The 61,668-nt window shown below is 38.6% G+C and overlaps 3 protein-coding genes across 7 annotated transcripts; 2 read left to right on the forward strand and 1 right to left on the reverse strand.

Annotated features, from left to right (window-relative positions):
• Positions 1 to 41,731: 41,731 nt before the first annotated feature.
• LOC149250563 (uncharacterized) lies at positions 41,732 to 45,847 on the reverse strand. Its single transcript, XM_089453695.1, has 3 exons — positions 45,418 to 45,847; positions 44,066 to 45,123; positions 41,732 to 43,948 (listed from the first exon to the last, which is right to left on the reverse strand). The coding sequence occupies exons 1-3, from the start codon at positions 45,845 to 45,847 to the stop codon at positions 41,732 to 41,734; spliced, it is 3,705 nt and encodes a 1,234-aa protein (XP_089309821.1).
• A 3,007-nt stretch (positions 45,848 to 48,854) lies between these two features.
• Positions 48,855 to 52,545, forward strand: LOC149250564 (uncharacterized). Of its 5 annotated transcripts, none has more exons than XM_089459141.1 (5): positions 48,855 to 49,740; positions 49,853 to 50,213; positions 51,131 to 51,196; positions 51,359 to 51,491; positions 52,409 to 52,545. In XM_089459141.1, exons 2-5 carry the CDS (start codon positions 50,130 to 50,132, stop codon positions 52,432 to 52,434), a joined length of 309 nt encoding a protein of 102 aa, XP_089315267.1. In that variant the 5' UTR covers positions 48,855 to 49,740; positions 49,853 to 50,129; the 3' UTR covers positions 52,435 to 52,545. The 5 variants fall into 5 exon arrangements, with proteins under 5 accessions (XP_089315267.1, XP_089315266.1, XP_089315265.1 ...); XM_089459140.1 differs by lacking the exon at positions 52,409 to 52,545 and having other exon boundaries at positions 49,853 to 49,918; positions 50,081 to 50,213; positions 51,359 to 52,402; XM_089459139.1 differs by lacking the exon at positions 52,409 to 52,545 and having other exon boundaries at positions 49,853 to 49,918; positions 50,109 to 50,213; positions 51,359 to 52,402.
• Positions 52,435 to 55,812, forward strand: LOC149250565 (uncharacterized; the record flags this gene model as incomplete). Its single annotated transcript, XM_089453696.1, has 4 exons — positions 52,435 to 52,474; positions 52,665 to 52,769; positions 53,943 to 54,047; positions 54,917 to 55,812. Coding segments are annotated over 4 exons (903 nt in total), but the record flags the coding sequence as incomplete, so codon positions are not given.
• Between the last annotated feature and the right edge of the window lie 5,856 nt (positions 55,813 to 61,668).

Consider the following 61,668-nt stretch of genomic DNA (forward strand, 5'->3'; position numbering starts at 1 on the left):
AATCAGTAAGCAAACCAGAGTTCACTTCATGGAAAAGGAAGGGTCAGCTATTAAGCCTCTTGAACTTGTCCATACTGATTTATGTGGACCAACAAGGAAAAAACCACCTCGTGGAGAAGAATACTTTATTTTGTTCATTGATGATTTTTCCAGAATGTGTTGGATAGGTCTTCTAAAGCATAAAGATGAAGCATTTGAAAAGTTCCAAGCCTTCAAAGCTTTGGTTGAAAATGAATCAGATCGAAAAATCAAATGCCTCAGATCTGATCGAGGAGGGGAATTTATATCGAATGAAATATTTTACTTTTGTGAACAACATGGAATAAAAATGGAATTCTCCACTGCAAGAACACCTCAGCAAAATGGTGTAGTAGAAAGGATGAATAGAACAGTTCAACAAATGGCTCGAGCCATGCTAGATGAATCTGGAACTCTTGTAACTTTCTGGGGTGAAGCTACATTCGCTGCTGTGAATATTATCAACAAAGCAAATGTTTAGGTAAATAGCACTAAAATTCCACATGAACTATGGTATGGTAAGACTCCTACTGTAAAATACTTTAAAGTTTTTGGAAGTAAATGTTTTATCAAAAGGACTGATGAAAAACTTGGTAAGTTTGAACCCAGAGCAGATGAAGGGATTCTTCTTGGTTATTCTTCTAGAAGTAAAGGATATAAATGTTATAATAAAAGACTTGGGAAAATTGTTGAAAGCATTGATGTTGTAGTTGATGAAGCATGCATAAATCCAAAACAGAGAAAATCAACAAAATATTATGACAATGAGGAAGATGGAAAATTACTTTCCCACATCAAATCAAAATTATATTGAAGAAGAAACCAATGAAGCACCAGAAGAAGGTATAATGGCAGAAGAAAATACTTCGTCTAGGTATGTTCAGAAAAATCATCCAGAAACTCAAATTTTAGGAGAAAAGGAGGCTGGTGTACAGACAAGAAGAACTATGACAGGGACCTCAAGCTATCTAGCATTACTATCCTCCACCGAACCTCAAAATGTAAATGAAGCATGCAAAGATGAATGTTGGGTCAAGGCCATGGATGAGGAACTTGAGCAAATTGAAAAGAATGACACCTGGGAATTGGGTCCTAGACCTTATGATAAAAATATTATAGGAACTAAATGGATATTCAAGAACAAGCTGAATGAAAATGGAGAAGTCATTAGAAACAAGGCCAGACTTGTTTGTAAAGGGTATGCTTAACAAGAAGGTATAGATTTTGAAGAAACTTTTGCACCTTTTGCCAGACTTGAAGCCATAAGAATGTTTCTTACTCTTTTCAGTTTTCAAAAATTCAAAGTATACCAAATGGATGTAAAATCAGCGTTCCTTAATGGAGATTTAGAAGAACAAGTTTATATTGAATAGCCAGAAGGATTCATTCTTGGAAATGATGCAAAACTTGTATGCAGACTCAAAAAGGCTCTCTATGGTCTGAAACAGGCTCCAAGGGCTTGGTGTTACCGCCTTGACAAATATCTACACCAACAAGGTTTTACAAAAGGTTTTGCAGATAGCAATTTATATAGAAAGATTGAAAATGATAAATGCTAATTATTATTGTTTATGTTGATGATATCGTTTTTGGAAATAAGAAAAGCATGCAGACTCAAGGATGTTCATGATCTTCCCGATATCAGGATCCCATAAAATACAATATGAAAACCATGCCAAGTCGGTAAGCAAACCAGAGTTCACTTCATGGAAAAGGAAGGGTTAGCTAGTAAGCCTCTTGAACTTGTCCATATTGATTTATGTGGACCAACAACGAAAAAGTCACCTCGTGGAGAAGAATACTTTATTTTGTTCATTAATGATTTTTCCAGAATGTGTTGGATAGGTCTTCTAAAGCATAAATATGAAGCATTTGAAAAGTTCCAAGCCTTCAAAGCTTTGGTTGAAAATGAATCAGATCAAAAAATCAAATGCCTCAGATCTGATCGAGGCGGGGAATTTATATCGGATGAATTCTTGAAATTTGTGAAAAAAATGGAATAAAAAGGGAATTCTCCACTACAATAACACCTCAGCAAAATGGTGTAGTAGAAAGGTTGAATAGAACAGTTCAACAAATGACTCGAGCCATGCTAGATGAATCTGGAACTCTTGCAACTTTTTGGGGTGAAGCTGCATTTGTTGTCGTGACTATTCTCAACAAAGAAAATGTTCGGGTAATGGCACTCAAAATCCACATGAACTTTGGTATGGTAAGACTCCTATTGTAAAATACTTTAAAGTTTTTGGAAGCAAATGTTTTATCAAAAGGACTGATGAAAAACTTGGTAAGTTTGAACCCAGAGCAGATGAAGGGATTCTTCTTGGTTATTCTTCTAGAAGTAAAGGATATCAATGTTATAAGAAAAGACTTGGGAAAATTGTTGAAAGCATTGATGTTCTAGTTGATGAAGCATGCAGAAATCCAAAACAGATAAAATCAACAGAAGATTTCTCTCAAAACAGAAGATAGTACCTAAAAACTAAAAAAAAGAAAAAACCGCTAAAATAGAAGACTGTGTTGTTGTGAGCCAGTGGAATAGGTGGATGGCCACCAATATCTATTTGGATCACATGTGAATGTCGTTGGTGCATTTTTGAGTCCAAACAGTGTCATATGAACTCGTAGTACCCATATCTCACCCTGAAGCTTGTCTTTTGAATGTCTTTAGATTTAATTATGACTTGATGATAGTTATATCTTAGGTCTATCTTGGAAAACATTGTGGCTTCTCTTAACTAACCAAATAGATCATCGATTCTAGGAAATGAGTATTTATTATTCATTGTAGCTTTATTTAACTGTATGTAATCAATGCATAATCATAGTGTGCCATCATTATTCTTTACAAACAACGTTGGTAATCCCCATGTTGCACACTAAGTCTGATTTATCCTTTATCCAACATTTCTTTCAGTTGTAATTTTAATTCCACCAACTCTGGCATGTTCATGTGATACATAATTTAGAAATTGGCACTGAACCAAGAATCAATTTAATGGAGAAATCAATTTTCCTCCTAGGTGGTAATCCTAGCACTTCCTCTAGAAATGCATTGTTATATTTTTTTTCAGAATGGGGTGATCTTCAATTTTTGAGTGTGTTTTCCTCTGTTACACTAGTTACTTGAATCATAAAGAAGGTGCACACTTTTTGACTATATTTCTTCACTTGAAGTGCTAAAATTTGTCTGATTAAAACATGATTTCCTATTCCTTGCAATACCTTTTCCTCTCCTTCATAGCCAAATCATTCCAAAGATTTACCATAACAATCAAATTTGGTCCTATCGGGTGCAAAATCCATGTCAATCAAGATATCATATGAATCCAAAGGCATAATATTAAGCATGGATTTTTTTGGCATGTTTCTTATTTCCATGTGGCATGACTCTGCCAAATCAATCACTCTCCTTTTGACTCTGATGGCTAGTTGAACCAACCACAATTTGGCACGTTGTTTCTTCTACAAGGCACATGTATTTGCAATTTTTTGGTTGACATAACTAAATGAGAACCAGGAACAATTAAAATTGAAATGGGCTAGTTGGAAACCATACCTTCCATTTTGATCACCAAGGCTTAATGATCTACTTGTCTATTGTCCAATAAGTCTAAGGTATGCTTTGAGCCACGTCATTCACTATTTTTTCCTATTGTATATTTTACAATTTTTTTTGTGTTGTTTGTGAGGGAAATCTTTTAACATGTGATCCTCTCCACATCCCCAACACTATAATGACTTCTTCTCGAGTTCCTCTGCCTCTTCCTTGTTGATTTCATAGTCCATCTCCATTTGCAGCAAGGAAGTTTCATTGGAACTCACCTTTAGTATGTCTATTGAACTTGAAGTTTTCCCTTGTTTGCTTGTACCCTGAGGGTTGTGGTCCTTTCCCTTTAAATATATTTTTATCTTTCTTCTTCCATATATTTTAAAATTCAACCCTATGCTTGGACTAATCATAATAATACTTAACCTTCTAGTGTCATCCAATTTATTTAGTTCATCAAATTCAATATTGTCTTGGTAGGACTTTAGTAAATCGCTGAGATATCTCTGAATATTCTTCGTCTAATCCTTGATGTAAGGAACGCACCCCAGTAGTTCCAAAAATATGTTGGTGTAGGAATTCAAGGCGAGTGTCCCAAATAATTGTCATGAAACTCTTTGATTTCGTTGCTAAAGTACCTCTCATAAAGGTACTTTTCCCATAAATATTTCTCAAATGTTTTCCAAGTCAATTCATTTTCTATAATTCCTTTAAAATTTCTAAGATCTTCCCACCATATTGTTGAGAAATCTAGGGCAGATAAATAAGGTGATTTCTCTTACTTTGATAACTCCTTGTGATGTATTTTTTAACTTAACTGTTGGAAATAATACTGAGAGGGGGGGGTGAATTAGTATTATCTAATTCTTTTAATAAATCTTCTTTATTTGTTCTTTGAATTATTTGTGTATGTCAGTACCATAAAATAATGAGCATGAACAAAGAAAACAGATAGTCACACCAAAGAACACAAGATGTAAGGTGGAAACCCAATGTGGGTGAAAACCACCTGCTGCAATATGTCTCTATCTTCTTTCAAATTAGAAACTCCTTTTACAATGGTTTTGTACTGGTGCAGTCCTTTACCAGTACGCAGGCTGCAACCTGCAGAGAGCTACAACTCTCTCTCGTTTTCCAGTCTCTCCTGGAAGGGAGCTACAACCCCCTACTTCTTTTCTTACAAGGACCACTTTTCATAAATTTTCAAACTGGATCCATAAGCATCAAATGATCATAAAGTATAAGAAAATCACCCAGTCAACTGTAGTAACCAGATCAACAATAATAGAACCAAACCCAGAACACAACAATGATAAACAAAGATCTTAAGAGAAGTAAGCACCCTGCTCAACTGCTCGCCTGCTTACGTAAGCACCCTGCTCAACTGCTTGCCTGCTTACAGTACGCACCCTGCTCAACTGCTTGCCTGCTTACAGTACGCACCCTGCTCAACTGCTCGCCTGCTTACAGTACGCACCCTGCTCAACTATTCACCTGCGTACCTCGCTCTGAGTCCATTGAACTACCTGCGGACCTCCGCACCTGCAACCCTTCTGTGCCTGCGTATGTACGCACCTGCAACCCTTTTGTGCCTGCGTATGTACGCACCTGCAACCCTTCTGTGCCTGTGTATGTACGCACCTGAACCCTTCTGTGCCTGCGTATGTACGCACCTACAACCCTTCTGTGCCTGCGTATGTACGCACCCGAAACGCTTCGTTCCTGCGTATGTACGCACTTTTCTTTCACTGTACCTGCATACCTTCGGGCATAGATGATTTCAGGACTTCAGAAATAACCCAGACAGTCAGATCTACAGATCTGAACATGCGCCGAAGAGATCTCAATCCATCAGTAGATTCGCCTTATTTAGATCTAGACATATTCCCAAGAGATCATAATATTTCAGATCTAGCCCTCATAAGATATTCAACCAAAAGCATACTCAAGCCAAATGATCTCCTTTGCTTTATATAGGAAAGCTCTTCCTTAAATCATGGATCAATACCACGGGCCGACACCATAATAACACAATACCGTCGGCTAAATACCAAGAGTAAAACATAAGAAAACCCCACATGTGAATTTCTTTGCCTTGAAATGTGTGCACTGGGGGTACGCACCTCCTGAACGGGATAACTGTGGGTATGTACGCACTTTATGTAACACTGACCTGCGTGTACGCACCTTATGTAAGGTGTACCTGCGTACCCCTTATTTTCTTCAATATTTGATAGCTGATCATCAATCTCTGCTGCTGACTTGAAGTACTGTGATCTATCACCTGAATGGGTTGCCATCAAGGACAACACTTTAGCCATAATGCCAACATTAACTTGATCAACTTCTTCTTTCACTTATTATTATTATGTTATCATAAAACAACTACCAAACCATGAAGAACAATGACACAAGAGAACTCTATGACCTATGACCCTTGACCAAGACCCCTCCAAGACCAAGTCAAACTTATCCTTTGAAGAACTTTCTTCTAGCAAAGTCAACCCTAGTCAATCTAGCTACACAACTATTGCAACTTTCTACTTCAACCTCAACTTCGCACCTGTAACTGGAACTGCAGCTTTCAGCTACTACAGAAACCCTAGTTTATGCACGTGTGGAGAATATGGTGTTTTTACCCTCTTTTTTTCCTTTTCTTGGGATGGCTTCTTCTCCTAGGGAATTTGACTTACAATGGAGACTTCTTTAGAGACAAATCACGGCTTCCTTGTGTGACTACAATTTGGTACTTCTACAGTAAAAAGTAGCCCTAAATATCTCGCACGTGTGAGGTGTATATCCTAAAAATAATCCTTAAAAATTCACTTTCCTTTTCCTTAGATTCTCCTTCCCTTCACTAGGTATCCTTTGCTCTTATTGTGCTTCCATGAACTTGATTGTCATCCTTTGCAAATTGTTGGGTGTGTGTTATATTCTTTCCATGACTAGCCCCATGCGCTAGCTCCCCCTTTGTAGTCCCAGGGACAATGGGGGGGTCACAGTGGGGGCGGAAGCCCTCCTCCCCTATCGAGGGGTTTGCTGGGGGGTGGAAGCCCCCCTGCACGGGGTTCGGGGCAACCCCCTTGGAAAAAAAAAAATTGGACCCTATATTAGGTGGGCAGACCTACCTATGGTTTTGTGCATGGATTTGTTGGGTGTGGAGCATGATTATTTAGAGGTCTTTGTTTCAGTCAGATGTATACCCCAGGAAGTTTGTACACCCCTCGAAGGGGGGGGGGCCATGCGGGGGGGGACTTGTCCCCCCCGCGGGGGTTCGGGGGGGCCAATCCCCCCTCGCTGGGGGGTCTGGGGGCCAGCGGTCCCCCGGCGGGGGTTTCGGGGGCGCTATAGATGTAAAATTGCCTTGTAAAAGTATAGTAATTTCTATTCAATTTGGGTCGTTCATTAGGCGGATGATCTGACGGTAGAACTTATGTTTAGTTTAGGGTTTTTTTCGCTAGAAGGAAACCCCTCTCTTTTTATGAGGGCATTGTATTAAGGCTGTGTAATAGATGTGTATTCTCTGAGCGAGAAACAGAGAGGTGAGACTGTGAGAGAAAAATGAGGATATTACAATGAATCTGTTTTAGGTTGTGTCTCTTCATTTTGTTGGATAATAGAAAGGAAGGACTGGCTATTCAGGGTGGATGTAGTCCAAACTGGGTGAGTGCTTTTCTGTTGGAATATATCATCAAATAAATATTTTTCTCCAGAAGATTTCCAAAAGTTCACAACATACAGAGAAAGAAGGTTAGCCGGTATTCCTCTAGAGAAACTACGCCTACCCTCAACAGAACCAACTCCAAGTGTTAGTCTTAGTGGGAGTTCAAGCACTAACGGATCTAAATCCAACTCTGAACAAGAAATGTCTGTACACTCTAAAAGATCCGGAAATGAACAAGATAAGAGCGAAGGGTCAGTAAAGGATATTGCCCAGTCAATGGAACTTCTACATCAGCAGGTTATTGCTTCCCCGCAAAAAGATCCTACTCCTCTCATCATTCAAGCACCGCTAGTCATAACCGAATTAGATAAAGAATGGGAAACCTTCAACGAACTGATCAATCTTGAAGGACCAGCCATAAAAACACCTGTGAGCAATGCACAGGTAGCAAAAGAAGTAGTCACAACAACAGTCAGTGATGTCTCAGATATGGAGCATATTCCTGTTGCCCCATCTTCTGAGCTTATACTCAACATAGAAGAAATTCCCCCTCTGGATATATTTTATAGCCCACAACATAAAGCAGTGGTAAGAAGACAGAGAAAGAAAAGGAAATTTGAAAATACACTCTCTCAAGACGCAGAACAATTAGACGTCTTGTGGAAAAATCCCACTAGCAATCCTACTGAAAATCTCACCAAACTATCTCAGATCGCAAGAGCATACGCCTCTGCGACTATTGATAAAGCATCTGAGGTCCAGCAGTTGTTAAAAGAAAGGGAAGACCAGATACAAGTACTGCAACAACAGTTGCAACAAGCTAACACCAATAATGAAGCACAGAAACAGCTTGAAAGGTTGCAGCAGGACTTCCAGCAAATGCAGATAGGATATCAGAAAAGTTTGGATGAGAAAGGAAAGCAGTTACAGGATTTATAGGAGATGCATAAAGACGACCCTAAGCTTACAGAATTTATCACGGAATCCATTTCCTTGAATGAACAATTACTACAGCAGCAAGAAGCGTTGGGCCAAAAGATATCACAGTGGAGTTATTATTGTGAAATTAGTGATAAGACCACTAATCAAGTGGTAGATTTACGAAGTGACTATGATCTGATTGATAAACGGGTGACTGAATATTTGGCTTGGCAAGATAAAGACGAGGGAAAAAGAGCAGGTGCACCAAGGATAAATGAAAACCATAAAGAAATGCTCTTTAGCAAATGGGACGAGCAAATCAGGGAGGCAGAACAAGCGGCAGAAGGAGCAGCCACGGCAGCAAGCAGTCTTATTGATTGTGTAAATGAAAATTTGCACAGAGAAAATTTGATCGCAGAAACCACTCCAGGATATTTACCGAACGCACAACAACTAGAGGCAGAATGGAAACAGAGAGCGCAAGAAAAGGCAAAAGCAATTCAAGGGCTGAGCAAGTTAAACTGGGAATATTACTGGGCATACTTGGTAAAGCCGCATAGCCAGTGGATGACTGTTAAGTGTATCATAAATGCAGCCGAAAAAATGGCACCAGCTCTCATCGATTCTGTTTTCTCAGCTCAGCTAAAAGCAGAAGTCAGCCAGCCGACTCTCCTTAAACAGATGCTGCATACATGCAATTTCAAAGACCAAATACAGAAGTAGTTTAATTCTGGATTCAATTTTCGCTTTAATTTTGCTTTATTTTTGCTTAGAAAAAGGGCGGTCATTTAAACCACATCCTGAATTTTTGTAAATAAGTTATTTAGTTAGTAGTATTTAAACCCTTCTCATGCATTTAGAGAGGGGTCCAGAAATTTATCAAAAACTTGTCCTCAGAACATGCACTTTTGCACCCTCAGAGGAGGTTTTGATGAATGAATGGAACAGGATTTGTTGATGTTTTCATTTGATATCTGCTACTGATGTTGCACTTCTGTACTCTTAGTGGATGTTAGAGCAAAGAGAGATAAATCATTGTCGCTTGAAGCTCATGAGTAGGACTAGTCATAAATGGTACTTTTATCTCTTGACCATTTCTGCTTATGTGTTAAAGTGATATACAGTTTTTAGTTGTTTATGTATTATTGCGTGAATGCCTGAGTTATCATTTGGCACTTTTGTACGGTGATAGCTATTTGTTTATGCTTATTGTATGAATAGCTCATTATGCGATATGTTTTTCACAACTGTTTCGTCTAAACTTTTTATGCGAAGTGGTTCATCCTTATTGATTTCTTTTCTCATAATAGCTGAATGATCTTTATTACCAGTTGTTATTTGAAATCTTTGTAGATCGCATAATAGAAAAATTACATCCCGGGTTAGTATAGACTTAGATGTTGCTGCTTATTAGATTAAAATAGCATAGCATTAGATTAAAATTAGAATTAGAATATCTTAATTAGGAACTGTTAGATCAGGAACATCAAATTCTACACACACACACTCATAGATTGGGAAACTGGTCCCATATCCCCAGTCGGACCCGCTATACCAAACGGATAAGGAGCTGCCAACCAAGGTCTGGACCGGGCGGGTATCCCCCTTGTTGTAGACCCAATTTTCAGGGCTTCAACATATTTGGCGCTAGAAGGAGGGCCTGAAACATGTTGTCTGTTGGGGTTTGTTTTCAATTTTAATATTTGAATTACTATGGCCTCTCTTAAACTTCCAATCTGGAGCTGCATCCATGTGCATGCATCTTCCAACACTCCACCCGAAGTGGTAAGACTCTTGTCTCAGATAAAATTCAATGGTAAGAGAAATTCTTCTACTTTTAATCATGCCCTTCAATTTGTTCAAAATGTTTCAAATTCTAACTTTCAAGGAATTGATGAAGGCATTTTATGCAGAATTTTTACTCTCACATTTGTAGCAGAAGCTAGAAACTGGTGTAGAACCCTCCCGGTTGCCTCAATTCACAGCTGGGATCAATTTGTCATGGTTTTCGTTTGTAAATTTGACTGCTATGATTATGATCAAGTATATGATGAAATTGAGTATCTACGAAAAGAAGATGAGTCTGTTAGAGATTTTAATATTCAATTTCATCTGAATTGTTTGAAATTTGATGTCGAAAATGAACCCATAAGTGAAGAATCACTAGATTGTGTTGATCATAATTATTCTCTGCCCCCTATCCCCGATCCATACGAAATTATTCCAAGCTTTGTTTAATTCCCTTCTGACATAAATGAAAAATCCAATTTGGATGTGCAAATAAATTGTGATGAAGAAGTTTCCCAAAGCTTAGAGGATATTTCTGATCCAATACAAGAAGACAAAAGTGGCAATTTTGGAACAAAGGTCGCCTTGGAATCGGGAAGCAACTTTGAGGCAAATTCAGAAAATATGATCGCAACCCAACAAATGCAAATGCCAAGGTTAGAACAGCAAAGTAATTTTCTTCCAAAAAACATGAGCACACAAAGGTATGATCTAAAACCTGAAATCTACGATGAACATAATGCACAAGAATTTTCAAAAAGAGATATTTTTAAATGCATTATTTCAGAGTCACATTTTTCTCTTTATCCTGATATTTTTAATGGTGGTAATTTTTCCCCTCTCAATATTAATGATGTTTCAGAAGATACAGAGGCTGATCTAAATGAATCACCATTAATTTTTCAAGATAGGGAAGCAATTATAGAACATTCTTTTGCCATTAACGAACATGAAAAGCTTGTCCCTCCTTGTTTGAATATACTGAATGAAACTGAAGGGAAACCTAGAGAATCTTGTGAAGTCATTTACGATAATTACTTTGACATTGAAGATGTTGATTTATCTCGAGAGAATCATCAGAAACTTCAAATAACATCTGAGAATGAGAGGTATTTTAATTCAGAAATCATCTCAACCGATCCTCATTCTAAAACAGCAAATCATCTGTATGACTTCACTATCCAAGAAAGTATTCCAGTCTATGATTCATATCATGATCAAGCTTTCACGCCTGTTCATAATCATAATTCGCTTTCTAACTCACAAGATGGAGTTCGAAATTACTCGAATTCCATAATTCTGGCCAATCCTTGTGAAAGAGAGAATATTTCAAAACGATCCCAATTGTGCTATAACACTAGTTGTACAGATAGTCATTGCATTCTATTCCATTTGCACCCATTTTGTATAAAATCAGATTTAGCTTTAGATTTTAATTTTCAGACTTTTGATATATTACGCTGGCATACTGAGCACCTTACTATCAGACATTCGAGTGATGTGTTGCCCTGTTGGAAAGTTGAAGTTTTTCGAAAGAATGTAGAGCTATTTCAATTCCAATTTCAATCATTGTCAATGTTTTATCAAAAGCTTCTATCTTATCCAAGACAATATCAACAAAAGGATGTATTTTTAGAAACTTGCCAGCAATCCAATTTAATTGATAATTTTCCTTTGAAAGATTTCCATCCATTCTTCATTGATCCATTCAAAGAAATATATTTGGAAACTTTTCTTTCACCGGAAATTGTCAAAAGCTTAACTTTCACACATAACATTAATAATATGATACAGGTTGTTAAATCCAAAAATTCATATCTTCAATCTAGCCTGTCATCCCTTTCCTTGGACGTTTATCAATCCGTAATAGAATTCCATCCAGATTTCTATGATCCAATAGGTATTCAATTGGAAAGAAAATTTCATAAGAAGGAGATTTCAAGTAAAATTCTAACAATAGTTGTGCATTCTAATTCCATATTTAATGTTCTTAGTTCAGCAAAAACTTTATTTCTAGTACTAATATTTGAAATGTATATATGTGTAGGAATAAAAATGAGAGAATGGTTACACTGGAAATATGACTATACCTAGTCAATTTCATGTATATAGTTAAAATAGGAGTAGAATTAATTTAGTTAGTTTGTTATGTTGATAGTTTATTTTTAACAGTCTGCAGGTAAAAATAAAGGAAGTAATTAGCCCTCTTCATTTCATATAAATATCCAAGGGAATAGTTACCTCTCATCTTCTTTAAATATATCTTTCATAATAAAAACCAGTTGTGAGTGGTTACATTAGGCATTTACGAACAAGACACGAATTCTCTTTCAGATTTTGATTTTCACTTGTATAAATAGAAAATCTTTTGGAAAATTGATTTTTATTATTGATAGATACAGTTAAAGACTCTAGCCTAGATATGATACTAGTTTCAACTTCATAAAGTTTGATGAAAATAACCTTTTGTAAAGAAATTGTCTTATGTCAGTACTATGAAAGGTATCAATTACAAAATAAAGATTCTCTGTAGAACAAATGTTTCCAAAAAACTCTACTATTGTCGTCCAGAGCTATCTTAAGGAAAAAATGACTTCCTCCTTGCTAAGGAGATCACAACTTTCAGAGGAACAACCCAAGGATACACTTCATCTTGAAGAATAAGAGGTCTCATCACGAGCCGGCTTATCATAATCATAGATATTATAACTTGCTGACTTTGCCAAATATTGTACACCATAACAGGGCAATGACTCAAGATTGTTGCAATCAAAAGACAAGGGGTCTCATCACGAGCCAGCTTGTTCAGCAAAGTTATAAATCAAGTGAATGATTGTGTCATAAATTGGCCACCAAACCAAGACATTGTTCTTTAAGAATAAAAAGAAAATCAAAGCAATAAGTGTGGATGTGGATTCTTCTTTGAGATTTGTAGGTTGCTTTAAGTAGGATACAGGATCATTGTTGGGTAATAGGTAACCCTGTCGAGGCTATAAATGCCTGCTGGCAGCAGGGGCTCTACATACGACAAATGAGCATATTTAAAACTGGTTTACAGAGAAGACTTTGTTTTATCTTTACAAGACCAAGTAATGACTGATGTAAATACAAGGACTAGCCTGAGGAAGAAAATAATCAAAGTTGAAAATAGTTGAAACAAAGTGTCATTAACAGGTTAGAACATAATGTACTTTATCTTTTCATAATGAAGTTTAACTTTCTGAAAATTTTTCTGTTTTGGAAGTTTAGAAAATTCAATAGAAAAACAGAGATAACTGGTTCTTCCAAGTGAATCGCCAATTGTTGTGGCCAGCAACAACCCCCCTCTCATTTAGTGTCATTCAAAATACTAAATGTGTGGGGACCCTTAGTTATAAAATCCAGGAAAAACAAAGTAGTGCTTAAATTCCCTTTCCGCAAATAAAGTTACCATCATAAGCTTAGGAGGCTCCTTGGAAATTCTTAAGATCTAAGTTTATGATAAGGTAAAAATCTTTAAAATTGCATTGTAAAAAGATAGTGGGATGCCACCTTACAAGCACAACCCCAACATTTGTGAGATCGCGACAATGAACAAACATCACATCACATTCAGCGAAACTTACATGAAACACTTCAAAATGTGCTGATATGCGATGACGTTGATCGCAAGATCGCATCTCGCAAGAAACAGGTTAAAGAAATTTGTCATACATAAAACTCCTGCGATCTGCGATATTGCGATATTGCGATTTCACGATAAAGCAATGTTGCGACGTCAGGCCAGATCAACGCTGCGATGTTGTGTTTTTGCAATTCTGCGATGTTGCGATGTATCGATGTTGCGATGTATCGATGTTGCGATCTGCGATGTTGCGAAGCAAATCGCAAAATCGCTCCATCGCAGATCTTTCAGACACGTAATTCAAGAAAAGTATTTTCCATAAACTGACACATGGTTATGCGCTGTAAATGCTAATAAAGGAGTTAGTTGTCAGTTATTAATAGAATATGAGTGCGTGCTTTTCGAAGAATCATTTCACGTAAGGTGGTGTATTTGGTATGTCTGCGGCATTTAAAACCTCTCCCATCACCCTTCCTTGTCATTCATTTCTACCTCACTTGTAAATTACAGGAACGGAGAACAGAGGACCAGACAAAGCAATACGCAGGTTGAAATGGGAAAGAAAAACAAAATCCCGAGCTTCGAAGAAAAGGAAATGGCACCTTTGTATACAGACACGGCTTGTAACAGAGACGCGAGAATAGCTACATGGGAAGGCATGTATAATCTGCTCGAAGAGGAGAATCCCATAATAATGGAAGTTACTACTGTTGCAGGCTCACAGAGTCCTTCTGAAGCATCCCTAACAGAGCTAGCTTGCTCATTCTTACATCGGATAGCAGCAAGGCAAAAAATCCTCCCATACACAGACATGGTCAAATGGATACTGGATAGTGCAGAAATCAGAAATAGACAGTTCAAAGCTCATAGTCAAGGACTTATTGGTTCATTCGCTGTGCAGGATTTAAAGCTCATGTATCATCTGCCTGAGCCACAGGCAACTTATGACAAGCAATTCATAGAGAAATTCGTAAAGGAAAATCAAGACCTGGCAGAAACCACCAAAGACTGGTCCAAGAGAGACGAACCGCTGAAGAAAGATAAACACGGTATGTACAGTACTGGTTCCCTTACCTCCCCATATTGCTTTGTTGCTGCCATGCTCTGTAGTAATTTGGAATGCCAGATATCAATAAATTTTCATCCGAATGGCTACCATTATTGGATGCTGCCACAAACGCCACTATTGTAGATTGGGCCAAAATTTTATCTGATAACCTAATCACGGCCATTGTCAGCTACCGGTCCAAAAGAGCTGCGGCTCAGAGAATTTATCCTCCTTTTTACCTATCTGCATATATTATGGATTCAATATGTTATGTTTCTAAATTTCCTGTTATGGGTTGGAAGTGGACCAGTCAAGACCCCTTACCCATCCATGTCTATCATAAAGAATTGTGGGACTCTCAGTTCACTCCATACTTCTATCAAATTTGTCATGGAATTATGCTGCCCTTGTACAGAATGTTGTATGATAAAGACCCCCTGAGGTGCTCGCCTGAAGCAGAGGTAGACATCCTCCCCGTCGCAAGATGATTCGAGGAGGAATTGTTTACTTATGTCAGGGTATTTGGAAGTACTGCACCCCCTCATGTTCTACCTTTGTATATCCCTGATAAACTCTTAGCTCGAGAGATTACATATCAAACTTGTGGGGAAGGTGGTCTAACTAAAGAGTTAAAGGACAAAAAGAAGGCTATATGGCCACAGTTTCTTGTAGCCTGTGGGGCCTTTTTGCTATTTGATGTGGGCCATGCATTCACGGAAGTACAGAATATGACATGTTTACAACTATTCAAATTTCCGCGAAGACCATTTGACCCTAATGGGGTTGCCCAAAATTTTACAACTACAGTCAAGATAAAGGTGTTCTTTGGAGAAAAAGATTTATTTGATGATATATTCCAACAGAAAAGCACACTTAAAGAAATTTTGCACGAAGCCCAATTGCAATTATCTCCAGAAGATTTCCAAAAGTTCACAACATACAGAGAAAGAAGGTTAGCCAGTATTCCTCTAGAGAAACTACGCCTACTCTCAACAGAACCAACTCCAAGTGTTAGTCTTAGTGGGAGTTCAAGCACTAACGGATCTAAATCCAAGTCTGAACAAGAACTGTCCGAACACTCTAAAAGATCCGGAAATGAACAAGATAAGAGCGAAGGGTCAGTAAAGGATACTGCCCAATCAATGGAACTTCTACATCAGCAGGTTATTGCTTCCCCGCAAAAAGATCCTCCTCCTCTCATCATTCAAGCACCGCCAGTCATAACCGAATTAGATAAAGAATGGGAAACCTTCAAAGAACTGATCAATCTTGAAGGACCAGCCATAAAAACACCTGTGAGCAATGCACAGGTAGCAAAAGAAGTAGTCACAACAACAGTTAGTGATGTCTCAGATATGGAGCATATTCCTGTCGCCCCATCTTCTGAGCTTATATTCAACATAGAAGAGATTCCCCCTCTGGATATATTTTATAGCCCACAGCATAAAGCAGTGGTAAGAAGACAGAGAAAGAAAAGGAAATTTGAAAATACACTCTCTCAAGACGGAGAACAATTAGACGTCTTGTGGAAAGATCCCACTAGCAATCCTACTGAAAATCTCACCAAGCTATCTCAGATCGCAGGAGCATACGCCTCTGCGACTATTGATAAAGCATCTGAGGTCCAGCAGTTGTTAAAAGAAAGGGAAGACCAGATACAAGTACTGCAACAACAGTTGCAACAAGCTAACACCAATAACGAAGCACAGAAACAGCTTGAAAGATTGCAGCAGGACTTCCAGCAAATGCAGATAGGATATCAGAAAAGTTTGGATGAGAAAGGAAAGCAGTTACAGGATTTACAGGAGATGCATAAAGACGACACTAAGCTTACAGAATTTATCACGGAGTCCATTTCCTTGAATGAACAATTACTACAGCAACAAGAAGCGTTGGGCCAAAAGATATCACAGTGGAGTTATTATTGTGAAATTAGTGATAAGACCACTAATCAAGAGGTAGATTTATGAAGTGACTATGATATTATTGATAAACGGGTGACTAAATATTTGGCTTGGCAAGATAAAGACAAGGGAAAAAGAGCAGGTGCACCAAGGATAAATGAAAACCATAAAGAAATGCTCTTTAGCAAATGGGACGAGCAAATCAGGGAGGCAGAACAAGCGGCAGAAGGAGCAGCCACGGCAGCAAGCAGTCTTATTGATTGTGTAAATGAAAATTTGCACAGAGCAAATTTGATCGCAGAAACCACTCCAGGATACTTATCGAACGCACAGCAACTAGAGACAGAATGGAAACAGAGAGCACAAGAAACGGAAAAAGCAATTCAAGGGCTGAGCAAGTTAAACTGGGAATATTACTGGGCATACTTGGTAAAGCCGCATAGCCAGTGGATGACTGTTAAGTGTATCATAAATGTGGCCGAAAAAATGGCACCAACTCTCGTCGATTCTATTTTCTCAGCTCAGCTAAAAGCAGAAGTCAGCCAGCCGACTCTCCTTAAACAGATGCTGCATACATGTAATTTCAAAGACCAAATACAGAAGTAGTTTAATTCTGGATTCAATTTTCGCTTTATTTTTGCTTAGAAAAAGGGTGGTCATTTAAACCGCATCCTGAATTTTTGTAAATAAATTATTTAGTTAGTAGTATTTAAACCCTTCTCATGCATCTAGAGAGGGGTCCAGAAATTTATCAAAAATTTGTCCTCAGAACATGCACTTTTGCACCCTCAGAGGAGGTTTTGATGAATGAATGGAACAGGATTTGTTGATGTTAAATTTGATATCTGCTACTGATGTTGCACTTCTGTACTCTTAGCGGATGTTAGAGCAAAGAAAGATAAATCATTGTCGCTTGAAGTTCATGAGTAGGACTAGTCATAAATGGTACTTTTATCTCTTGACCATTTATGCTTATGTGTTAAAGTGATATACAATTTTTAGTTGTTTATGTATTATTGTGTGAATGCCTGAGTTATCATTTGGCACTTTTGTACGGTGATAGCTATTTGTTTATGCTTAATGTATGAATAGCTCATTATGCGATATGTTTTTCACAACTGTTTCGTCTAAACTTTTTATGCGAAGTGGTTCATCCTTATTGATTTCTTTTCTCATAATAGCTAAATGATCTTTATTACCAGTGGTTATTTGAAATGTTTGTAGATCACATAATAGAAGAATTACATCCCGGGTTAGTATAGACTTAGATGTTGCTGCTTATTAGATTAAAATAGCATAACATTAGATTAAAATTAGAATTAGAATATCTTAATTAGGAACTGTTAGATCAGGAACATCAAATTCTACACACACACACACACTCATAGATTGGGAAACTGGTCCCATATCCCCAGTCGGACCCGCTATACCAAACGGATAAGGAGCTGCCAACCAAGGTCCGGACCGGGCGGGTATCCCCTTTGTTGTAGACCCGATTTTCGGGGCTTCAACAGGAAGTTAGGGTTTTTCCAGACTCCCGAATTACATTCCAAACAAGTGACCTTGGGAAAATCGTCATAACGTTAAATTTCGTAAGAAGTTACAGAAAGAGGACATACTGTACTTTTCTGTATATATTTTTCAGATCTGAAGGTTGAAATAGTGACATGTGGCACATCATACAAGTTCGCTCTATTGAAAAATTATATAATTAGGTCATCTTGGGAGATTTGACATAACTCTTTCTTGGAGAATCCAATTTTGATCAGACTAGTGGCTTTAGAAAGAGGACTTAGAGGGCTACCGCAAAAAGCAATTTCAGACCTTGGAGATCCGCAATTATAGAGATACAATAGATTCAATATCAATCTTCTACAAAGCGAAAAAAGGTGTGTAGTCTTTTTAAAATTTTGCATAAGTTTGGGTTGAAAAATTATTTTGAAGTTCAAAGGGAATAATGAAGCATAATTATCATTAATTGATTCTCCGAAGAAAGAAAATGGAAACATCTAGTAAGCAACCTGAAAGCTCTAGCAACATTCATGAAGAAGAGGAAGAAATGCAACATGATATATCAAAATTACGAGACCAAGTGCAACTAATTTCACTCTCACAAAAGGTAACGAAAGCTAAGATTGATGGTTTAAAGAAAGGTGTGGAAGCTAAGATGAATGGCGTGGAAGCTAATATGAATGGCATGCAATTTAAGATGGATAGCGTGGAAGCTAAGATGGATGGCGTGGAAGCTAAAATGGATGGCATGGAAGCTAAGATGAATGGCATGGACGTTAAGATGGATGTATAGAAGAAAAACTAAAAGGTGATATGGAAGATTTGAAGATAGATTTGACAAGTTGCTACAAGAAATACTTACTAATGGTGAAATGGTAGTAATGGAAATTCACGATGAGAACAAAAGAATTGTTAATCATAATTTCATAGACTCTAACGTTGGATTGAAGACCCACCATGTTCCAAAGATCGATATGAGGAAGTTTGATGGCAAGGATCCCATAACATGGATACTATAAATGGAGCAATATTTCAATCTCCATAATGTGCAAAACACACAAAAGGTAAGCATTGCAACTTTATATTTGGAACCAAATCAGTTTATATGGTATCGATGGCTTTGCTCTCGTAAACAAATTGTCACTTGGGAAATTTTTATGGAAGAAATGATAGCACATTATGAGGATACAAAAAGCAACACTTTTTTTAGCCAATTGATAAACCTCAAACAAAAGGGTTCAATGATGGAGCACATCGAGGACTTCAAAAAATTGAATAAAATGGTAAAAGATATTCCAAATGAGCATATGATTCATGTGTTCATAGGGAGTTTAAAGGATAACATCCAACATGAGGTTCGCCTTTGGGAACCTGATTCATTGGAGAAAGCATTCAGGTTAGCAAGAAAAATGGAAAGCAAAATGATAGCAACAAGGAAGCCTACCACTCACAACTATAAGGATGGAAGTGTTGTTTCCCCTAGCCTTCCACAACCTACAAGCTTGACACCCCAACAATTTGAAGAAAAAATAGCAAAAGGGCTTTGTTACAGTTGTGATAACAAATACACTAAAGGTCATAAGTGTGCTGAGAATAAATTATTTTAAATAGATTGTGAAGAGGAGGAAGAAAAGGAACAAGAAATGTCAAAAGAAGAGGATATACACTAGGAACAAACCCTAGAGAAAGAAGAAATGAATCCGACCATATCTTGTAATGCATTGACCGTAATTACCACTCCTCAAACTATCAAGATAGAAGAACATATCAAGAAGAAAAAGGTAACAATGTTGATTGATTCGGGTAGTACCCATAATTTTATTCATTGTAAGATATCCAAGGAATTGAATTGCTTTCTATATCCAGCACCAAAGTGTCAAGTGATGGTTGCAATTGGAGGAACAATAAATTGCTCTGGAAAGTGTCATAATATCAAGCTATCCGTGGGAGAATATGTATTGAATAGCCCAATGCTTTCCATTCCAATGGGTGGTGCTGATGTTGTACTAGGAGTCCAATGGCTATAATCCTTTGGTACAATAACTTTTAATTTTCAAGAACTTTTCATGAAATTTTCTTCAGAATGAAAGGAAGTTGAATTAAGAAGTATCGCAGGAAAACCAGGAAAGATAATCAGCTTTAATGGAATGACAAAGCTTCTAAAGAAAGAAACGAGGAGTAATTGCACAATTATGTTCGCAAGAGGTTCCCACATCGAAATCATCTATTTCTCCAGATCTCCAAAAAGTCATGGACAATCATTCCAAGGTATTTGAGACTCCAAAAAGTCTCCCACATATTCATGATCATGATCACGCTATTCATTTGATTCCAGGAAGTGTTCCTCCAAACATCAGGCCTTACAGATATCCCTATGCCCAAAAGAGTGAAATTGAACGCATGGTTGCAGAAATGTTAGAGGCTAGTATAATTCATCCTAGTCAAAGTTCTTTCTCTGCTCCAGTAGTATTGGTGCACAAGAAGGATGGATCATGGCGCATGTGTCTAGATTATAGGGAGCTCAACAAGCTCACTGTTAAAGATAAATTTCTCATTCATGTCATTGATGAACTATTGGATGAATTGCATGGATCAATTTACTTCACCAAGTTGAATCTTTGTTCAAGATATCATCAAATCAGAATGAAGACTGAAGACATTCCGAAAACAACATTTAGAACTCGTGAGGGTCATTATGAATTTTTGGTCATGTCTTTTGGCCTTACCAATGCACCTTCTACATTTCAAGGTTTGATGAATTCCATTTTCAAACCCTTCCTTAGAAAATTTGTGTTAGTATTTTTTGATGATATATTAATCTATAGCAAGTCTTGGAAGGATCATATTCAACATGTTGACAGGGTGCTCAAACTATTGGAGGAAAAATAATTATATGCAAAAAGCTCCAAATGTTTCTTTGGAGTACAAGAGGTGGAATATCTGGGTCATATTGTATCTCAAGAAGGTGTTAAGGTAGACCCTAGCAAAATTAAATCCATTAAGGAATGAAAAATCCCCACATCCATAAAGCATCTGCGAGGATTTCTCAAGTTGACAGGGTATTATCGCAAATTTGTTAAGAATTATGGGAGAATAGCAGCACCCCTAACAACGTTATTGAAGAAAGATGCATTTTTATGGACTCCAGAAGCAACGAAGGCCTTTGAACATCCTAAAGAGGCAATGTGCCAAGCACCAGTCTTATCTATGACGGACTTCATAAAAACTTTTATTGTGGAATGTGATGCCTCAGGAAATGGAATTGGTGTTATTTTAATGCAAGAAGAAAGACCCATTTCTTTCGAAAGTCGTCCAATCAAAGGAAAGTATTTAGACAAAGCTATTTATGAGAAGGAAATGTTTGCTTGCAATACTACACGCACTTAAGAAATGGCGACCCTACCTAATGGGAAGACACTTCAAGGTAAAAATGGATCATGATAGTCTTAAATACTTTTTAGAACAAAGATTATCTTCAGAAGAGCAGCAAAAATGGGTCACAAAGATGTTGGGTTGTGACTTTGAAATCACATACAAAAAAGGGAAGCAAAATGTTGTGGCAGATGCACTCTCAAGAAAGGATGAGGATGTGGAAGCATTGCTTTATGCCATTTCTATTATCCAACCGAATTGGATAAACGGAGCAAGGGATGAATGGAAGAATGATGAAGAAGTGTGGGCACTCATTCAAAAGCTACAACAAGATCCCAGTACATCTAATACATTTAGCTGGAAAAATGATTCGTTATGGTACAAAGATTGCTTATACCTATGTCAGAATTCCCAACTCAAACAAAAGATTCTTATGGAATTGCACGCCTCTTCCTTAGGAGGGCACTCAAGATTTTTAAAAACTTACCACAGGGTTAAGAAGGATTTTTTTTTAGGATGGCCTTAAATCTGATATTCAAAAGTTTGTGGCGGAATGTCTGGTTTTCCAACAAAATAAAGTTAAAACAATTAAGACCCGAGTCTATTACAACCTTTATCCATTCCAAGTCAACGTTAGGAGGAGGTTTCAATGGATTTTATCATAGGTTTACCCAAGTCCGAAGGAAAGAGTGTCATCATGGTGGTAGTTGACAGACTTACCAAGTATGCACACTTTTGTGCATTATCTCATCCATTTAAAGCTAGTACAGTTTCTATTGCATTTATGGAAACTATTCAAAAGCTACATGGAAACCCAAAGATTATTGTAAGCGACAGAGATACCATTTTCACTGGAAATTTTTGGACGGGGTTATTTTCTTGTCTTGGTACTCAGTTAGCTCATAGCTCATCTTATCTTCCTCAATCTCATGGGTAAACTGAGATAGTAAACAAATGTTTGGAAGGATATCTTCATTGCTTTGTATCTTATCAACAGACACAATGGGTCAAATGGTTGCCTTTGGCTGAATGGTGGTATAACACTTCCTTCCATACTGCAGCAAAAATGAACCCATTTATGTCACTTTATGGATATCACCCATTGTCCATCACATCATATTTAAGAGAAAATTCTAAGGTTCAATCAATGTAAGATCACATCGAGCATCAACAACAAGTTCTCCAACTCTTAAAGGATTAACTAACTTTGGCCCTAAATAGAATGAAACAACAGGCAGATCAACATCGCAGCGAAAGAAGTTTTGATATAGGTGACTGGGTATTTCTACGGCTATAATCATATAAACAAATGTCCCTCAAGCAAGATAAGAAGGATAATAAATTATCACCAAAGTATTATGGTTCGTACAAGGTGTTGCAAAATATTGGTACTATGGCATACAAATTGGAGCTTCCTGCAACTTCCTGAGTGCACCCAGTTTTCCATGTTTCATGCTTAAAGAAGGTTATTGGTGACAAGCTCCCAGTTCAAACAATATTGCCAGAACTTGATGAGGAAGGAAAAAACATATTGGAACCTAAAACAGTCACAGAAACAAGAACTTGACAGCTACGCAATAAATTTCGGAGTATCTTGTCAAGTGGAAGAACTTATCGGCTGAAGATTTCACATGGGAGGATGAAAATTTTATACAGAAGCATCCAAAACTACTTAAGCGTTGAGGACAACACTTTATTGAAGGAGATGGGCATGTTAGTTCCCTATAATACTAGTGATTCCCCCATTACTATTGTCATTGTAGCCCTTATTGTTAATGTTGTGCCCCTATTGTCCCCATATTGTTATTATTGTGCCCCATAGAAGCCCACTATTGTTATTGTTGTGCCCTTATATTATTATTGTTATGTCGACTTTGATTATATTGTGACCCCTTAGACTCCTATATATAGAAAGGAGGTTTTGTCATTTTTATCATCCAAGAATTGTTCATTTGTGTAATGTAAAGGAGGTTTCCCCCTCAAAGAGGCTGATTTCTAAGGTGTTGATCGTTCTTTTCTATCTTTTTATGAGTTGGTTCCATAACATACTAGTAGGGCATAACCCAAAGGGTGTCGAGGAGAATTGATCCTGTGATCTCCTGATTGACGAGGTACTTATCAATGGGGACTTGATCACTTGAGCTAACCCTTGGGGCTACAAATATAACTATAATCGTTTAGATACAAACTTCATTTTTTACCGTGAAGATGGTTTCAACATAGGAATGTCATGAAAGGGGCTTAAAAGCACTCTTGGATGCCATCAACACACATTTTTTTCCCTAGATAAAAAGTGAATTATTATAAAAATGAAAATTTCATTTAAATTGTAAAATTGAGAAAATGTATTCCGTATTATATATTTATATAATGATTTTTTTTTAAGTTAATTTTCTAGTCTTGTAAGCATTATCTACATCAAAATTCCATCGTTTTGTGTTGGTCTGTCGTTAGGGAAACTATACCAAACATACAATTGGAGCTTCCAAGAAAACCAAATAAAGAATATACTGAGTTTGTATCAAAATAGAACCAAAATGTTTATAGGTACGGGGCAACTAGGTCCATTTTCCAACATTGAACTAAAAAACTTAAAACTAGGATAGAAAAAAGTAGTTGACCAAGAGTGCATTGAAATTTTTCGGAGTTGGAGGCTGCAATTGGGATAGGGTCCTTGGAGTTGTTTTGTGAGCAACCCGAAGTAAGAGATAATCATAGTGAGCCTCAATTTTGTTGAGTCTACATACCATGAAACATGAGACCATCTGGAGTTCATCTAACTAGAGGATAATTTCCTCTCGAGCCTCATTCTGATTTAATAGCACCGTGTCTACTAAGGCTTTAAGATGGAAATAAAGGTACACAATGTGCATATAATGATTGAAACAACCTCATGAGTGACCTGCGTATGGAATCCAATCCACCATTTTTGCGATCACTATAGAATTTGTCAGAATATGACACCCATCCACTATTTCTCATTCTACATTTGCAATCACTTTCTGAATTTGGGGAGGAGTATGGGCTAGAAAATGTTATGCTCTTAACCTGCAAAAAGATACCCAAATACAGAATATGCGAAGAAAGATACCCAGAACATAGAATAGTGAGAGACAACATCAAATATTTTATTATTCATAAAGCAATGTTCACTGGCCTCTTCAAGGGGGCAACCTCCAATAGAGCAGAGCTCGATTCAAAAATAAGACACGATGCTCCTCGCAGGGAGTCTCTATCCTTTATATATGACTCATACATACATGGATCAATACCATGGGTTTTATTAATACCATCTATCTAATACTACGGCCCATTTGCAACTAACTGTGGTCCCGTCATTAATTGCGGGTTAACCACTTACAATTATTAATATGGGCTTTATTGACTCTTGACTATGACTTGATCCCATTACATAAATAAGGGGGTTAGGGTGGGACCCTAACATGCCCTCCCCCTTAAGACTAGCCTTGTCCTCAAGGCTGAAGCTGCGGAAACTGCTGAAGAATAGTGGCTGGTTCCCAAGTTGCATCTTCCGGAGAGGTGTCTTTCCACTTGACGAGGACTTCCCTAATCATGCGGCCCCGCAGGTGCCTGTCTCGTGTGTCTAGGACCTGTTCAGGTTGGAGCCAGATTGACCCTTCTTCGTCCAATTCAGGTAGACTGGTTTGAATTCTGCAATTGTTCCCAATCACTTTCTTGAGGCATGAGACATGGAAAACTGGATGGATTTTTGCAGTAGGTGGAAAAGCCAACTTGTAAGCCACTTCTCCAATGCGCTGAAGTATTTGATATGGTCCGTAGAATTTTGGAGATAGTTTCTGACAACCCTTGTCTTTGAGTGATGTTTGCTTATATGCTTGCAACCTCAAAAATACATGATCCCCTTCTTGAAATTGGCGCTCTGAGCGATGCTGGTCTACCTGTTGCTTCATGCGATTTTGAGCTTGATGAATATTCTGTCTAAGATGGGCGAGCATGGTTGCGCGGTGTTGTAGGAGTTGATCCACTGCTTGTACCTTTGAGCACCCCTTGATATAAGAAGTAGGGGAAGGAGGGAGTTGACCATATACTGCTTCATAGGGAGTCATTTTGGTGGTGGCATGATAGTTGGTGTTATACCACCATTCAGCCAGAGGTAACCACTATACCAAAAGATGTTGCTTTTCTGAAGTGAAACACCTAAGGTAGGTTTCCAGACATTTGTTGACGACTTCAGTTTGACCATCCATTTGTGGATGATAGGAAGTACTGAGTTTTAGTTGAGTGCCTTGTAGCCTGAAGAGTTCCTGCCAAAAATTACTGGTGAAGATCGGGTCGCGATCGGACACAATAGAAGTGGGCATGCCATGCAATTTGAAGATCTGATCCATGAAAGATTGAGCGACCAAAGTCAGTGTAAACGGGTGGGGTAGGGCACAGAAATGAGCATACTTCGAAATTCTGTCCACAACCACCATGATGACTGACTTGTTTCCTGACTTTGGAAGACCTGTAATGAAATCCATAGAAACCTCCATCCATATTGATGCCGGGATGGGCAACGGTTGTAATGTGCCTGGTGTGTTGACGGTCTCCCCTTTGTGGCGTTGACAAACATCGCATTCTGCTATGAAAGTAAGGATGTCCTTTTTCATGCCTGTCCAAAAAAATGATCTTCTGGTGCGAGCATACGTCTTCTAAAAGCCTGAATGTCCTGCAATGGGGGATGAGTGCAATTCTGCCAAAATGCAACTTTTGAGGGTGGATGTTGGTGATATTACGACTCTGTCCTTGTAGCGAAGAATCTCATCCTGCCACGAGTAGCCCTTGGTGGAATTTGGATCCGCCTACAATTGAGAAATGAGTTGGGAGAGCCCAGGATGTGAAAACCATTCCTTGCGAGCCTCTTCAATCCATTATGGAATGGGGAGGGAAATTGCTAGCAGAGTACTTTCCTCCTCAAATTGGCGAGATAATGCATCTGCTACACTATTGTCTTGCCCTTTCTTGTAAATGATCTCATAATCATATCCCAGCATTTTGGCGAGCCATTTATTTTGTTGTGGGGAGGATAGGCGTTGCTCCAAAAAATATTTAAGACTGTGATGGTCTGTGCGGATTTGGAAACGTCGCCCCAATAAGTAAGGTCGCCAGGTCTCTACTACATGTAAGATGGCCATCATTTCCTTCTCGTAGGTAGATTGGCCCAGATTCTTCCCACTTAGTTGTTGGCTTGTGAAGGCCAAAGGTCGTCCTTCCTACATTAAGACCGCCCCAATACCCGTACCCGAAGCATCACATTCAATGACAAAATATTTGGTGAAATCAGGTAGTGCTAAGACTGGAGTGGAACACATGGCATTTTTGAGAGCTGTAAAGGCCTGTTGTGCATCCTCATTCCAGAAGAATGAATTTTTCTTCAGGAGCTGAGTGAGGGGCTTCGCTGTGCGACCATAATTGTAGACAAATTTGCGATAATAGCCTGTGAGACCCAAAAATCCTCTCAGGCTCTTCAAGGTCCTAGGTTGAGGCCAATCCTGCATTGCCTGGATCTTTTTGGGGTCCACCTTGACACCTTCATGCCCCACAATGTGGCCCAAATACTCAACTTATTCCATGCCAAATGAACACTTGGACATCTTAACAAATAATTTATGCTTGGGGAGCAGTTGCAAGAGTAGATCTACATGCTGAAGATGAGTGGCCCAAGTGCAACTATAGATGAGGATGTCATCGAAGAAGACAAGGACAAATTTCCTGAGATATGGTTTGAGAAGGTGGTTCATAAGGCTCTGAAAAGTAGATGGGGCATTACAAAGACCGAATGGCATGACCAGGAACTCATAATGGCCTTCATGAGTTCGGAAAGCAATCTTTGGATGTCGACTTCCTTCATGCGAATTTGGTGGTAGCCTGAGCGCAGATCCAACTTAGTGAAGAATTGAGCCCCATTGAGTTCATCCAGCAAATCATCAACCACTGGGATGGGATATCTTTGACTGTCAACTTATTGAGGGCCCTGAAGTCTGGACACATCCGCCACTCCCCATCTTTCTTGAGCACCATGACCACCAGTGATGAATAAGGACTAGTGCTGGGACGAATGACACCTGCTTCCAAAAGTTCCTTGATTATTTTTTCTATTTCATTCTTTTGGGTGAACGGATATCTGTATGGGCACACATTTGGGGGTTGGGCCCCTGGAACCAAGGTGATGTTATGATCATGTTCCCCTCTCGAGGGCGGAAGCTCATGAGGCTTGTCAAAGACCGGCAGATGGTTATTTAAAATCTGTTGCATCTCAGGATGAATCGGCAGAGACTTGGTTGCGACTGCTTGGATAGCATTAAATTGAGCTATAACTCCATGATGGCCCTTTTTTAGCAATTTTTCCATCCTATGCGAGCTGATGATAGAGGGAGCTCCCGCCTGGATTCCACGGAGGGTATGTGTGGAGTTGTTCTGCTTAAAACTCATATATAACTCCTGGAAATCCATTGTGATTGGCCCAAGAGTGCGGAGCCATTCAGCGCCAAGGACAATGTCGCACCCTCCCATGTGTATGGCAAACATGTGGGTCTTCAACTGATAATCCCCCATTTGAAGTTTGACATTTTCACAGCGGCCTTCACATTTCATTGTGCCCCCATCCGCAATTTGGACTTGAAAGTTAGAAACTGCTCGTACAAAACAATGCACTGCTTCCACGACTTTGTGATGGATGAAATTATGTGTACTTCCACTATCAATCAAGACTACTACTAGGCGATGTTTAATAAAACCTCTGATTTTGAGAGTTTGAGGTGAAGAAATCCCTGCCAAAGCATGCAGCGAAATAACTGGTTCGTTAGGGACATTGTCCTTTTGGTTGTCCTCTTCTACCGCCTCATGTTCCTCAAGTGGTGGATCTTCCTCCGATGAGCTGTAGTTAGTGGCATCAATTTGAAAAAAATTGGGCTCCTTGCATTTATGACCTGGGGAGTATTTTTCATCACAGTAGTAACATAATCCTTGCTTTCTTCTTTCGGCCATTTCTGCAGGTGACACCTTTTGGACCTTAAGTGTTTGAGTCGTGTTGTGAGCCTGTGGGGAGCGACCCTTAGCGGAGAAATTTGGGCGACTGTACTGGGCTGCTAACGCACGTTCCACGTTACGAGCTACCTTGCAAGCCTCCGTCCATGTGGGAGGGTGGTGCAGTAGGACTTGGGATTTTATGGCTTCTTTAAGACCGCTGATAAAACATTCCATGTAGAACACATCTGAGAGACCCCTAGCGCAGAAGGCTAAGGCTTCAAAGGCTGTAATATATTCATCCACTGTGCCAGTCTGTCGGAGCTTAGTAAGACGACCCAAAAAAGAAGATTCCTGGTCAAAGCGGTCTGTAAGAGCTTTTTTGAAGTTGGTCCAAGCCAGAAAAGGTCCATTGCAACGTTGATGCCATTCCCACCATTGCCACCTTTCATTGTCCAAGTACATGCTCCCCACCATAAGCTGAGTCTCATTATCTAAGATGTTATTCAGATTGAAATACTGCTCCATTTGTGCTATCCATGCTGCTGGGTGAGAACCGTCAAATTTATGCATATCCAACTTGGGAGGTCGCTGACGGGATTGTTGGTGGGTGCCCCAGACGTGAGGAGAGTGGCTAGACTCACCCTCACTGTGTCCATTGCCATTATACGCCTCCTCGTGGGCTTCCTCCTTGCCCTTCGAGATTACGATAGATAATCTGTCAAGTTGACTTTGGATGGATTGCAAGGTTAGTTCAAGTTTGTCAATCCTCTCATTGGCCATAGCTTGAGCTCTAGTTTCTACCATGCACCGATCAGATGTTCTTGAGATTTGGGACCGCTCGAAAATAAATAAATAAATAAATAAATAAAATAAAAAAATAAAATAAAATAAAATAAAAAATCAGTAAAAGAATGGTGCCACCGTGCTCAGCTCGTCGTCCTAATTCTGATGGGCTAGATCACCAATAAGCGCCCCGGAAATGGTGCCACCGTGCTCAGCTCGTCGTCCTGATTCTGATGGGCTAGATCACCAATAAGCGCCCCGGAAGATCTCAGAATTTTTATTTTTATTTTTATTTTTTTTGTAATCTCCTGAAAACTCCTTCCTTATGAATACTGCAGTCGCCAAATACTCAAAATGTCAATGCTGCCAAAAGTCCTGCGAAAATTCTGCCCCGGTATAGGAACCCCACACAACTACTCAGATCTGGTGGATCTGAGAGATCTGAATGGCAGATCGGATAGCTCTGGGTGGCGGAACAGACTGCTGCTGCGAATCTGATGGATCTAATAGATCGGAATGGCTGGTCTGCTAACTCGGAACTGCGGGACTGATGTCTGCTGCTGCTGCACCTCTTTGCATGAGCGGATCTGGCAGAGATGATGCGTGATCCCAAGATAGAAAAGGGAACTATGGTCTCGAGGAGTGTCAGGTGCTACAGATCGCAATATACATAAGGGTCTGACAGTAGTACTCGACCCAATGTTTCAGGGCTCTAACTAAGGAGGATCAACCGTACCCTTAGCCATACAACCCGACTACCCTATCGTACGGGCGAGTAATCTCTCCGAGTGCTGTTCTCGGTGTACTGTAGCAGCAAGACGGCCGACGGTTTATCTATGGCGAGGTTGCAGAGGAGCTAAGGGGCTTCTGATATACCCAGAAGGTACTTGGAAGACAGTCCGTACGCGGTTTTGTCTAATGCGCTACTACTTGAAGGGGTACCCACAAGGGTTACATGGGAGTCCAACAAGCATGACCACCTCTTGTAATTCCTGCGTGCATGCCTCCCCAAATCCGCAGGTTTATGCGCTCAACGACAGATCCCGTGGTTTAAAGACACCGAAACATGTCTCTAGCCAAAAAAAAAAAAAAATGCTAAGAAATGGAGATCCCACCGGCCCTGGAAAGTGCTCTGATACCACTTGTTATGCTCTTAACCTGCAAAAAGATACCCAAATACAGAATATGCGAAGAAAGATACCCAGAACATAGAATAGTGAGAGACAACATCAAATATTTTATTTTTCAGAAAGCAATGTTCACTGGTCTCTTCGAGGGGGCAACCTCCAATAGAGCAGAGCTCGATTCAAAAATAAGACACGATGCTCCTCGCAGGGAGTCTCTATCCTTTATATATGACTCATACATGCAATACCATGGATCAATACCATGGGTTTTATTAATACCATCTATCTAATACTACGGCCCATTTGCAACTAACTGTGGTCCCGTCATTAATTGCGGGTTAACCACTTACAATTATTAATATGGGCTTTATTGACTCTTGACTATGACTCAATCCCATTACATAAATAAGGGGGTTAGGGTGGGACCCTAACAGAAAACATGCGATGAAACTTTTTTCTCTTTGTTGGGTTATGAAACCACCCATTTCCCTATAGTAAGTGACACAAGCTCGTTGACGAGGTGTTGTTGTGCACAACCAGAGGAGAGAGGAGAGTCACGGGGGGGGGGAGGAGAGGGAGTAGGTGTAAGCTTAAGAAGTGATGAGGTGGATGGAGGCTTGAAGGGTGGCAAGGAGGCCAAGGATGAGGGAGGGGTGACAAAGGAAAGGGAGGGTTACGAAGAGAGATAGATTCAAAGAAGATAAGAACATGACAAGACGAGGTAAGCCAATTAGGTTAGAATTAAGACTCGGGGAAGGGACCAAGAGGACCAAAGGCAGAATAGGAGGACGAGTTGAGAAGGAAGGGGAGAGCCAACAGTTGTAGAGGGAAACAACTATGAAATCCTAGAAAGACTTTTAAACAACTATGAAAGGCAAGTAGTTGAAATAAGTAATATAAAACAACCAAAGCTTACAACAAATATATACCTGACGCTTGAGTTTCCAATTGAGGTCCCAGATAATAGTGAGTACCCAAATTCATTAGATAGAGCTCACAAGCGAACAAGGGGCATTATAATTCATGTGTTTGAAGGTGGTTTTGGCCATTGCTATGATTCCCTTCCACCATGAAGGACTAATATGCCTCATTAACTTCGCATCACGTGTGATAGGTAACCAATGAGGACAAGAGGACTTAAAATGCCTTGGAAATTGAGTGCGCCAAGGGGAATTAAACATTGGATGATTTTTTTTGTGTGCATTCTCAGCAGGATGGGATGGAGTTAAGGAGTAGTCACTTAAAGGTTGAAATTATGTGTTAAATAGAGATCAAGGGGGATGTGTTGCCACATCCATCAATTGTATCAATGAGTGGGAGGACGATGACACCTCCTCCTATGTGGCTTACACGTGTCACTCCATCATGGCTATTTATACAATGAATATTTATTTATTTATTATTATGTTTGGTTAACAGACCAAAGAGATCAGTGGTTGCTATGCCCATGGAATATTTGTACCAGGTAGATCCACCTGAAGGGATCACTTCTTATCGACTCAACCACAGAGCCTTACCCTGAGAGTTTCGAGAGAATTGAACCTATGACCACTTAATACCAAAGGTGCTTTAACAAATAGGGACTCGACCAATTGAGATAATGCTCAAGGCTAGATAATTATGTGATGAGTTAATAAGTAGAGATTTATTTATTTTTTAAACAAAAATGACTATATAAATTATATTGAAAATCTGCACCTAGATGTGACAAGTGCATCAGGAGTTGCATTGCTTGTGCCTCACTAAATTCTAAAAAGACCAAAAATCAACCTCCCTCCTATAAGAATAAGCGGGGCAAAGGTCCAAAACTAAATCTTTGAATGTTTATTCCTACTATATCCTAGGAGCATGAGTAACTTTAACAAATTTCTTACAGAAGAAAATGCATAAACAAAACATTTCTAAAAGTTGTTAGGAGATGACCCACTGCGTGGCCCGCTTGATTCAAGGTCGATCTCAGGACCAAAGTTTTTTCTACTGTGATCTTTATTGTTTATTGTTATTAGCGGGGAGGAACACTAATTTTTAAGCACCTCTGAATAAACAGGAGAAGAAGAGGAGGATTAAAATTTCTTCTCGACCATCTCCCCAACTTCTTTATCTTTCAATGCAGGAGAAACCCTTGTGGAATTTTTTTTCCTTGCAAGAGATTTTTTGGAGGATCTTGATCGAGGTCTTATTCTATTGAAATTTTCCAGCTCAAGGAGAAATTCCCTCCATTGGAAATCCTTCCTCATCCAAAGAAGCCCCTACTATTCCTTGGAAGAATTTAATTTGTCAAGGAAAAATATTATTTTTGAGGTGAAATCCAAATGTGCACAAAAATACGGTCACCCTAAAGGACAAACTGGGTCTCCTCCACCACATATAACATCAATTTGGAGCATCATCACACATCACATTTCTTCTCTTATATGGTTCGTATAGCTTTGAAATTGCAGGTCTAATCTCACATGTGCGAAGGGAAGGAGGAGACTTTTGATTGCATGTTGACCAACCTTCATTACACTTTGACTTGGGTTCATTTGACTTGGTTTTATCTCTGTTTTGGAAGGCCAAATTAATTGGGCAAGAGGCCAATTTTTTTTGTTCATGTTGACCTACCTTGACTGCATAATTTGAAGAATTTATCTCTCCTTTGACTAAGGTTTTGCTAATTGTTTTGACTTGGTTTGGCAGATCTTGGAAGGTTGAATTTGTTGTTGCTTTGACTGCACTGTTTGGAAGACTATTCATTGTCGACCATTGACTGGTTAGGGTTGTTGTAGCTATTGTTGACTTTGACCATAATTGTAGATTTAACTTATTTATTAGATTTGACTTTTGGACTCATCTTTGGCTAGATATTGGTTCGTCGATAGTGGTTGGTCAAAGACTTAAATTTGACACTTTGTTGATGAATTGGAACATTATATCTCTCTGCTGAACATTTGATGACAATATAATGGAAGAAGAATTGGGAAAGGGTTTTCCCCCTTATGGGGTTTTCCCTTGGTCTTTGACCAAATATTGTGTCTCTCTTGTTCATGTTCTTGTTCTTGGTTGTCTTCTATTGTGGACTACTGTTATATCAACAACTGCTTATTATCATTGGAAGATTGAATTTATTGATAAAGTGATTGCTAATTGAAGAAGAATTGTTGTAAGTGATTGTGCTAAGCATATCACACTGGAAAATTAACATGGTATTAGAGTTGAGGTGAAGACAAGCCTAAGGAGACAGGAGACAAAAACAATCACCTTTGAAGGGATCTGATTAGAAAAAAATTTATTTTACTTGATCAAGTTGTCTACCTCATACTTCAAGTATGTAAATAAGTAGAATGACTCATCAAATTTGGTTACTTGGAAGATCAGGTTAGAAGCAACCTTGGATGTGAATGATGTCTTGGAATATGTGGAAGGAAAGGTACCCGAGCCTCTAAAAAATGCTTCTGTTGTTGTCAAGCCAAGTACAAGAAAGGTGAGATCAAAGCCAAGAAAATAATTATTGTTTCTTTGAGAGATAATTTGCTTTCTTACATTTCAAAGTTGAAAAATTACAAGGAAATCTATGATAAGTTGGTTGGGATGTACGAGGTCAACAATTTGAATCACATTCTTTCCTTGAAGAATCAATTCAAGGACATTAAGATGAACAAGGGAGAAACCGTGCAGTCATACTTCATGAGAATATTGCAACTCAAGAATCAATTGTTGATTGCTAGAGAATCTATGACTGAAAGAAAGTTGGTACTCGTTGCTCCTAGATGCCTTCCTCCTATCTAGGAGACATTCATTACAAATATTAGCAACAATTATTGGTTCTCGACATTTGATGAATTGGTTGTCAAGTGCACTCAAGAAGAGACTAGAATCATTTTTAGAGGGAGGATTCAAAAGCATGATGAAGGAGAGCCCTCTGCATTTGCTGCTCAAGCTAAGAAGAAGAAAGGAAGAGGAGGACCATCTAATCCTAAGAAGCCTTCTCTAGAATTACCAGACTCTAATAGAATATTTAAGAAGGAACTAACAATAGTTGAATGTTACAACTACCACAAGCATGGTCAATATGCCCGAGATTGTCCAGAGAAGAGAAATGCTCCTAGGTCCTACAAAAAACAAATGTGGCTTCAACAAAAAAAGGTTTAGTGATAGAAGAAGAAGAGATGCTCCTACTGATCGTGAAGAAGGCCATCGTCCTCGAAAGAGATCAAGAAATTCAAGGTATGGAAATAATGCAACTGCTACTCAATCTAAATAGTTTCTTATGTATGCTCTTTCTAGCTCCTCTCCTCCTGATTCATTTGATAGTTGGTTGGTAGATAGTGGGGCCTCTATACACTTCACTAGTTATCGTGAAGTCCTATCTAATTTGGTTGAGAGAGAGAAAAAAAAAATCGAAAATCATCCTTGGGGACAATTATACTTATCTTGTGAAGGGCTTTGGTTCTGTTTCATTTCATTTGGATTAGTGAAATCATACATTTATATGATGTTATGTACGTATCGAGATTGAAGAAGAATAATGTATCTATATTTGCCTTGGAAGACAAAGGGATGAGAGTTTCCTTCACGAAGGGAAGGTCCTCACCTACCCTATGGAATATCGCATGAAGGATGCATTCACCTTGGGATCAAGAATTTAAGGATTGTATAGAGCCAATGGAAGACCATTGTGATCATTGGTACATGATAGCAACCATCAAAGTAAGCTATGCCACCAAAGGTTTTCTCATCTTCATTGTGAAGCTATGCCTAAAGTAAGGAGGATGGTTTATGGATTGCCTAAGGTTCAAGCTAATCATGATGGAGTGTGTTCAGGATGTGAATGTAGAAAGAAGTTAAAGGGACCATTCCCTTATAGGAGGAACATGACGAGTGACATTATGCAACTCATACATTTTGATCAATGTGGACCCATGACAGTGAGATCTCTTGGTGTCTACCTAGACTATATAATTTTCGTGGATGACTTCTACCAGAAGACATGGATATTCTTCTTAAATCACAAGGACGAAGCATTTGATATGTTTAAGGAATTAAAGGCATTGATAGAGAATCAAACATGGAAGAGGATTAAAGTCTTCGAGTCTAATAATGGAGGAGAATTTACTCCAAATTAGCTCATTAACTTCTACAAGAAAGCTGGAATCAAGAAGGAAAATATTGTACCTTATGTCCCTGAGAAAAATGGAGTGGTTGAAAGAAAGAACGAGACCATCATGGAAGTTTCCCAAGCTATGCTACATTATCAAAAGTTGACGAAGTTTCTGTGGGGTGAAGTTGCTAACACTGCGGTCTATGTTCAAAACAAGGCTCCTCATCAAGCCTTGGGTGATGAGACCCTCGAAGAAGTCTTCACAGGTGTGAAACCCAATATTAGACATTTAAATATCTTTGGTTGCCTCATATACTTCCATGTGCCAAAGGACAAGAGGATCAAGCTAGAAGCTTTATGGAAGAAAGGTACGTTTGTTGGATATTGTAAAAATTCTAAAGCTTTTAGAATATATGTTCCTGGTCAGAGAAATATTGAGTTTAGCAAGGATGTGACATATGATGAAGATGTTGTCCTTGGGAAAGCAAGGGACACTCCTCCTCCTCCTCCTCCTACCAATGTTGAGAACAAGGATGATGATCTTCTGGAAGGTCCTACTATGCCTAAACCTGAGATTGATGTTGCTGACGATCCTTTGGAACCTCTGTACCCCTTGAATCCTCCTCCTTGTGATCCTCCTACCAAGAAGAGCCCATTGTGGCTTCGTGATACCTTAAAGGATTCTGAAAGACATGTTGTTGTTAGAGGAACCTTCAAAGAAAGTAAGAAGACATGCAAATATCAGGGTTATGTTGTGGCTATGAGCACCATTATACAAGTTAAGCCTCCCACCTTTGAAGAAGCAATAAAACAACAAGTTTGGAAAGATGTTATGGCCAAATAATATGAGTCTATAATGAAGAATGATGCATGGGAAGTAGTTCCAAGGCCCAAAGGGAAGTTTGTTGTGACTTCTACATAGTTGCACAATATTAAGCATGGAGCAGATGGAAGTATTGAGAAATAAAAGGTGAGGTTCATGGCTAAAGGTTTCTCCCAAAAAGAGGTAGAAGATTATGATGACATATTTGCAATAGTTGCTCGTTGTACTACTATTTGATTTGTTGTTGCTCTAACTGCTAGTCAGGGATGGACTCTTCACCAAATGGATGTGAAGACCACATTTCTTCATGAAATTCTTCAGGAAGAAGTATATGTTGAGCAACCATAGAGCTTTGAAGTACATGATATGAAGACTCATGTATGTTGGCTGAAGAAAGTACTCTATGGATTAAAGCAAGTCCCTAGGTCTTGGTATGCGTGTGTTGATAACTACCCGATGAAGCTTGGATTTACGAGAGCAATTCCAACCTAAACCTCCACTTCAAAGTTGTCCAAGGAATGCCTTTGATTTTGGTTTTATATATTGGTGATCTATTCTTAATAGGTGGAGAGCCTCTAATTCTCGAGTGTAAGAGGGAGCTAGCCTCTAAATTTGAGATGAAGGACCTTGGATTGATGCACTACTTCTCGGGCTTAGAGGTGTGATAGAGGCCTCGTGAGATTTTCCTTTCTCAAGGGAAATATGTTGTGAAACTGCTGAAAATGGTAGTCCATGACTACAATGATGGATATGAACTTCAAGAAGTTATGTGGAGAAGCTACTGGACCCAACTTGGCAAATCCCTCTGAGTATAAATAGTTGATTAGGGCATTATGGTTCTTTGAGAACACTCGAACAAACATATGTTTTGCAGTTAACACTCTGACTCAATTCATGATTGAGCCTCTTCATGCACATTGGGTTGCTGCCAAGCGTTTGCTGAGATATACTGCCAGAGATGTGAGGCTACATGGATAAACTGATGCTTATTGGGTTAGAAATATTGTCGATAGAAAGAGCACTCCATGATGCTATTTTAGGTTGGGATCTGCCATGATATATTGGATGAGCACAAAGTAGAACTATGTTGCCCTTAGCCCGATTGAGGTAGAGTATATTGTTGTTAGCATGGCTAGCTGCGAGGTATTATGGTCGAGGAAGTTCTTTGGAGAGTTATTTGAGTAGGTTTTGGATACGACAGTGATATATTGTGACAACAAGAGTGGGATCTGATTGGAAAAAAAATCGTGTTTCACGATAAGTGTAAGCATGTTGAGATTATATACCATTACATCCAAGATATGGTACAGAGAGGCGCCGTAAGACTCCATCACATTTCAACTAACGAGTAGATAACATATATTCTTACCAAGTCTTTGGTGAAAGGGAAGTTCTTGGTCTTCAAAGAGCAGCTTGGACTGATAGATGTGACCCTCCTGGGTAAGGATCCTAGTTGATCAAGGACATTGAGCTATGTTCTCCCCCCCTATTTGAGCTCCCATGGAGAGGAATTGAGCCAGAGAGATCATGGGGTTGAGAGGACTATGGACAATACGGTAGTTGTGATCTTTACCTCATGGTAAGTAGTATCCTGCCTATTATCTAACAATGGGATAGTTGTGATCCTTACCTCATGGTAAGTAGTATCCTGCCTATTGTCACTTATAGGACTCAACAAAGTATACCCCAGTTGGCATCCTACCCACAAGTTGGGCTTGTTGGGATTTCCATCCATGTGGCCAATGGGCGAGGAGACTTGAGATAACTGTGACCCTTACCATTTGTGGTAAGTAGTATCCTTCTCAAGTGAAAGGATGAAGGTGTTCTACCACTTGACTCTTGAGGGTCAAGGTGGGAAGATCAACTGACAATTGTCCTTGGATATTGGGTTGTAGCCAAAGCCCCCATATGATTCTTCTTCTTTAGATTCGATAATGTTTAACAAATGAGCAAAGATGAGTAGAGAAGAGCACAAATAAGCAGAGATGAACAAGGAAGAGACATGAAATGTTACAACGATGATGGTGACATGACATTTGAGATAATATTTATGATGAAATCATAAATTCCTCCCTAGCTCAGAGTGAGTTTTGAAATTTGGCAGCTCGGGGAGAAATTCCCTCCATTAGTAAGCCTTTCTCATCTAGAGAAGCCCCTACTAGCCCTTGGACGAATTTAATTTGGTCATGGAAAAATATTATTTTTGAGGTGAAATCCACGTGTACACAAAATTATAGGTTGGCCTAAAGGACAAATTGGTTCTTCCCCGCCACATATAAATAGACCACATGTCACATCACCTTGGAGCGTCACCACACATCACATTTCTTCTCTTGTATGGTTTGTATAGCTCTGAAATTGTAGGTCTAATCTCACACGTGCAAAGGGAAGGAGGAGATTTCTGATTGGTGTGTTGACTTTCTTATGGGACAACGTTGACCAACCTTGATTACACTTTGACTTGGGTTCATTTGATTTGGTTTTATCTATGTTTTAGAGGGCCAAATTAATTGAGTAAGAGGCCGAAATTTTTGGGCATGTTTACTTACCTTGACCGCATAATTTATCTCTCCTTTAATCGAGATTTTGTTGATTGTTTTGACTTGGTTTGATCGATCTTGGAAGGTTGAATTTGCTGCTGCTTTGACCGAACTATTTGAACGACTATTAACCATTGACTGGTTAAGGCTTCTGCTGCTGACTTTGACCATAATTATAGATTTAACTTATTAACCATATTTGACTTTTGGGCTCATATTTAATTGGATATTGGTTGGTTAAAGGCTTGACTTTGACTCTTTGCTGATGAATTGGAACGTTGTATCTCTCTGTTGAACATTTGATGACAATCCAATAGAAGAATAATTTGGAGAGGGTTCCCCCCCTTATGGGGTTTTTCCCTAGTCTTTTACCAAATCTCGTGTCTTTATTGTTCTTGTTCTTGGTTGTCTTCTATTGTTCATTTGGATTACTGTTCTATCTCCAATTGCTTACTGTCATTAGAAGATTGAATTTATTGATAAAGTGATTGTTAAATGAAGAATAATAGTTGTAAGTGATTGTGCTAAGCATAGAACACTGAAAAATTAACATCTTCTTCTTTCGAATTAGGAGGGACCTTTAGAATAAGATTATTCTTTACTGGTACTGGTTGATCCACTTGGGCCCCAAGATTCTCATATTCTATCTTTAGAACATTTAAGACTTCAAACTATTTTTTAGAAAGGGGTTGATGCTTAGATTCAAGCTTACGTGTTACTGCGTTTTTATTTCCATGTTTCTTATGTTCCCTTTTAGCTAGAATGGATCCTTGCATATTTTCTCCTTGCTCTTCTTTAGGAGAAGGCAATGGATTTGGAGATGAAGCATTTGACAAATTTTTGCAAGTATCCATATTTTTGACACATATTACACTTGAAAGGAACTTGTTCATAAGCCATAACCTAAAGGTCAGACCAATCATCCAGATTTAGCTGAATCACCTCGAGGAGGCCTTTCGAGAAATCTATTTCAACATAATTATGGCATACGAAAAATTGTGCCCATGTTCCACAACACTTACAATGAATTGGCCTAGTTTATCTCATATAAAATTAAAAATGCTTTCACCCCACCAAATAAGAGGGATAAAAGGCAATTTGATCCACAGAGGTGTAAATGAAATTTCCATCACGGGATTAAATTCCGGAGGCCAATGAGTGAGAAACAAACCTTTTGTGGCCATGAAATAAGGACCGGACTTATAGATCTGGTCTCTATCCTCCTGGTTTTCAAAAAGAAATGCGTAATTCCAATTTCCACAATAGTAAATGCTTGTAGGTTCATGATTTGCCCAATGATAAAAAATTCAATCTTCAACCACTTCATAACTTGGCCATAGGCCAATAAACTTTCCTAATAACCCTCTTTCTTTTAAGATTACCACATTATTTTTTATTTAGGAGGGAAACCTCAGGTCTAAAGAAGGGTTTGATTTTGCCTTCTTCACGAATTTGTTTGGGGCACTCACTGTGCATGCATTGAACTGCACAACAAACACAACGCCCCCTTGATATCCCTTAAAGGTAGTCGAAGAGCAATGATTTGCATGGGTGATCCATGGAACAATAAATATTCTCAACCATTCAGGATCCGGAAAAGCAAACCTAAACACGACCAATACTGACATTCAGAGTTGTTCAGAGATGCCATGGAGGAGTGGCTGGCAAATCTAGCTTCAAAATGTTGGGAACATGACGAAAAACCCCTTGAAGCCCTCACAATGGCCATGATCAGACATACTGAGGCAGTGCCAATCCACAAGCAGAGTTGAGGGGTGCATACCTGCAGCAACAACAACGACAACACTAAACTCAAATAGGAGGCGACGACAATGACTTATAACCATAGGAAAGCTCACGATTCATCCAATAAAAGCTTGCAAATAGATTAGCATAGGGTTTGATGGCACCTGCAAATGGATCAGAATAAGGTTTGATGATGGCTAGGGAAACCCTAATCACTGAGCTCTAGGCCATCACTTCTTTGAGAATTTAAAATTATTTATTATTATTATTTAAATTTAAATAAGGTAAAGGTTTCCAATGTAAATAATTTTTTTTAATAAGATAAAAGTTAGTCAACTACATTTTATTTGTATATTTTTTAGAATTTAATAATTTAAGTTATTTTAAGATATATTAAAAATTTTGAACTAACTTTCATCATCAAAATTCCCATCATTCAAATATAAATCTTTAAAACCTAATTTCACAATCAAAAATTTCATAATCAAATATAATTATATCTCTAATAAAATCAATTAACCCAAGTTTTCAAGGAACAAGTAACACATTACGAGGATATGTTGGATATATCATTGTTGTTAGAAGCCACTGGTCTCTATATTAGTTTTTGGTATGAAGATTGGGTAAACAAACATGGCAAGAACAATTGGGATACGAGACCTCTCGAGGAACCTCCTTAAATTGGGTAATTATTGATGAATACATTGACTTGAATATTATAAAAGTAGACCCCAACTATTGTTATGTCCCTAGTTTTATAGGTCAAGATAAATAAGTTTCTTAGTCTCATTTGATTTTATTATGCTTTTATCATGTTTAGTCATGTTGATTAATAAGTCTCCTAACCTTGCTTTAATTATGTTTAGTCATGCTTCTTTTGGTTAGTTTAATGTTTGTTTTATTGTATAATGATTATTTATATATTTATATGAAATTTTGATTATCTCTAAATGATATAGATTTAGTGTATACCAAGTGGTTGGGAGCCACCTTTGTAAACTTCCCCTATTTTATTTTTATTTTCACAAGAACGGCTATGGATTGTATTATCTGGTTGGCCTAATTGCCAGAATTCTGATTACAATGGGAGTTATCCAGGTCCAAATAGAACCGACCTCCTGAAGTACTGAAGGATTTGTATTCCTCTTCCAGCTCTTTTTGGGTTCTACAATGGAGTTGATTTCTGTAATTTTCCCAAGCTTGAAAATGCAAACAAATTGATTTAGAATCAGGCAATAAAACATAGCTGCTGAAATGATTATGGTATTGGATCCCATGTTTCTTCCCCGTCCCTTATCATTGCCCCGGCAGAGAGAAGTACGGCCTTATTTGCTTCACAATCTGCTTCTTTATTATTATCTCTTAAAACATGAAAATATTTCAAGTTTTGGAACAGCTTTCCCAAGCTTCTAATTCTATGAATCAGCCTTGCTAATCTTAAGTCCCGGGGGGCAGTATTGGTCACCATGAGCTTTATGATCACTTGAGAATCCCCAAGTATGATTGCCTCCTTGATTTCCAGACTCAATAGCAGCTTGAGACCTTGGTAGAGGGCCAATGCTTCCGCTTGAATGCTGGAATTGAACCCCAGCCCCCAGGCAAAGCTGTGGATCAGAATGCCTTCCATGTTATTAACCGTTCCTCCTGCCCCAGCCTTGCCAGGATTTCCTTTTGCTGCCCCATCGAAAAAGAGAGAATGAACCTTATGGTTGGAAATCCAGTCTCGAAACTCTTCCTTATTTATCCCCCTTACTTGCCATTCCTCAAGAGGAATAATGTTTCTGTTGGCTTGACGGAATTGCAGGTTTAAGGAAGTCCCCCAAATAATGTCGAGTTGACTAAGATTCGAATCGTCTTTATGATCCTCCAGGCATTCTTTTAGCTGGATTTTTACCTTAGCCACTACCACTTTGGCATCGTGCTGGGTGTTTCTGAAGATTCTGCTGTTCCGCTCTAGCCAGATCTGCCAACAACAAATTTTGAGGAGGGAAGACCAGGCGGCCTTTATCACTTTGTTTTTAGGAGGGGGAGCTGGATATCTGTTCTGCCAGTTAGTGAAGAGATCGGATATGGAGGCAGGAAGTTCGAAATTTGGATTCCAATGCTCCATCAGTTCTCTCCAGACCTGCTCTGCAAATTTGCATTTTAATACCAGATGGGTGACACATTCCGCCTTCTCTCTGCATAAAGAGCATCTAGACGGGCCATAGATACCACGCCTCTGCAGGTTCTCGTCGGTGAGTATTTTACCGTGACAAAGAAGCCAGTTAAACATATCGATCTTGGGCAGCGATGGAATGCCCCAAACAGTCTTCCACGGGGCCGGGTTAGGAGGAACATATGGGATTGCAGCAAGATTCGAATAGCCACGCGACACAGTATAACCCGCAGCTAAAGAGCCCCAACCTCGTCTGTCTCTCCTACGAATGTGTGAAGGGGCAGCTCCATTTAACATATCGCAGAGGTGATTGACGTCCTGTAGAAGCTCCGCCAGTGGATCTAGGAAGTTCCAGCCAGCCCAACGCGTCCCTTCCCACTTGGAGATGTCCCAGAGAGTGTGTTTACCTGTATTTGTGATCCAATCACGCAACTTCTTCATGGAATGACAGTCCCCAATTGGATCGCGATCCATTATGCGATCTGACCATATGTTGATTTTTTTCCCATTTCCAGGGATCCAATAGGCCTTGGAGCGGATCAGAGGGGCAGCTTTAGAGCTGAGTCTGGCGAATGAAGAGGTGCCTTGGGGAAGAGGCCCGTCCAGACATCTTGTCCTCTCGCCTGCAAAGTATTTCCTCCAGAGCGCTAGCTGAGCCCAGCCAGGCTTGGGCGCTATGATTTTCCAAAGTAGCTTAGCTCCCATGGTGATGTTTTGCAGGGGAAGCTTCTTGAAGTTTAAGCCTCCCTCCATCTGAGGTTTGAGGACTGTCTCCCAGTTGACCAGGGGGATTTTCCTCTCGTTTTTCTTACCTCCCTTCCAGAAGAAATTTCGAATGTGCTGGTCCATTTTCTGAAGGATGCCTACAGGAGCTAGGAGCACTGAGAACTGGAATAAGGGGAGACTGCAGAGAACAGATTTGATCAGGACTGACTTGCCTGCTATATTTAACCAGTTATAGCCCCATGCCTGAAGTTTGATCTTGAATTTTTCTAGTTGAGGTATCCAGTCCCTGCTATAGGCACGCTTGAGGAAGATAGGCATTCCTAGATACTTAAACGAGGTCCATACAGCAGAGGCAACAAATCCTAAACATCTGGCAATGGTGTTGAGCATAGAGGGCGAGGTATTCCAGCAGTATATGTGACACTTTCCCTTGTTGAGACTGCTTCCAGACATCATGCCAAACTCATCCAGAGCCTCTTTGAATCTGGTGGCTGAGTGGATTGAAGCAGCCCCAAGAAGCAGTGTATCGTCTGCAAACAGGGCATGATTTATGTTCTGAACTCCTCTTGCAATGCAAATCCCTGGAATCTCCTAATCTTGCATTTTTTTGTTTAAATGAAAGCTGAGAACGGAGGCTTGGATAACAAACAACAGAGGGGACAGGGGGCAGCCCTGCCTTAATCCTCTTGTAGCTTTAAAGAAACCTACAACTCTGCCATTAATTAAGGGGGCTATCCATGGCTCCGAGATGCAAGCCCGGATCCAGTTTATAAAGCTCTCTCCGAATCCAAATTTTTTTAAAACATTCAACAGAAAGCTATGTCTAACACGATCAAAAGCATTTGCTAAGTCCAGTTTGATGGCCATACCTCTTTCCTTGCGCTGGTGGTTGGAAAGGATTGCCTCTTGAACTAAAATGAAGTTGTCCACCGGCTGTCTTCCATGGATGAAGCCCCCTTGATTCTCATGTATGATTTTAGGAAGAATGTGTTTCAGCTTGCTAGCAATGATTTTGGTGATCAATTTGCAGCCAATGTTACAAAGAGAAATGGGGCGAAATCTGTTGAAAGAATTGGCGCCCTTCTCCTTAGGAATAAGTGCAAGGAACGAGGAGTTTGTGCTTCCTCCAATTTTCTGACAGTCTTGCGATTTTTGTATCATTTTAAGGAGATCTTTTCCCACAATGTGCCAGCAGGATTGAAGAAATCTGGCAGAGAAACCGTCAGGTCCTGGGGCTTTGTCAGGGTCCATGGCAAAGAGGGCGGTTTTGACCTCATCCATGGTGACTTTGGCTTCTAGCTGGAGATTCATATGAGTTGAGATTGAAGAGGGAACCCCGTCCAGAAGACAAGAATTCTGAGTTCCATTCGCCTCTTCGCTGTACAGATTTTGGAAATGGCGAAAGGCTGCCTGCTTGATGCCTGTAAAGTCTTTGTGGATCACAGCTTCTTCTTTGATTTCAGCTATGTAGTTGAAGCTTTTTCTGGCTTGAGATTGTTTGTGAAAATATGAGGTGTTTTTGTCTCCTGCTTTGAGCCATAGGCAGCGAGATTTGACCCTCCATGCTTCCTCTTCGTTTAGGCAGGCTTTGTGGTATTGCTGTTGAAGATGGACCTCTTTGTCAAGAATTTCTTTGGAGATGTGGGCCTCTTCCGAGAGCTGGTGGTGGGCATCTAGCAGGCATTGAATCTTTTTCCTTTCAGTAGCTGGATTAGGAAGAGATTTGGCCCAGCTCTTTAGAACAGATTTCACTCTTCTGAGTTTCTCTTCCCAAATATAGAATGGAGAGCCATTGACTGGCTGAGACCAACTTTGCTTGACAATCTGCAGGAAGCTGGGTTCCTTGATCCAAAGAGGGCTGAATTTGAAGGGGATGGGGCCAAGATCAGTGTGAGTTCAGAGATTCAGCTTGATGGGGTTATGATCAGAGGTGCTACAGGGAAGGATATGCATGTTGGCATCTAAACCAAGCAAAAGGAAGGAACTTTGCACAAAAAAACTATCTAACCTTACTGCAATATGCCCAAGCCCTATTCTTTTATTTGACCACGTGTACTTACCTGAAATAGGCTTGATATCTAGCAGATCCCAGTCTTGGAGAAGGTCCTCTGCCCATTTCCTTGCCAGGTCTCGCACAATGCTTCCTCCACGCTTTTCTGCAGAGTGCAGCGTGAGATTTAGGTCTCCTGCAATGATGATGTTTTCTAGCATGCCCAGATCCGCTTGGTTTCTTAATGAATCCCAGCAAGACTTTTTTTCTCCAGCGCTGACCGGCACATAAACATTGAAGAGGCAAAAGGTTTCTTTAGTAACTAAATGCTGCATCTTTAACATCAACCAGTGGGTGGTTGAAGTCTCAGTTATTAGCGAGAACATGCTATCATTCCATAGAGTTCCCAGCCCTCCAGAGGCTCCTCGGGCTGAGACAGCAGCTGCTTTGCTCTTATTCCAGAGTTTTCTACTTAGGTGAAGGAGGCCCGAGTCCTCCATCTTGGTCTCCTGGAGGAGGAGTATGTCCGGGGCTTCTATTCTTATTAAATTTCTTATAGCCTCTTCTTTGATTTTGCTCCCCATACCCCTGCAGTTCCAGGAGATAATTTTCATTATTTACCTTTGCTTTGGTGGGCTCCCTTGGAGCCTTGATGCTGGTTTCTAGCCATCTTTGGTTTTTTTGCTAACAGCTTCTCCAATGTAGGTTGGCTGCCCTGCAACTTGTCCTTATACGTTTCATGCTCCCTTTTCTCCCGATCTGTTTTGCGCCCTCTTGTAGATCTCCTTACAGAGGCTTGGGAGTCTCCTATTTCTCCTTCCTCCTCTGAGTCTTCCGATTCTTGGTCCTCTTCCTCAACTTCTTCTGGGGTTCCTTTTGAGCTTTCTGCAACGCCTGAGTCCTTGGAGAGATTGGGCTGACCACCTTTCTCTGGAGTGACTGATTTCTGGGCCTCGACTTCATGGGTGTCCTCTGGTTGAGAGCTGAGGGGATCAAACCTGTTTTCTGGGGCAGTCTTGGGCTGGATCTGCTGAGCAGGGCCCTGATGAGGATTGCCATTAGATCCTCCCGCCTTCTGAGCCTTGAGAGAAGTTTTAGTTCATTTGACTTGGTTCCAGCCGTCCTCCTTCCCTTGCACAGATTCAATGTTGGACGGACAGCTTCTGGCGAAATGGCCATAAACATGGCATTTCCGGCATTTAAAGGGCAACTGTTCGTAGTCTAGTTTCTGCATGTGTGTCCAGCTTCCCACCTTGATTTTAATGGCCTCTGGAAGTCCCTCCTCCAGATCTACCTCCACGCAGATCCTGGCACAATCATATTGATCCTTGTTATTCGCTCGATCTATAAATTTCCCCAGGGCATTTCCTATGTGCATCAATGAGTCCCAATTCCAGCAGTGCACTGGAAGGTTTGGCAGCCTGACCCACACTGGGACAGCTTTGGGTACATCTACTGCAGGATCAAAGTCCGGAGTCCATTTGTTCAGGTACAGACCCTGGGGGCCCATGAAGTAGGGGCCGTTTCGGAAGATCAGGTCTTTGTCGTCCTTTGAGGTAAACTCGAAGAGGAAGAATCCTCTCCCTAGGAAGTAGGAGGTCACACTTTCTTGGATCAACGGCGCCCAGTTTCTTTTGACCCAGTTCTCGGTGGATTTGGGAGAAGGCCATAGTCCGGTGAACTGGCCGACAAGAGCTCTCTCGGACAAGGACAATGCTACCTGGATCGGGGTTTCCGGAGGGAGGGAGATCTCAGGGATATCGTCCAGTTTCTTGACGAATTTCGCAGCTTCGACATTCTTCTTCTTAGGGAGACCTTCCAGAAGGCGGTTGAAGGCCTCAGCTGATGAGGACGGGAGGGGAGAAGACCGCCTGGGGAGTGCCCAACACCTCCATGGTCACAAGCTCTGAGAAGAGCCTGCCAAACTCGAACCGGGCCTGCTCAAACCTCCAATGATCTGGCCGACCGCATGGCAGGTGAAGAGCAACGTGCGAGCCCTCCCGCAGAGAGCAGAGCGGCGGAGTGCGGGCTTGAGCGCAGCCTGCAGGACGCGCAGGGAGCGGATCTGGACAGGGCCGAGGGCGATCTCTCAGAGCCGCAGCAATATTTTTCCAAAAAATGATCTTAAAATGGATTGTTTGTAAAGTTCCCCTATTGATTATGTAACTTTTTTCTGATTTCTTGCCCATATCAAGAAGAGATAAATCATTTAAAAAAAGATAAAAACATTTTAGAAAAAACTTATAAAAAACTTGATGAATTGTATTTTGAAAACTAATTTAAAATTTTGTTTGAGTTTCTTCTTTAAAAAAAAATAAAAAATAAAATTAAACCATATAAATATAAGTTAAAATCAAAAAATACAATCAATATCAAATTTAAAAATAACATAAAAATTTAATCTCATAATTAAAACTCTCGTTAAATATTAAATATAATTGTATCTAATTTTTAATATATATATATATAATAAAATAAAAACACAATCCATATCAAATTTAAAAATAACATAAAAAATTAATTTTATAAACAATTTTTTCATTAAATAAATTATATCTATTCATTAACTTTAAACAAAAATAATTAAAGATAAACAAATACAACTACATCCTAAACAAATTTTTCATTAAATAGATCATACCTATTCATTAAATTTAAACAAAAGTAATTAAAGATAAACAAATACAACTACATTCTTTAACAAAATTTCAAAGAATGTTTACATGTGATTTACGCCGAAGTTATTCTTTCAACAAAAATCCTATATTGTTAGATCTAAGATTTTTGTGATCCATAATTTGGAAAACAATCTTTCAGATTAATCACATTGTACAGAGAGAAATCAATTGTAGCATGGATGCATCATTGTACAGTGTTAGCCGCTCAGAATCAGCCGTTGGAGAAGCAAGATTATTTAAGAGAAATTAACTAATATTTAGTTAGAAACTAGCTGTTATGTAATATTTAATTATTTATTATCGAAATTGTCACAATTTATTAATTTAAATAATAATATAATCTAGTAAAATAATATTATAAGCGAGGGTTGACTTAGTCAATGTGAATAAGGAATGAAACTAGCCGTTATCTTGATATAATAATATTAATTAGTTTATTTATGTAATGTTATTGGTAAGGGTTGACCTATTAGATGGAAAATTAGCCGTTATAATAAATAATTAATTTATATAATAATATTTGGTTAAAAGTTAGTTGTTATGTAACGAATTAGTTGGTAATAATGTTAAAAATAATTAATATATTTATCAATTCAAATAATAATATTATCCAAGAATAATATTATTAGTTCGGGTTGACTTATTAATGTGAGATAAGTAGAAAAACTAGTGGTTATGATAAAATAAAATGGTTACTAATATTATTAAAAATAATTACGCCGTAAGGCGTTCCCCTCTGAAATCAACTTTGCTCTCTGCCTACGTGTCATTACTTTGCACCCTTAGATGATATGTTAGACGATTGAGTCATTTTGAGTCGTTAGATTATGTTGAGGTAGCTGCAACTCCTTAACTGCCTGAGCAGCGCATCTGCTTCCTCTCCTTGGGTACTGTATCAACGGCGGGGAGAAGATGCTGGTGTACGAGTATATGCCCCAGGGGCCACTGAGTCTGCATCTGTTTGAATGGGCGGCGGCCGGGCTGAGGTTGCTAGAATGGAAACAGAGGCTTAGCAATGCCCTCGATGTCGCCCGCTGAGTTGAGTACCTGCACAGCGAGCTTCATTCACAGAGATCTGAAGCCCTCTAATATCCTTCTGGGCGACGACATGAGGCCAAGGTCTCGGATTTCGAGTTGGTCAAGCTGGCCCCTGATGGAAAGTTTTCTGTTGAAACCCTTGCAGCGCAATATCTCGATCAACCATTAAAATACTTGCAGTACCATATGCCTTGACCAAGAACAAAACGTTTTCTGTTGAAACCCTTGCAGCGCAATATCTCGATCAACCATTAAAATACTTGCAGTACCATATGCCTTGACCAAGAACAAAACCCATTTAAAATCTGATGTATTTTGAATATCCATTGGGCATATTCGGAGAAGCCCACTTTCATAGGAGTTCTTCAATCATTCAGCGTTTACAGATATATATACAGCGGAGAATATAAAGGATAGATATACAGTGGAGAATATCAATGCTAGACATTTATGCAGAGAACTTGACAGAGTTCAAACTCTGTGTTTTGATTGGGCTGCAAAATGGAAGCAATCAAACAGCACTCATTAATGTTATTTGTATTGGTGGCGTTCAGTTTTTGTATATCAGTTGAAGCAGGAATTACTAGCAGATATGTGCGTAGGGTTAACGATAATGTGGATATGCCCATGGACAGTGCTGCTTTTTATGTCCCCCTGGTTACAATGCTCCCCAACAGGTAATGCCGTCTCTTCTTCTTCTTTGTTATTTTCAACTTGAATGAACAGTCTAATTTTTTAAATGGCATCTAAGGAAGAATCAGCTGATGTTTAGGGCTTTGATTTTACCAGGTTCATATCACTCAAGGAGACTCTGAGGGTACAGTTGTTATTGTCTCTTGGATTACACTCTCCATGGTGAATGAATGTCTGGGTGCCTTCCTCTTTTTGCAGCTCTGCATTTATGTCGCTAACCAAAGGCCTGTAACAAAATATTGCATATATGTGGATAACTAAAAGTCTATAACAAAAGTGTAAAAGTATGTGAACAGATAATGATGGATTGCATACTGATGACAGAGTGGTGGTATGGTATGTGTGAACACAGGAGGGTTGAGAGGCTTCGACAATGTGCTATGGAAAGTGCAAAAGTATAGAGGAGGGAGGAAGCCATCTATTCAGTTCACTTACCACAGTGTGGACGGCGAAGAAGGTGAGCCATCTAGATTTAATGTGGATTCAGAATATGGGTGGGAGGCCTAATTCTCATCTCATTCTTGTTGTTATTGTACAGAAGTATTTAAATTTAAACATCTTGACATTTTCCATTTTACTCATATAAAATATTAACCATTATGCTGATGCATATATAACCTGCAAATTAAGCTATTGACTTCCATTAACATGCATGCAGCGTTCATTTAGAAAAATAATAAGCAACGTTTTGGAATAGTTGCTGATCTCATCTAATCCCATCCCATCCCATGTAGAAGCCAAGCCTGCATTTCTACAGATTTTAAAATTCCATCTCCTTGGATGGGGTTTGGTTGAAATAAGGGATTGTGGGTTTCCAAGTTGAAAATACTGGTAGGTGCTAAAGTGAAGTGATGGGAGATTTTGAAGCATGGAATGAACTTGATGGGAATTGCAGACCTACTAACTGCCTGCCTTGAGGGGAATTACAGACCTATTAACTGCCCTCATAATTAGGAGGGAAATTGCAGACCTATCAACTGCCCTGATAACTACGAGAGATGCTGGTGAACTTGTTGTTTCTTCCATTAATGATTTGATGGATGGAAAATCACAATTCTGAAAACTGCAATTTTACCAATGAAATGGAAATGGATTTGTAGACCCTGTTTTCATTGGAAAAGCTCCTCACTGCAATTTCAATAATCAAAGAATTGTAATTCAACCCAGCCATCACAATTCCGACCAGAAAACTCACCTAAAAGAACGGGATATTTGCTCCTTAATTATTGATTATTAATATTGTTGACAGATAATCATATTGGGTAGCTCTGTCTCTTCTTCTTCTTTGTTATTTTCAACTTGAATGAACAGTCTAATTTTTTAAATGGCATCTAAGGAAGAATCAGCTGATGTTTAGGGTTTTGATTTTACCAGGTTCATATCACTCAAGGAGACTATGAGGGTACAGCTGTTATTGTCTCTTGGATTACACTCTCCATGGTGAATGAATGTCTGGGTGCCTTCCTCTTTTTGCAGCTCTGCATTTATGTCGCTAACCAAAGGCCTGTAACAAAATATTGCATATATGTGGATAACTAAAAGTCTATAACAAAAGTGTAAAAGTATGTGAACAGATAATGATGGATTGCATACTGATGACAGAGTGGTGGTATGGTATGTGTGAACACAGGAGGGTTGAGAGGCTTCGACAATGTGCTATGGAAAGTGCAAAAGTATAGAGGAGGGAGGAAGCCATCTATTCAGTTCACTTACCACAGTGTGGATGGCGAAGAAGGTGAGCCATCTAGATTTAATGTGGATTCAGAATATGGGTGGGAGGCCTAATTCTCATCTCATTCTTGTTGTTATTGTACAGAAGTATTTAAATTTAAACATCTTGACATTTTCCATTTTACTCATATAAAATATTAACCATTATGCTGATGCATATATAACCTGCAAATTAAGCTATTGACTTCCATTAACATGCATGCAGCGTTCATTTAGAAAAATAATAAGCAATGTTTTGGAATAGTTGCTGATCTCATCTAATCCCATCCCATCCCATGTAGAAGCCAAGCCTGCATTTCTACATATTTTAAAATCCCATCTCCTTGGATGGGGTTTGGTTGAAATAAGGGATTGTGGGTTTCCAAGTTGAAAATACTGGTAGGTGCTAAAGTGAAGTGATGGGAGATTTTGAAGCATGGAATGAACTTGATGGGAATTGCAGACCTACTAACTGCCTGCCTTGAGGGGAATTACAGACCTATTAACTGCCCTCATAATTATGAGGGAAATTGCAGACCTATCAACTGCCCTGATAACTACGAGAGATGCTGGTGAACTTGTTGTTTCTTCCATTAATGATTTGATGGATGGAAAATCACAATTCTGAAAACTGCAATTTTACCAATGAAATGGAAATGGATTTGTAGACCCTGTTTTCATTGGAAAAGCTCCTCACTGCAATTTCAATAATCAAAGAATTGTAATTCAACCCAGCCATCACAATTCCGACCAGAAAACTCACCTAAAAGAACGGGATATTTGCTCCTTAATTATTGATTATTAATATTGTTGACAGATAATCATATTGGGTAGCTCTGTCTCTTCTTCTTCTTTGTTATTTTCAACTTGAATGAACAGTCTAATTTTTTAAATGGCATCTAAGGAAGAATCAGCTGATGTTTAGGGCTTTGATTTTACCAGGTTCATATCACTCAAGGAGACTATGAGGGTACAGCTGTTATTGTCTCTTGGATTACACTCTCCATGGTGAATGAATGTCTGGGTGCCTTCCTCTTTTTGCAGCTCTGCATTTATGTCACTAACCAAAGGCCTGTAACAAAATATTGCATATATGTGGATAACTAAAAGTCTATAACAAAAGTGTAAAAGTATGTGAACAGATAATGATGGATTGCATACTGATGACAGAGTGGTGGTATGGTATGTGTGAACACAGGAGGGTTGAGAGGCTTCGACAATGTGCTATGGAAAGTGCAAAAGTATAGAGGAGGGAGGAAGCCATCTATTCAGTTCACTTACCACAGTGTGGACGGCGAAGAAGGTGAGCCATCTAGATTTAATGTGGATTCAGAATATGGGTGGGAGGCCTAATTCTCATCTCATTCTTGTTGTTATTGTACAGAAGTATTTAAATTTAAACATCTTGACATTTTCCATTTTACTCATATAAAATATTAACCATTATGCTGATGCATATATAACCTGCAAATTAAGCTATTGACTTCCATTAACATGCATGCAGCGTTCATTTAGAAAAATAATAAGCAATGTTTTGGAATAGTTGCTGATCTCATCTAATCCCATCCCATCCCATGTAGAAGCCAAGCCTGCATTTCTACAGATTTTAAAATTCCATCTCCTTGGATGGGGTTTGGTTGAAATAAGGGATTGTGGGTTTCCAAGTTGAAAATACTGGTAGGTGCTAAAGTGAAGTGATGGGAGATTTTGAAGCATGGAATGAACTTGATGGGAATTGCAGACCTACTAACTACCTGCCTTGAGGGGAATTACAGACCTATTAACTGCCCTCATAATTAGGAGGGAAATTGCAGACCTATCAACTGCCCTGATAACTACGAGAGATGCTGGTGAACTTGTTGTTTCTTCCATTAATGATTTGATGGATGGAAAATCACAATTCTGAAAACTGCAATTTTACCAATGAAATGGAAATGGATTTGTAGACCCTGTTTTCATTGGAAAAGCTCCTCACTGCAATTTCAATAATCAAAGAATTGTAATTCAACTCAGCCATCACAATTCCGACCAGAAAACTCACCTAAAAGAACGGGATATTTGCTCCTTAATTATTGATTATTAATATTGTTGACAGATAATCATATTGGGTAGCTCTGTCTCTTCTTCTTCTTTGTTATTTTCAACTTGAATGAACAGTCTAATTTTTTAAATGGCATCTAAGGAAGAATCAGCTGATGTTTAGGGCTTTGATTTTACCAGGTTCATATCACTCAAGGAGACTATGAGGGTACAACTGTTATTGTCTCTTGGATTACACTCTCCATGGTGAATGAATGTCTGGGTGCCTTCCTCTTTTTGCAGCTCTGCATTTATGTCGCTAACCAAAGGCCTGTAACAAAATATTGCATATATGTGGATAACTAAAAGTCTATAACAAAAGTGTAAAAGTATGTGAACAGATAATGATGGATTGCATACTGATGACAGAGTGGTGGTATGGTATGTGTGAACACAGGAGGGTTGAGAGGCTTCGACAATGTGCTATGGAAAGTGCAAAAGTATAGAGGAGGGAGGAAGCCATCTATTCAGTTCACTTACCACAGTGTGGACGGCGAAGAAGGTGAGCCATCTAGATTTAATGTGGATTCAGAATATGGGTGGGAGGCCTAATTCTCATCTCATTCTTGTTGTTATTGTACAGAAGTATTTAAATTTAAACATCTTGACATTTTCCATTTTACTCATATAAAATATTAACCATTATGCTGATGCATATATAACCTGCAAATTAAGCTATTGACTTCCATTAACATGCATGCAGCGTTTATTTAGAAAAATAATAAGCAATGTTTTGGAATAGTTGCTGATCTCATCTAATCCCATCCCATCCCATGTAGAAGCCAAGCCTGCATTTCTACAGATTTTAAAATCCCATCTCCTTGGATGGGGTTTGGTTGAAATAAGGGATTGTGGGTTTCCAAGTTGAAAATACTGGTAGGTGCTAAAGTGAAGTGATGGGAGATTTTGAAGCATGGAATGAACTTGATGGGAATTGCAGACCTACTAACTGCCTGCCTTGAGGGGAATTACAGACCTATTAACTGCCCTCATAATTAGGAGGGAAATTGCAGACCTATCAACTGCCCTGATAACTACGAGAGATGCTGGTGAACTTGTTGTTTCTTCCATTAATGATTTGATGGATGGAAAATCACAATTCTGAAAACTGCAATTTTACCAATGAAATGGAAATGGATTTGTAGACCCTGTTTTCATTGGAAAAGCTCCTCACTGCAATTTCAATAATCAAAGAATTGTAATTCAACCCAGCCATCACAATTCCGACCAGAAAACTCACCTAAAAGAACGGGATATTTGCTCCTTAATTATTGATTATTAATATTGTTGACAGATAATCATATTGGGGGTGTAGCAGCTAATAGTAAATCTTTGTTTGCTGTTATTTAAAATAAGAATAGTGTCATGCAGGTTTTCCTGGTGACCTGGATGTATCAGTGACTTATACAATAAGTGGAGACATGGAGCTGAGACTTGATTATGAGGCAATACCGAGGAACAAAGCTACGCCTGTGAGCTTAACCACTCATGCTTACTGGAACCTTGCAGGGCATAACAGCAGTAGGGATATACTGGACAATGCTGTCAAAATATGGGCTTCACATTATACTCCCACAGATGATCATCTGATTCCAACAGGCCAGATATTGCCTGTGGAGGGAACTCCGTTGGACTTCAGGAAAGAGACGATTGTTGGCACCAGAATTAATAAAGTGAAGAGTAGGCAGAGGCCCCCTGGGTTCGATAACAATTATGTTCTGGACGGACCCAAGTTGAAGAATGGGCTGAGGATTGCTGCGAGGATGAAGGATCCTTGGAGTCGCAGGGTGATGGAGGTGTGGTCCACTGCTCCAGCGATGCAGTTCTATACCAGTAATAATCTCAAACACACTGTGGGCAAAGGGGGCTTCCTGCACAAGCCACACACAGCACTGTGCTTCGAGACTCAGGGTTTCCCCAATGCAGTGAATCAGCCTAATTTCCCCTCTGTCATTGTCCAACCCGGCCACATCTACAGGCAAACCATGCTCTACAGGTTCTCACTGGATAAAGCTCCCATATGACATCTAAATTTTAGTCCAGCAATAATGCTGCACAAGTTCTCACTGCTCAGTGGATAAACAGATTCTTGTGTTTAATGGGCACCCTATTTCCATTGTAACCCCAGCAAGCAATAAGAGAATTCCACCAATAATTTCCTATTTCCAGCAATAAGAGAATTCTCAGAGGATCTGTATTTTTTATTGTAAGTCCAGCAATAAGAGAACAGAACAAATAATGCTCTAAAAGTTCTCAGTGGATAAATAGATTCGTGCGTTTATTATTTCCATTGAAGTCCAGCAACAATACAGAGAATTCTCAGACAGAGAATCAATATCTGTATATGTCTGCCTCTGTGCACTTACAGGACATTGGTTTTCATTTGACGGGGAATTTGGTTTTGTGTTTGGCCTCTGTGTTTGGAAGTATAAAATGAAGTGAAAATAAAAGAAAATCATGAAAGTGAATCTCATATATATATGTCTGCCTCTGGGCTTTCTCGTTAAATGTGTGTATTACAAAATGTTGGTTCCATTTGACCGGGAATAAATTGGTTTTCATTTGGCTTTTACCATTGGTGTTACATGTTTTTTTTTTCCAATTATATATTTTAGTTTTAGTTAGAAATATTATTGCACCTAAAATCATGATATTTTTTGTCCAGGTGTAAAAATCTATCATAGTTATGATGTTGTTTAATAAAATTTATATGATGTTGTTTAATAAAATTTATTGTATTAAATATGATATAAATAATTTTAAGGGTGTGAGAATTTCGTTGTTGTTTTTTTTTTTTTTTCCTTCTCAGATTTTTGAGTTATATATATATGTTTTAAAAAATAATTTCATTTATTTAAGATTATGATTTCGATTAAATTTCAATTTTTAATTACTATTTATTATAATATTTATTTATATATTTAATTATAATATTATTTATATATTTGAATATTGTGGTTATTTTATCTTAGCTACAATGATTTGGTGAAAAATAGGTTCAAGTTTTGGAGACATGTTGTTATTGGTCTGTATGTGGCATTTATGAAATAGTTGTATGTGAAGTATAAAATGGATTTTTAGACGGAATACAACAATACAATTTCTAGTGATATTGTGATTGCTTGTTGCTCAAAATGCACTTTCGAATGCATAAATGGATTCAACACCCTAAAAAACCCATGAGACACTCAAACTAGTGTGATTTCTTGTTGCTTAAAATGCACTTTTGAATGCATAAACAGATTCAACACTCTAAAAAACCCATGAGACACTCAAACTTTGCAGATTAAGCTACTTAAACTTATGATTCTTAAAAACCCTTACGGGATTTCGGAAAAATGACAAAAAAAAAAGTGCCCCCAAAAAAAGGCCAGTTCATCTATTAGTTAGACTAGGTACCTTGTGTAATAGTGACAACCAATCTTTCAAAGCTACCAAGTCTCTAGGAATTCAATAAAATAAAGAGTCAAAATCATTGCAATTTAGTAAGCTAGGGAGCCGTCAAGAGTAGTTAAACTTACTAAACATATGTTTCATATTATTAAATCTATGCAAGTTCAAAAGTAGTCTTATCTTCAATCTTCATTTTATCATAAAAATTTTAATTTAGTTAGTCTATTAACGAGTTCATTGTGTACGTTGTTAGCATTGATATGAATCTTCACTATACTTGTTTGTTTTAAGCTAAAAATGTTTAAAAAATCATCTTTATCAACTACATTAATATTGATAAGGTCTTTGTGACATTTCCACTTCTTATTAATGATCCCATTATCTTTTTTATTACCAACATTAGGGTTAAATATCATATGCTTATAAACTTTTGACATAATCTATATTATTAGTACAATCGATTTTTCTCATATGTCTGTATAGTTAATCTAAACCTTAGAATCTCTAGCTCACTCCTTTTCCAATTTATAATAGCTACTATTCATATTAGAAGATACAAAACTAACCATGACTCAACTTCATAGATTTATGCTTATATTTTACAATCATGGCTTTAGTTTCTATTGAAGAACACCATGCCTCAATCAAGAGAATGGACTCAAGAGCATTTCCTTTTCTAGATTTATTTAATTATAATCTAATTCCTTTGCAAACCCAAACTTCACAAGTTGGGATAATTAAAATGTTGAAAATGAATTTTTTTCCTTATCCTAGTTCCAAGCCTCAACATTCCTACATTTGTTTCCAATACCAAAGTAAGCGTTCAAACCACAAATCATCATCTTCTTCATGCTATGGTTTTAATTTAAATTTAATGCCCAAGTATATGTAGGTGCAATCACCATAAAAGTAAAATTGAAAATGAGTTAATTTTTAGAATTTTTATCCTTCTCTTAGTTTATCAATATTAATGGTAAGCTCACCATTTTTCCAAAAATCTTGAAGAACATTAAGTTGCTTGTAAATATCACCAATATTTATTTGCGCATCGAAGCTAAATGGATTATAAATGTAGCTTGAAGAGATTTTGAAGAAGGGGTATGTACATCCAAGTGTGTCACTTTGGGGAGCCTCGATGCATTTTTTCAGAAATAAAGATGAAACATTAAGGTTGTGTAATGATTTCAGACAACTGAATACCGTGTTAGAGTCAGTATTTGCATATTGCCATCAGTGATCAAAACTTCTCTTTTATATCATACTAGTGTCCTATGTTGGAATTTTTTCATTCCACCTAGGTCATCGTGTAAAAATTTACTCACTGATGGTAGCCCAAGTTGAAACCCCATCCCCTCTCAAAAATTTATATGTTGAGCATACATTGACTATAAAAGCTCTTTCATCATGGTTTGTGTTAGTCAAGTCCACCTGAAGTCCAATCATTCAAGGTCCCATTAGGTCACTAAGTTTTATTTTCCAAGGTCCAATAAAACACCATTTCATTGCATAAGGCCAACAAAGTATGAGAGTGAAGCAAATAATATCCCTTTGTAGTCAAACAATGGTTTACAAGCATGTAACCATGGTTGCTAAAGTTCCAATTTTGATTTTAAGTAAGAATTTCTTTCCATTTTGTAATTTTATTTCAAAAAAGAGAGATGTAATAATTTTTATTTATTTATGTAATTTTATGTTTATGTAGTAAGTCACTATTCTTAGCTCTTTACTCAAACTCCATTGCCAATATCATCCAAACTAAAGTAAAAAGTGAAGATTGCCAAAACTTCAGCATCATCCACCTGCAAAGGAAAAAGTCGGAAAGAAAATTAGCAAAGAGGACAAAAAGAGGTCAAATGAAACATTAGAAAGTGGGTTTGAAAAGAAAAAGATCGAATTCACTCACCTATAAAGGACTTCTTGGCTTCAAAATCAGCTTCATTTGCCTCCTAACACTCATTGAGAAAACCCCAAGAGAGCCTTTTCACAGTTCTGGGCAAAATCAGTAGAAACAGGGCAGGTGTTGCATGTTTTCTTCTGGCGCTGCATGTTCTCTTCTGGCACTGCGCGTTTCCTTAAGGCATTGCGCATTCCCTTAAGGCGTTGTGCGTTTTCCCGAGGCACTGTGTGTTTGTCCAACAATGCTCCAGTCACCTCCTCACCTCCTCTAAATCCATTTCAACCTCAAAACAAGTAAGTACTAGCTAAGGGATGTGCTTATCCTCCTCCTCAAGTCAATTCCTAAGTGTTTGAAAGGTTTTATTGAAGATTTCGTTTAATTGTTATATCTAAACTCTAGATCTCCCCCAAAAACTACCTTCCACTCTCATTCCCTTTTATACATTTCCCTCTATCCTCCTCCCCTTTCCCTAAACCTTTTTATCCCACATACCCTCTAACCTTTTGTCCTAAAACCCTAAGTCCTAGGTGATACAACTACCTAGGCTGTCAAACCCCCTATATTGAAAGCAAATTTCCCCCATCCCCAAACTATCATACTACTACCCTATATCCCTCTCTAATACAAATATCCCTTCACCCATCGTCTTCATCTTTACCCTTCCCCATTTACTATTCCCTAAAAATTGCTTTCCCCTACCTTAAACCTCCCTAGGGTTTGATACTAAACACCATGATAGAAGAGGAATATATGATCTCTATGCAGGTACAACAATGTTGCAACAATAGTAATCTTAGTGATGACCTTGATAGTGCAATGATAATAAAGACCTCGGTGAAGCAACAATGATGATGATGAACTCAACAGTGAAAAAGAAGAGGATTGGTGTGTTGTTCTTAGAGTGGCCTAATAATTCAAGGTTCATGGTCTTGGTATTCGTCATTTGGAATCTCTATAAGAATAATTGTGTGTGGGTTTTCCTCTCAAAGAGTGAGAGGTTTTGGCCCTGGCAAAAAGCCAACATCTTGTGTTCTTGTCTCTTGTATTTTGGTAACTGTTTGATGAAGTAAGAAATACACACGCTAATGATATCAAGAGAATATTGTGCTAATAAGAAAAAATTAAAATACCTCACAAATAGTTATCATGCTAAGAAGAATCACAATAACTACATTTGCTCTAGATTCTTCAACAAATACTAAATAAGTGTAAGTACTAATATCAGGAAAGATTAATCTGAGAGAGTGCTTAGATGACTATTGGGAATTCTTAAATCCAAAGTTTTCCATTGTAGAGTTAGCATTGGGGAGTCCGAGGAGGTTAGGATAAAAAAAATATTTCACAATAATTCTCTCCAATTTCTGATGCTCAATAAAGGTGATCTTAAGGGACGCAAGAAAATATTCTTTGATAATGTGTTAATATTGAAGAGTAGGAAAGGGTAAGAACTTCAATGTTGAAATAATTGATTTATATTTGATTTGTGATCTTTGATACAGGGTGTTGTGAGGGGAACAAAAGAATACCCTGAAATGTCATTGATGTCAGAGAGTTGGAAGAAGAAGGTTTAATGATGGATGTAATAGATTATGATATTCAACTTCCAAAATAGGGATTTTATAGGGAAGTAGAGAATACCCCAACAAGTAAGTCTTGGAGCCTATTCAAAGGGTGATCTTCAAAGGATTTCTTTGTTAGAATCCTTAGATTGATGGGAAGAGGACTATGGAGGGGCCCCATATGATTGTTGAATATTTCCAATTAGTAGGGGGAGGTTGTTGGGCACAACACTCACTTGTAAACTAATTAAATGAAAGTAAATGGAAATAGCATGAACTTTCTTAAGAGAAAGGAAATAACTACTCTACTAATAAAATGAAGTGAATACAGTCCCTTAATTCTACTTATAGGAAATGAAATAAACTATTTCTCTCTGGTCAACGAGTTTGATGCTTTAACTCCAATTTCTAGAGTGGTTGACTATGTTGGTTGTATGGAGGGACCACATTCAAGTATAGTCAAAGCACATTTGCACATTTTGCCACTAGAAACCCTATTTCTTGCTACCAATCAATGAAATTCTTTTGTAAATTTATGGTATTAACAATTTCATCATTTTTCTAGCATATTATTATGTGGGTGGGAGTATAACTCCATAGGACTTAGAAAAAATAAATTCCTCATCCCACCCTTATTTGGGACCTATCTCAATAGACTCCTTTCACCAGAGTGATCACCCTAGCACATCTCTTTAGTAATCATTTTCTTCATGGATTGACTTGACCCATTACTTGAAACCTATCTCAATAGCCTGAAAAAGCATCATGAAGCACATTTGTACCACTCTCCAATAAAAAAAAATCTATTGAATCTCCTTCTATTTGAATACTATAAGTAACTATCTCAAAAACTATATATTTAGCTTGGAACTATGTGCGAGGAATTGCATCACCAAATAGGTCATGCTCAATCCTTAGCTAAGTAAAGGTTTTCTTTAGTCCATGTTAAAATTAACAAACTAAACTCGGTCCCCAAACAACTATCCCAAGTCATCACAATCTATAATAATTCAATCAACAATCATAACAATGAGAGGGAGTTGAACCAATTAATAACATAAGGCCTAACTCTAATGAATTTTCTTGTTATCCTATCACTCATACATGGCATCAACTCCCTAAAGTGGAGCTAAAAAAAATTATCATTCCAATCCCATAGCCTATATCACTCACATGGAACAATAATTTTCCATACTTGGAATCATTGAAAACTTAATGAAAAGTCATGTGGGTGTTTTATATTTAGATATTGAATGGTGGAAATGGTGGAAATA

This window comes from Pinus tabuliformis, chromosome 7 (genome assembly GCF_031772625.1).
Source record: "Pinus tabuliformis cultivar Carrire ecotype Pingquan chromosome 7, CPIR1, whole genome shotgun sequence".
NCBI lineage: Eukaryota > Viridiplantae > Streptophyta > Pinopsida > Pinales > Pinaceae > Pinus > Pinus tabuliformis.

What these genes read in the sequence shown, in the direction of transcription:
- LOC149250564 (XM_089459138.1), top strand. Translation starts at nt 50,130, where the DNA reads ATGTGCTATGGAAAGTGCAAAAGTATAGAGGAGGGAGGAAGCCATCTA. An exon ending in CAGTGTGGACGGCGAAGAAG is followed by an intron (nt 50,214 to 51,130) that starts GTGAGCCATCTA and finishes TGATTTTACCAG; the next exon opens with GTTCATATCACTCAAGGAGA. An exon ending in CTTGGATTACACTCTCCATG is followed by an intron (nt 51,197 to 51,358) that starts GTGAATGAATGT and finishes TACTGATGACAG; the next exon opens with AGTGGTGGTATGGTATGTGT.
- LOC149250563 (XM_089453695.1), bottom strand. Translation starts at nt 45,847, where the DNA reads ATGGAGGACTCGGGCCTCCTTCACCTAAGTAGAAAACTCTGGAATAAG. An exon ending in AGATATCAAGCCTATTTCAG is followed by an intron (nt 45,124 to 45,417) that starts GTAAGTACACGT and finishes ATATTTGGGAAG; the next exon opens with AGAAACTCAGAAGAGTGAAA. An exon ending in CCTTAATTAATGGCAGAGTT is followed by an intron (nt 43,949 to 44,065) that starts GTAGGTTTCTTT and finishes ATGCAAGATTAG; the next exon opens with GAGATTCCAGGGATTTGCAT.